The sequence below is a fragment of the Myripristis murdjan genome, chromosome 21, assembly GCF_902150065.1.
Source record: "Myripristis murdjan chromosome 21, fMyrMur1.1, whole genome shotgun sequence".
In the NCBI taxonomy this organism is placed as follows: Eukaryota; Metazoa; Chordata; class Actinopteri; order Holocentriformes; family Holocentridae; genus Myripristis; species Myripristis murdjan.
This window is the reverse complement of record NC_044000.1, coordinates 32,416,647-32,477,594: the sequence shown is the minus strand read 5'-3', so window position 1 is coordinate 32,477,594 and position 60,948 is coordinate 32,416,647. Positions and strand designations below refer to the sequence as shown.

Here is a 60,948-nt window from a genome sequence, read left to right as displayed (position 1 = left end):
TGTTGTTGGAAGAAAAATAATTGGACAGGGTTTGGCATGCACGAGTCAAACTCTGTTATCTATGAACATAAAAAAGAGCTTTATGACTCATGATATTTATTTTACTTGCTGAAATGTGCTGGGTGTTTGAAATGTTTGACTTCAGTAAAAAGCAGAAGCAACATTTCTCTGTCCTGCTTTAACGTCGGCTCCTTCTGTTCTGCAGTAAATGGTAGAAATAAGGGATGCACCATATTATGTGAACAAGAAAGTTATTGATATTGCTGCAGTAATGTAATTTTCAGCCGATAATGTGGAGCCTTTTCTTCCAAAAGCTGCAGTTGCTCTGTGGCTCCGTACCGTTACCACAGAATATAAAAGATATCTTATATATCTTTTGTACGGTTTGTATGTTTCTGGGGAGAAAATATTGAAGATGAAGTTTTTTTTTGTTTTGTTTTGTTTTTTGTTGTTAACTGAATTTGTTAGTTTTGATCTGTTTGGACTGGCTGTCATCACACATTGTTATTTTGAACCAGCACTACATGTTAACTGTTGTGTAGTGTGTCATGTTTTTTCTTGTGAGTTGATATGAATTGCATCACTGCCTGCTGGCACTTTAAGAGAGAAAAAAAGAAATATTTGATGAAGATGGCCAGTAAGAACGGGCCTTTACTGCCTTGCCAGTGAGAAAACAAAAGGGCTCAATCTAAAAAAAAAAAAGAAAAAAAAAGTTAGCCTTAATTAACTGTCCTCTTAACATTTTTTCCAATGCAAGACCAATTTTATTGTATCGTACCACCGAAATCATAATTACTGGCATTGAAACTCCACATTATGCATGCAGAAATCCTGCGTGTGTTGTCAGAGTTACCAGAATTTCCCTGGTTGGGATCAATAAAGAATATCTATCTATCTATCTATCTATCTATCAGAGGTGGTCGTCTGGAGTCAGACGCAGCGTCCCGAGGCCTCGCTGCAAACACGAACGTGATTGAAAAGCTTGAGGAGGCGTCGTGATCTCCTCCCAATCAGCAAGTGGACCTCATTCACTTCCCTGCAGCTCCTCTGTGAGTCGGATGGGCGGCCTAATCACGCCTGTCATATCTGCGTCCCGTCCACATGCCTCTGCTCTGAGTGAATGCTGCGGATGGGTAATTAGTTGCCAGCCCACCTGATTAATGTGTGTGTTCTGCAGAGTTTATGCGAGGTGACGGTTGGTGTCGTTATCTGTTACCCAGAATCCCCCGGCAGGCGGTGTCGCCCTGCCATATGGAGGAGGAGCGGGGACGTTCATTTTTCATAAGGAGACACCGCTCACCTCAGTCATTAGCAGCCACAAAAACCCAGTGAACATGATGATGCTATTGTTGCAAGCAGGTCATGTGTGAGAACGAGTGTGTGTGTGTGTGTGTGTGTGTGTGTGTGTGTGTGTGTGTGTGATGATGATGATGAACAAGGCGGCAGTGTGTTTGCCACAGACTTGTTTCTTTGTCCTGCAGACTGAGCCCCGAGCTCTAATCTGGGTTATCTGGCTGTAATCTGCTTAGCCCACTGCTACTCTCACTGCTGCTGCTGGAGAGGGGTGTGTTTTCTGTGTGTGTGTGTGCCTGTGTGTGTGTGTGTGTGTGTGGGGTGGGTGGTTCTGGACTTTTGGTGCCTGTTTTTAGCCGGGCTCGGGCTTCACACTGACCCGAGAGAGAGAGGAGACATGGCTGAACCTCCGGAGGTCGGCTCAGAGGAGGGGACGCCCGCCGGGGACTCGTACCCGAGACAGATCCTGGAGTACATGCAGGGCTTCTTTGTGTCCAAGGTAACACACACACACACACACACACACACACACCTTTGACAGGTCACAAACAGCGATGCGGTAAGTTCACGGCACACATGATGGTTAAAACTTGAAAAAGAAAAGTCCTGCACCCTTCATTCTCTACAAATACCTTTAAACTTTAAACAGGGAAAGCATAATAACACTACACCACTGTGACACACATGCTGGTGTTAAATGAAAACAGGGCTGTTATAACCCCTTAGACTCTCTTGTTCTTATAAATTTTCCCTTAAGCTGCTTCAAAGTTAGAAAAAACTATTTTCCCATAAAGCAGCACAGAGTCTCTGAGGGAAACATTCAAAGCCGAGATGTTGTTGTTTTGTGGCTGCAGAATCACATCAGACAGAAAAGATCTCCGTGTCTCGTGCTTCATTTTTAGACACATTTCCCTGGAATCCAGCAGCTCATGTTTGGGATCTTAGGAAACCTCAGGATCTCCGTGAGAATTTGAAATAAAAGTCCTGAGGGTTTGTAATGACGAATCCCACCAGGGATGAGCAGGATTAATGGGTTTGAGAGAAAAGAATGATGAAACTTTAATCATCCCTGTGAACAAACTGGGGAAGCTGCTGAAAGACACAGGAAATCAATTTATCCCCAGTGTAACCAGGACCACTGCAAGGGAAAATACATGATAGAGCCAGGGAAGGGGGTTAATATGTAATATTCTGAGAAAAATACTCTGAATTTCTGAGATTAAAGCCATAAATTTACAAGAAAAAACTCACAGATTTATGAGATTAAAAAAAATTCAAAAAGTTAACAATTTTACAAGAAAAAATGCTTGTAAAATATATTTTTTCTTATCTTTCTTATACTTCCAAACCTCTTTGTGAGGTTGGATCAACCACAGGCCAAAATCATGAGTATTTGCTTGTTACTAAGTTTGTACATTTTTTTTTTCCCTCATGAATTACGACTAAAATTACAGAATTTCTGGTAAATCTGTGACTTTATAATCTCAGAATTTTCTGTTTTTTTTCCTCATAAATGTGTGTTTTTTTCTCGTAAATGTATCTCTTTAATCTTAGAGAATATCTGTGTTTCTTCTCATAAATGTACGACTTTAATTTAGAAAATTCTGATTTTTTTCCCCTCTGAATACCACCCTCCACTCTCGCGGCTCTGGATTTGTTTTCCTCCCTGCAGCGGCTCCGGCACGCCGTCGTAATCATGTTTCATTTCAGTTCGGTTCTGTTTCATCAGCAACAAAACAATCCACAACAAACTGTGTGTGTTCTTCACGCTCAGCAGTGGAAACAGTCGGTGTGTGTGTGTGTGTGTGTGTGTGTGTGTGTGTGTGTGTCATGTTGTCCTGAGAGGTGAGACGGTGCTGCTTTCAGATCTTAATCAAAGAAATTCAGTCAGTCAGCTTGAGCTCAGTGGACCGACTCACTGCTCTGTTCTATTCTATCTTATTCTGCTCTATTTCCACTGCACAGCACCTCCTGCTCTGCTTTATCAGGCCATACTGCATTTCATACACAAAGAGAATATAGAGTTTGACATAAAAAAGCATAAAGTGCATTCATCAGGGAATAAAAGTCATTGAAATGAGAATAAAAAACAAAAGGTGTAACAAGGAATAATTTAAAAAAGAAAAAGAAAAAAGGCATTAAAAGCATAAAAGCATAAAGATGATGACATGCATAAAACATGAAACTAAAAAAGCAGATAAAAGTAACGATTAGAGGACAAAGCATGACTGTAATTCACAAGCAGAGCAGGGCCGAGGTTTTCAGGTTGGACTGAAAAGTTTGTTGTTTTTTTCCATGTAAATGCAGCGTAATAACTGCTCTAAATGTCCGTGCAGACGGTGTTCACGGCCTGCGAGCTGGGCGTGTTCGACGTGCTGCACGGAGCACAGCGCCCCCTGTCTGCAGAGCAGCTCAGCCGGCAGCTGGAGGCCAGTGTGGACGGCACGGAGAGGCTGCTGGCTGCCTGCAGCGGCCTGCAGCTGCTGCACACACACCGCCAGGAGGACGGCACGGGTCAGCACACACACACACACACACACACCTGCAGCAACTCATAGTGGAATTACTGGCTCATGGTATCATAACTTGTCTGACTAAATGAGTTAAAAATGTGAATGAAAGTGAATGAAAATGTCATTTAATTAGATTCTGGTGCTGATTTGAACGTCTGATTTCTACCTTTGATTATCTTTTTTTCTTTTCGTTTTTTTTTTTTTGCTGTAACTATTAAGCTGCATTCAGGTGCTGGTGGGAAAGTCCAACATGCAGGACTTTGAAGTCAGCTGCTGAATAATAGTGTTGCATTCATTTTGCATGCAGTTTGACAGAAAATGAAACCTGGGAGACAAACATTAGACAAACGCGCGGAGGCTGCCGTTTTGAAAGTCTGGAGGACCGTTCAGTTTTTCTAGAAGATACCGACACACAGCGCGCAGTGTCACAATCCTTTTTCCAATCACCAGCAAAACCCAGTTCATCACATCAACGAGTTTGATCACGCAGTTTTCGTCTCCGGTGGAGAATTTCTTGAATATTTATTACACTGACAGGTTCAGCTCATTTAGAGGAACATTTTTTTTCATTTTGTCCATTATTATATTATATTATATTACGACCCCGCTCTCTGTTTCAGTTCTCTACAGCAACACGGAGCAGGCCAGCACCTACCTGACCCGGTCCAGCCCTCTGTCCCTCTGCCAGTCCATCCAGTACTACTCCAGGACCATCTACCTCTGCTGGCACCACCTGACCGACGCTGTCAGGTCAGTGAACGCACCACGCACCAAGTCCCTGCTTACCTGCATGCTCCAATGAGCAACAAAAAGATGATTTTTTTTCCCCCAAAAAAATCTATGTTAAATTTGGTTGGTCTGGAAAAGGTTTTTAAAAGCATTGAATTTAACTCTCTGACGCCTGCAGACACTCTGCTGCACACGGAGCCACTAGTCAACCATAAAAAACGATTTTTAACGTCTTCTGGGTGTGATCTGATGATGTGGGGATGGATTTTGTGCTCATAGTAACAACACACCACGTGTAAATGACATCTCGGCTCACTGAACTTAGATAAATCAACAGTTTTTATTATGGGCAGCGGCAAACAACAATTCTCATTTGTAACCCGAGTGAGACATCTTGCTGTATCTGTCCTCTTTGGTTGAGGCACATCTTTGGAGGGGGTTTATGCTGCATTCAAGTCACACGGGAATAACGGAGTGCCTTTGATCATTCAACAAATCGACTTGTGTTTCTCGCTTCATCTGCTGCTTTGATTCCTTCAAAACGAGCATTAGTGCTGGCTGTAATGTTGATTATTACTCATTTTATTCGTTTATCCAGTTAAACAGGACAAGTGTTTGCTAATTTGAGCTTCACCAAGACCGTGTCCCTTTTCTCCGTTCATATCTTTATAAAACTAATACCTTGGTTGTATTTTGGCTGCCAGTCAGACCAAGGAAGCGATTTGAAGACATCACTCTGGGTTCTGCCAGCTCCCTCATGAGACTTTGTCAGTATTTTGGACGCGTGGCGTTCAGGGGTCAAAGGCTAAATCTGTCACAGGCTTGCAGCTCCGTCGAGGCGCATAAATCCAGAAAGAAGCAGAGGAATGGTAAGAATTCAGCCCGAGCCTGAATACTAAAGCCGAGGTGTTTGGGCTGCAGGAGCCTTCGTCAGGGTGCAGGCTCAGGCGTGACGCGCAAAACACACTCCGGAAAACACTCCTCAGGGACGCTGGAACTTTTTTCGGTGCCGTTTGTTTTGGCATCTAAACTCCCCTCTCCTCGAGGTGGGCAAACGTTTTGGTTCAAGTGCCAGACAGAGAGTTGAAGGCCATTCCAAGTTTTAAATTTATTCTGAGTCGAGTTTCTTTACCAGAGCGTTTTCTTTCAAAACACACTCAGTTATATCACCATGTTTCCCTCTCAAACTCCTTTTGTAATCAGTTGATTCATTAGTATGTCAGCCGTCTCTCAGTTTAGTCAGAAATGGAAATCCTCCGTGTGCAAATATCCACCAGCTTTATTTTGACAAACTAAGCGAAACGCCGTCAAAATTGCTCATGCAATGCTTTTAGTTTCCCACAATGCTTCACTTCTTGTGAGCCGGCATGAAGTTTGATTGCAGTGTTTTCAGCTGTGTGTCACCCACACAGCGCCAACAGGAGTGGCTGCAAAGTCATCGCCCCCCACAGGACTGTCGGTGCACAGCAACTTTGTCAAATTAAAAAAAAGAATTTGTTTTCCTGTACAGGTGTTCATCCAGCAGGCCGTTGGATTCGGCTGTAAATCCTGATTTACGTCCGAGGGCCAGATCAAACTGTCTGGATCCGGCCCCCGCGCCTTAGTTTGCCAATGTGTGACTTCAGATCAAAATCTAATTAAAACGTGTCCTTCGGTGTCGTGTGTGTGTTGTCTAGTTCCCGGGGTGTGACATGAAAAGCTCCCCTGGGCTGCTGCTCCACAACACGGGATTTATAACTTAGAGCTCATAAACACCAACAAAGCAGGTCAGGACAATAAATAAAAAAAACAACAAGTCCTGGTCCCCGTTCTTTCAGGATATTAAACGTCTCTTCTCTGGTTATTTCCCTGTTTGAATTGGAAAGTAGATCCGGCAGGTCGCGTCTGCAGGAAGCTTCTGCATAGTATCCTTGCGCCAGGAAGAAACAACCTGATTGTAAATATGTATGTGTTTTAAATAATTTTAATTATATGAAAAAAAAAAAAAAAGATTGTTGTTGGTTTATGTGCTAAACGTGTTATTTTGGAGGGGAAGTGAATGGAGAGACACAAAGCCAGTGTTGTGGATTAGCAGCCCAGTCATGTGTATGTGTCCGTCATTTACTAACTGATGCACTTATCGATTTATTTATTGATTTGACACTCCATATTAGAGATTAATTAGCTTGAAAATTAAATTTGAAAATGTACTTTGTAAAAAATGTAAATACTGGCCATCAGAAGAAACTGTGTTTTGAGCATTATTGGCTCATATGTCCATCACACGCAGTACAAATGTTGTTTTTTACTCCTAAAAAAACTCCAGACTTTACAATTCAGTGTTTTATTTGTTCATGCCCACTTCCTGTTAGAGATCTGGGCTGTTTTTTTATTTATTTATTTATTTATTTATTTATTTATTTATTTATTTATTTATTTATTTTAAAAAAAGCTGCTTTTTTGTCCTGTTTTTTTTTTTTTTTGCTTGTTTGAATAAGAGCAGCAACCAAACGAGGTGAGGCGATCTCAGATGAAATCCATGCTGTCAATCATCCCTGCTTGCTGCGCACCCGCACACATACACACACACACACACACACACTGGTTTGTGCAGGTGACTCTGACTGAAAACAAACGCAGGCTGGATGTTTTCCCTAATGGCTCACCTTTCTCCTGCCACTTTCAAGTCTCTGCGAGCTGATAGTCAAATCTTGCAGTGAAATGAATGGAAATGCCGGCCGGCCTGGCAGGAGGGGATCATGTGAAGCAGCACGGGAGCCGCTCGCTCGTTAATTAAAGTGGGTGCCACTTGTAGGAAAGGGGGAGTCAGACGGGCCGAGCCGGCCGAGCCAGCCGAGCGCGGTTTGAAGCTGTGGTGCCGAGCGGCTGCACAGACAAACAGCCTCACCGCGGCGGTTTCTGAGTCGTGTTTGACTGGTTTCACTGTGAACTGATGAAAAACATCTCAGTCAGGTGATATAGAAGTGATGAAGACAATTTGAAGGCGATTATGAACTGGTGACACAATGCAGCAGTGTTATTCTGCAGGCCGATACTCATATCTGATATCCGGTATCTTCCCATCCATAACAACAGATACCAAAATGCATTTTTGTGACAATTGTAATACAAAAAACAGGCCCTTTTAGTCCAGTGAGATTTTTTTAATTGTTAATGTAAAAAAATATAAAACAATTAGTCTCTGCAATAATAAGTTTAATAAAAAAATGTAAAAGTTTGATAAAGCACATGTTCTCTTCAGTTTTCCCTCCGGGGTTCCTGAACGTGTCAGATGTGTGTGTTTGTGGTTTAAATCTGCTGCCAAGACAAAAACAAAAATCCAGGAAATGGATCAGTGGTTGAAGCGTAGCGGCGATGCAGCTGGAAACAAGGAGGAAAAGAAGCAGAAACAGAAACAAGAAAATCTCCTCAGTATCAGGTTGTTGTTGGGCTGCACTTCTTTATATGGACTTTTTTTCCTAACATTTTTTTTTTTTGCACTGGTAAGGGGCTGAAAAATATTTCTGTACATTATTGAAGAAGCTTGAGAGCCGCTGGTTTAGACTCTGATGAAAAACTACAAGAGCCATAATTCATGTTGGCTGTGGGTGTAACAGCGACACCGAAATAATGTTTCACTTTGATCAGTATTTAATGTTTTATTGGGCTGTAACTCATCAAAAGCGGAGCTTAGCCTAATTTTCAGCACAAACAGGGCACGATTCAGGATTTGGGGCGATTGTTCGAAACTGCAAGACTGTCTTGAATTTTTGGGCCGACTGGTTGCACAAACTGAGTGAAATATTCAAAGTTCTGTGAGCAAAACAGCGTGTAGACCAAAGACCGCATCAGTTCTACCCTTTTATAAATAAAAGAATAAAAGGCCACACAAGTGCCAACGTCACCACCAGGCAAATAAATACAATTAATTAAACCTAATTTTCAGGACAAGCAGGACAGGATTCGGGATTCTACTCATAATTTGGGACTGTCCCGAAGAAGAAGGAGGGAGGAGGCCAAGACGCCATTATGCATAATTTTATTAACATTTCCCCAGAATTCAGCAGCACATGTTTACTGCCTCTGGAAACAAAAGACCACGTTATTCCTGCTAATGAAATGCTGTGCTCTATTAAATGACGCACTCCTAGAATAAAAAGTGCCAACATGACAATCAGCCAAACTGGTCCTGATTTTGCTTTTTAAAGCTCATATCATCCGATAAGGATCCCTGCTGCTGATTCACTTCACTTCTTTTTCTGCAGGACAGACAGGCCATGAATATGAATTGATTTCTTCTACGTCAGTCATGAAAATGAAGCAGGAAAGAGGTTTAAAGAAGGGTTTTTCAGCACTTAATCGATACCTGTGTCACACAAATTCACACGCAGCTCAAAAAGCAGTGGATGAGTCACGCTGTAAGTGTGCGGCTGGGAGGTGAGCGGATTAATGCAAGCTCCCTGGTTGTCATGTTTTGATCTGTTCCTCTTCACTGCGTCCCAGGGAGGGGAGGAACCAGTACGAGAAGGCTTTCGGAGTCAGCTCTCAAGACCTGTTTGAAGCTCTGTACAGGTGAGATGATGCACACACACACACACACACACACACACACACACAGACACACTGACAGAAGCACACACACACACACATGCTGGGCTGATTTAGATTCCATCCTTGTCTCTCTGTCTTCGCCCCGTCTGTTTTTCTCCCTCTCTCTCCTAAAAAAAAAAAAAAAAAAAGAAATGACTTGTGGGAATCGTTGCGAGGAGGGAGAGAGGGTGAGGATATCGATGAGAGGAAGAGGGAGGAGGACGGGGGAGAGAGAGAGAGAGAGAGGGAGGAGGGAGAGAGAGAGGGAGTATAGTTGCCATTGTCCTTGAGGTCTAAAGTGTTTATGGCAGCTAATGCCCCTCCAGTTTCATTGCCTCACTGATCCGCTGGTCAGCAGTTTTCAGGGGTCAGTCGCTCAAACTTTCATACTTTGTTCGCTAATAGTTTTTGATCAGCGTGGCCGAGGCTCTGGGCGGCGGCGCTCAGCCAATCCCAGAGGGACAGACGGCCCGCCGCCCCAAACGGGGGGGGGGTGTGTGTTCAGATTGAAAAACAGCAGGTTGATGCGCAGAGACATTTTTATTTTCCCTGACCCTCCTAATGAATTGAATTTCAAGGAGTCTGGCATCTCGATGAAAGAGGAGCCCACACTCTCAAAAATGAAAGAGGGAAAAAAATCTATTTTTATTGTGCAGCAGAACAGTGTGTAAACATACAAAATATTGGAGTCGTCAGTGCAACAGACTTTAGCACAAATAGTCACCGGGGCTGAGCAAATCACTGAAATTAGTGTGGACAAGTGCAGTTTGTAATATTTTGATACGTATTGATATATCAAAATCTTGCATATTGTGACACATAATAATTTTTTTTTTTAAAGATTATTTTTTTGGCATTTCTGCTTTATTTGACAGTCACAGTAGAGATAGACAGGAAAGGCAGGGGAGAGAGAGAGGATGATGTGCAGCAAAGGACCTGAGGTCGGATTCAAACCCCAGTCGCTGCGATCGGGACTGAGCCCTGGTACACGGTGCGTGCGCTTTAGCCACCAGGGCGCCCCGTGACACATAATAATTTGATAAAATATAGCAAATATGCAAAATTGTGATGTATCGACATAAACTCAGTGTCCACTTTATCAGGTCCAGCTGTCCAGTCTAATGCAGTTCAATGCAACATAAACTTTACCTTTTAACAAAGTTTATCATGTTCAGTTTGTGCTGACATTGTGCAGAATGTGTCGCTTTAACTCTGTGTTTTTTACTGAGGTTGTAGTTTGCAGAGGTCAGCTACTGGACTGCATTATATTGAGAGGGGTTTCTCATTTTTTGTCCTCCCTATTTATTTAAAATGAGGGGGGACAGAATATTGGAAACACCTCAATAAAGTGCAGTCCAGTCTCACAGCAGCACTAACTATGAGCTCAATGAAGAGTAAAGTAGAGCTGAACAATTGATTGAACCGTTACAGACCTGCTGATATGTCCAGGTGCTGAAATCAAAGTGCAGGAGCTGTTATTTTTTTTTTTTTGTGATAAAGATAAAATGTTTCACGTTAAGTGCCTGATCATTGAAGTGTTGTGGCGCCTCACAGATCGAGCGCAAGAAGCACCTGCACTCTTCGTTCACCAGGAAAACAATTCCTCGTCAGTGCGTTCAAAAATAGAAATGTATTTATATCACCGAGCTCCCTGACAGCGACGCACCTGCCGCTGAACACCTAGACGAAGGAACCAGCAGGGTTTTTTTGGACGTTGGACCCCGGCGCTGCAGAGACGACTCGGCCCACAAATAGAATGTTCTTTGAGATGGAAGAGGACGTCTGAAGTTTGTTTGGTGCAGACGCATTAGCATTCCCACACACGTTCTGAATCATATCGCACTCGCAGAATTCCTCAGAATAATTGCGATTCGATTTTTTTTTTTTGGGCATTTCATTTGTTCTGAGCAGATGTGCAATAAAAATAAGAACTTTGAATTCAGAGACGTTCCTCTTCCCCTTGTGAGTGAGAGCTCCCTTTTGTATTTGGTCTTTTATTTCTTTATTTTTGTCTTTTTTGGGCCAATGCACCGCTCTTCTTCCATTTCCGCTCAGTACCAAAAGCCTCAGATGCAGTTTGTGCTATTTTAAGAACGACGGTGTCTCACATTTCCTATCATGTTTGCAATTTCCTAGTATCGTGCTCTGTATTCTGTATGTTTGCGCGCGCCGCCGCTGCTGACTGACTGACTGACTCGAAGGCTGAAACGTGACTGCAATTTCACAATTTCATTTCAACTTTTCTTTATTTACAAAAAAGAAAAGAGATCTCGACCCGAACGAGACAGCCTGATTAAGTGTCAAAGAATAAAAATTTAAAAAAAAGAAATGAAACGAAAACGTGCGTGTCGTACCGGCGCCTGTGCAGCTGTTTTTGCTTGTTCAAGATTTAATTGAGTGAAAATGAAAATACCTCACGAGGTGAATCCACAACCGCTGGAATACAGAGCAGCAGTTGTTTGTCCCTGTTGATTTCCCCGCTGAATAACTGTGGAGAAATTAGCACGGAGACACAACCGCTGAAGTCATTCGCTGCATTCTTGAAACGCTGTGGCAGAGCACGATGATTCAAAGCCGGCCGGATGACTCAGACTCCTGTTTACTCACAGCCATTTAGCCCACCGTGCTGCACCGTACTGCACCAGAATAATTTACAGCCAAGTCTCGTCTGCAGCTCCAACTCCAACCGCACTTGGAAAAAGTCGAGAAGGATTGGAAAGCAAAAAAATCTGCCTGTAGGACATGAATCCTGGTGATGATTCTGGGTTTCAAATGAGAAATCTCGACCCTAAAAATGAAAAAGAGCCAAGGTCTCTGTCGCTTTATAATCCAGCACGGTTTAAAAATCGAATTTGCATAAGGTTGTAAGGATTTGAACCCTCTGGATTCTTGTACTTTGATATGCAGAGAAGGCTTGCAAGGACACGGTGGCAACAGGATAAGAGTCTGCTGATGTTTCTGGGTCAAGCGTTTAGAAATGATGGCCAAAAAAAAGTGCATGCTGGAGATGATGTTTTACCTGAAGTCAGGCTTGTAAAGTGTTGTAAGTGCATTGTGAGTGCAACAAAAACACCCAAGAAAGAGCATCACGTCGTGCAGAGCAGCTAAAACCACATGAGGGCTGAAAAGGTGGTGGAACAGCTGCATGGTTAAGTCTCAGCATTTTCTTACACTTTTTTTTATTGTAAGGAAAGTTGATCTGTGCCTCTAATGCATCACAGTGCACTTTAGGCAAGTGTACTTAAGTAAGTGTACTTCACTTATTTGGTCAAGTGCTTCTGAGAAACCTCTAAAAAAATTTTTGCACAGAATAGAGCAGAGCTAGATTAATTCTTCATTGCTCTCTCCGCGCTGATGTGTGTGAGCTGCACAAACGATGGTGGAGGCCAAATTAAAACTCCGTCTTCGGTTATTCATGCACAGGGTTATTTGTGAAACAGTCCCCGGGGAAACGCTTTGCTTTCCACAGCCAATTATCAGCTGTGTGGTTTATGAACGTTCAGGACTTTGTTCACTGCAGAAACAGAACATCATAAGGCGGCTGCTTCCACCAAAAACTCACATTTTGACTCTGTGTTGTGAAATCAAACATTAAAAATCACTGGCGTGGCCCTTTAAGTACAATACTAAAGCAAAAATGTACTAAGGCCACACTAGGACTGGGCCATACATCGATATGTAACTGATATTATGATATGAAGCTAGACCTTGTCTGAGATTTCAGATACTGTAATGTTGTGATATAAGTAGAGCTGAACGATTAAAAATTTTAATCGTGATTAATCGCATGATCTGTCTACGATTAATCGCGATTAATTGCGATTAAAAAACACATTTATATGCTCAAAATTGAATCATGAATTCAGAGTTCAGGTAGTGTGTTGAGCATTTTTATTCCAAAAGAAATTAAACATCCAAAGTGCAATAACACTTTGAACAAATAGGATGCTCTGTGGCAGCAATGAACTTTCCCTTCACATGGAAGCAGTCAACAAAATGTTTCTTAGAAATCTTAACTAACTAAAAAATAAATACCCGAATCCTCCTCCATTTTCTGTCCCCGCAGTTCTTTTCTTTTCCGGTTCATGTGCGGCAAAACAAACGCTGTGATTGGTTGAGACGTGCGTTTAAGCCAATCATATGCCAGTAATGCGATAATAACGCGTTAACTTTCCCAGCCCTAGATAGAAGTGTTGTGTTTTCCTGGTTTTAAAGGCTGCAGTATAATGAAGACATGAACTTATTAGACTGCTGAAGCTGTTTTATCGTATCTGCCTCATCGCTGACGACTGGTCAGCAAAAATCTCCTGCGTGTAAATATCTTATGAAAGCACTAAATATCATCCCTACGATATTGTCACAATATGGACATCGAGGTATTTGATCTAAGATATTGCGATATTTGATTTTGTGCATTTCGCCGAGCTCTCGCACACACACACACACACACACACACACACACACACACACACACACAGAGAGAAAACCCTACTCAGTTGCAGGAAGATGAGTAAATGTAAGAAGTTACTTCACCCTTGGCAAAAAGCGCCGTATCAGGTGAGCCACCAGGGGGCGCTCCATCATTTTCCCTGTTGATGGCATTACAGCCGTGTTGTTATGAACTGGACGGTGAAAACTTGTATGACGATGAACTCGAGCTGTCTGATGTTTCTGGTCAGGAGGTCGTAAATCCTGAGTTGTGATTTTATAGTGGACAGCGGCGTCAGAGGGCCAGCGGGCCGTTTGTCCTCACCGTCATTTTATCTTTTCTGTTGTTCACGTTTTTATCTTTTCACGTCCGATAGAATCAGAATCAGAGAGCGACGGCGTTTCCCGAAAACCTGCAGAGGTCAGAGTGTCTGAGTCGCTTAATCAGACAAGCCGGACGTTTACACTGAGGAGAGGGAGGACACGGGGTAACAGGCTGGTGTGTGTGTGTGCGTGCGTGCGTGTGTGTGTGTGTGTGTGAAAAGAGGCACTGTGTGTATGTGTCTGCTTCAGTGGAGAATGTGTGTGTGTGTGTGTGTGTGTGTGTGTGCGTGTGTGTGTGTGTGTGTGTGTGTCAGGACAGTGCTGGGTGATGAGGTGGAGATTCCTCAGAGCAGCAGCAGCAGTCGCCACAGGCTCTTCTGTTTTGCTGTGCCCTGTCACATAAACACACACACACACACACACACACACGCACTGTGCCACCATGGGGAGAGGCTTTGTGAAAGTGGAAAAGAGGCACTGTGTGTATGTGTCTGCTTCAGTGGAGAATGTGTGTGTGTGTGTGTGTGTGTGTGTGTGTGTGTGTGTGTGTGTGTGCGTGTGTGTGTGTGTGTGTTGAATTCCGAGTGAATTCCCCCCTTAGGTGACTGCTTACAGAACCTCTGATAAATAAACTAGTTTTGCTTCGATAGAGCAAGACAGCAGCAGAACTCGGAGAAAATGACTCACTGCTCTGTTTTGTAACTGTGTGTGTGTGTGTGTGTGTGTGTGTGTGTGTGTGTGTGTGTGTGTGTGTAGGTCTGACGAGGAGATGGTGAAGTTTATGCAGCTAATGAACTCCGTTTGGAACATCTGCGGCAGAGACGTGGTCACGGCCTTCGACCTTTCACCTTTCAAGGTCATCTACGACCTTGGAGGTAAGTGTGTGTGTGTGTGTGTGTGCACGCATGTGTATGTGTATATGTGTGTGTGTGTGTGTGCGTATGGCCAACCCAGCTGTCTCTCAGTTAGTGCATGACACCAACAACTCTAAATGTTAATCATTTTGAACCCGCAACCTTATGCAAATCAAATAGTCTGCCTACACACACACACACACACACACACACACACACACACACCTCTAAATCACCTCCACCTGGAGTTTCCCCATGTCAGCCAGTCAGACATCTCAAAGACAAAGGAGCTCCAGTTAACTCTGAATAATAAAGAGAACTTGTCATTCTGGTCCTCAGAGAAACTTCCTGCGTTCCTATTGGCTGGTTCGCAGACGGGGGTCAGAAAAAGGCCCAGAAAAAAGGGATTCGGGGCTTCAGCATCGCAACCGAGCCCGACCCGAACCTGACAGGCACTCTTTTTTCTTTTTCTTTCTTTTTTTTTTGTTCTAACCCGACCTGAGCCAGAGATTTTGCTCGTCCTTCAGCCTACGTGTTGCCTTCAGTGTTGTCACGTAAACTCCAGCACTGCACAGGAAGTTCAGTGGGTCAGCAGGTCCATCACTTTTATTTCTTTCACACTAGAGTTTCACTAAAATAACACCAACGTGACCGAACACGAACATCATTTCTAAATTTTTGTCGGGCCGGGTTCAGGTCGGGTATCCCGCTCCACTTTCCTGCCCTATATGTGCGGTGTTGCCGTAGCAACCATCCACAATCACTATTTTATTTTATTTTATTTATTTATTCTTACTTGTGAAGGGCATTATCTTTTTTTTTTTTTTTCACTATTTTAACCGGAACTGGCCAAATGACCACGACAAACCGTTTGCTGTCTGTCCCGCCACATTCAGGTTCTGTGGTCCCGCCTCCCGCCTTACAGCGGCGCTGACGGGCCCGGTCAGTTTTTCAGCTGAAGAATCCCAGCTGATCTGGTCAACACCACATCCACTGAATTAGTCTAAACTTTTTTAAAGGAATACGCCCGAAGAGAAGTTAATTAGTGGTGGATCTTGCTCTACCTTCAGCGGTGCACGAAGGGATAAATGTGCTCAGCGGTCAGAGCTCCACCATCTAACTTCTCCTGAAAAGACTCTCACTTTTGTCCGAGAGAGCTTCAGAGCTGCTGTAACGGAGCCAGGCTAACGACTCCCATAGATTTCAAGTCTTTATGCTAAGCTAATGAACCAAACGACTGTACGTACGGAGGTGAAAATGGTGTCCAACATCTGGTCTCAGTCTGGGTAAACTAGAAAAAAGGTCTCCAGCCAAAACACTGGAGTATTCCTTTAAAGTGAAGGTGCAAATCACGGCTATTGGAATATTGTTTTCAGCCTCCAGCGGCTCCGGTGCAGCTTCTGCTCAGCAGTCAGGCTGAACGTGTGAAACTGTGTCAGTGTGAGGCAGCGTGTTGCATGCAGCTCCGTCAGTCTTTTTTTGGATGCATAGCAGATATTAATGTCTGTCTCCCCTCGCCCCGCCGAGTCAAATTTATCCACAGAGCGCCCTCGACAAGCAGGTTCCTCGCAAAGTGAGACGTACGTTCAGACCAAAGATTTGGAGGAGAAAGCAAAAGAGAACGTGCACATCCTGAACTGCACAACACAGGGCCGAGGCTCTCAAAGCAGCACTGAGGACACGGCAGGATCAAACACACAGGATCAAAACAAAAATCAAATACAAAAAAAAATGATTTTGTTGTTGCTGCAAGAGCTTTCATCTCCTGGGTTTGTCTTCATGAGATGAATAATGGAAAAACAACAACAAAAAAAAACAACAGCTTTTGTCTGGAAGATTTTGCCCGTGTCTTTTTCCTCGCTTTGTCTCATCCTGTGCTCTTAACTTTGTTTCATCAGGAAGGTTGAAAGCTGAACTTTTGTTTTGCAGCGGCAGAAACAGTCAGCAGACGTCAGACGTGTGCGTGTTTGTTCGGTCGCTGTGTCGCCGCTCGCCGCGCGCACGCTTAAGAAGTGAGGGCATCCTAAGTGCAGCTGACACGCCGCCGTGACGGAGGGTTTATTTGGCTGAACGCCTCGGTGACGGCTGTGTTAAACATTTCACATTTGATTTGAAGACGGACACGCCGACTCTGAACGCATCACGGGCCCTTTGCGAGGCGTTTTAAATGACTTTGAGGTCTCTCTTACGCCGCCGAGAAAAGTAAATAACAGCAACTTTGGGATGGAGGTGCATCATTTTGAAATGAAATGATTCCCTGCGGTAACAGAGCAGAAAAATGACTTTCTGCTCTGTGATAATTTCATCAGAATGATCAACGGGAGGCCGGCACTGAAGCTTGTGAGAGAGAGATTAAAGAGGCAGTTCACCCTAAATCAAAAAAAGAAAAAAAAAAATCCCACTGCCTCCTGGTGGAATCTGTCTGTCCAGGTAGTTTCTGTGTGATTTGTCGAGGTTTCCTGTCAAAAATCTGAATTAAATTTTATAGGGAACTATTTCCTGTGGAAGAACAAACCGTATCACTCCAAATGAGTATGAATCATAGGTGGATAGATACAGTTTGGTGGTGTTCTTTGTCAGGAAATAGTTCCCTTGCCTTGGCCGGATGGATAGACTGCACTCGGTTGCAACTGGACTAGTATCTTGTAATTTGGGTGAACTGCTCCTTTAAACTGAGCACACGCCATATGGAGGCCATCCTCTTCGTTCTGAGATTCAGACCACTTCCTGCCTAATCTGTGCCTGAGCTGTTTTCAAGGATTGCAAAATTATTTACCGCTCAAATTTCCAATCCCGAGAGTGTGAAGTGGATTAAATTTCCTGGAACAAAGTGGAGGAATGACTGATGAGATGTTAATAATTTGTTTAATGTGATCAATTATTAGATTTAGATCAGCAAAATATCAGCTTAGAGGGAAAATTAATGCACTGATGAGATTTTTATTTATTTATTTGTTTATTTTTATGTGGCATCCGGTGATTGATCTTTTTTCCTCTGCATTGCGCTGATAAAAGCTACAGGATTCAGTGTGGGCTTGTATGTGTGACACCTCAGCTGACCACTAGGGGGAGCTGTGAAGCCACAAAGCTGAGACTGAATGGAGTATACTCTCTCTCTCCTTCTCTCACATTCACACACACACACACACACACACACACACACACACACACACATTCACACACACACACACACACACACACACACACACACTTCCATGCTGAGATGGTTACAGAACAGAAGGAAGAGGAGAACTCTGTTGAATGTGTGCCTAACGTGCATGTGTGTGTGTGTGTGTGTGTGTGTGTGTGTGTGTGTGTGTGTGTGAAGGGAAGACAGCAGGGTGTGTGAAGGGCGAGACCCTGCAGTGTCCCACCATGACTTTGACTCTCACACAGCATCTGTTGTTTCTGTAAACTCAACTGGTCCGTACACACCTGCTGCTGCAGTGCCTGTCTGCCTGACAACCTGTCTGACTGACTGTCTGTGTGACTGACTGTCTGTCAACCTGTCTGTCTGACTGACTGTCTGTGTGACTGACTGTCTGTCAACCTGTCTGTCTGACTGACTGTCTGCCAACCTGTCTGTCTGACTGACTGTCTGTCAACCTGTCTGTCTGACTGACTGTCTGTCAACCTGTCTGTCTGTCTGACTGTCTGTCAACCTGTCTGTCTGACTCACAACCTGTCTGTCTGACTGACTGTCAACCTGTCTGTCTGACTGACAACCTGTCTGTCTGACAACCTGTCTGTCTGACTGACTGTCAACCTGTCTGTTTGACTGACTGTCTGTCTGACTGACTGTCTGCCTGTCTGACTTACTGTCTGTGTGACTGTCAACCTCTCAGCCTTACAATCTGTCTGTCTGACTGTATGACTGTCTGCCTGACAACCTGTCTGTCTGTCTGTCTGTCTGTCTGTCTGTGTCTTGTTATTGTTGTTATTGATACAGTGTAGTTTGAGTCAGTGCTTGTTGTTGTTGTTATTGATACAGTGTAGTTTGAGTCAGTGCTTGTTGTTGTTGTTATTGATACAGTGTAGTTTGAGTCAGTGCTTGTTGTTATTGTTGTTATTGATACAGTGTAGTTTGAGTCACTGCTTGTTGTTATTGATACAGTGTAGTTTGAGTCACTGCTTGTTGTTATTGATACAGTGTAGTTTGAGTCAGTGCTTGTTGTTGTTGTTGTTATTGATACAGTGTAGTTTGAGTCAGTGCTTGTTGTTATTGATACAGTGTAGTTTGAGTCACTGCTTGTTGTTATTGATACAGTGTAGTTTGAGTCACTGCTTGTTGTTATTGTTGTTATTGATACAGTGTAGTTTGAGTCACTGCTTGTTGTTGTTGTTATTGATACAGTGTAGTTTGAGTCAGTGCTTGTTGTTATTGTTGTTATTGATACAGTGTAGTTTGAGTCACTGCTTGTTGTTATTGATACAGTGTAGTTTGAGTCACTGCTTGTTGTTGTTGTTATTGTTGTTATTGATACAGTGTAGTTTGAGTCAGTGCTTGTTGTTGTTGTTATTGATACAGTGTAGTTTGAGTCACTGCTTGTTGTTATTGATACAGTGTAGTTTGAGTCACTGCTTGTTGTTATTGTTGTTATTGATACAGTGTAGTTTGAGTCACTGCTTGTTGTTGTTGATACAGTGTAGTTTGAGTCAGTGCTTGTTGTTATTGATACAGTGTAGTTTGAGTCACTGCTTGTTGTTATTGATACAGTGTAGTTTGAGTCAGTGCTTGTTGTTATTGTTGTTATTGATACAGTGTAGTTTGAGTCACTGCTTGTTGTTATTGATACAGTGTAGTTTGAGTCAGTGCTTGTTGTTGTTGTTGTTGTTATTGATACAGTGTAGTTTGAGTCACTGCTTGTTGTTGTTGTTATTGATACAGTGTAGTTTGAGTCACTGCTTGTTGTTGTTGTTATTGATACAGTGTAGTTTGAGTCAGTGCTTGTTGTTATTGTTGTTATTGATACAGTGTAGTTTGAGTCACTGCTTGTTGTTACTGATACAGTGTAGTTTGAGTCACTGCTTGTTGTTATTGATACAGTGTAGTTTGAGTCAGTGCTTGTTGTTATTGTTGTTATTGATACAGTGTAGTTTGAGTCACTGCTTGTTGTTGTTGTTATTGATACAGTGTAGTTTGAGTCACTGCTTGTTGTTGTTGTTGTTATTGATACAGTGTAGTTTGAGTCACTGCTTGTTGTTATTGTTGTTATTGATACAGTGTAGTTTGAGTCACTGCTTGTTGTTATTGATACAGTGTAGTTTGAGTCACTGCTTGTGTTATTGTTGTTATTGATACAGTGTAGTTTGAGTCACTGCTTGTTGTTATTGATACAGTGTAGTTTGAGTCACTGCTTGCTGTTATTGATACAGTGTAGTTTGAGTCACTGCTTGTGTTATTGTTGTTATTGATACAGTGTAGTTTGAGTCACTGCTTGTTGTTATTGTTGTTATTGATACAGTGTAGTTTGAGTCAGTGCTTGTTGTTGTTGTTATTGATACAGTGTAGTTTGAGTCACTGCTTGTTGTTATTGTTGTTATTGATACAGTGTAGTTTGAGTCACTGCTTGTTGTTATTGATACAGTGTAGTTTGAGTCACTGCTTGTTGTTATTTATACAGTGTAGTTTGAGTCACTGCATGTTGTTGTTGTTGTTGTTGTTGTTATTGATACAGTGTAGTTTGAGTCACTGCTTGTTGTTGTTGTTGTTATTGATACAGTGTAGTTTGAGTCAGTGCTTGTTGTTGTTGTTATTGATACAGTGTAGTTTGAGTCACTGCTTGTTGTTATTGATACAGTGTAGTTTGAGTCACTGCTTGTGTTATTGTTGTTATTGATACAGTGTAGTTTGAGTCACTGCTTGTTGTTGTTATTGATACAGTGTAGTTTGAGTCACTGCTTGTTGTTGTTGTTATTTATACAGTGTAGTTTGAGTCACTGCATGTTGTTGTTGTTGTTGTTGTTGTTATTGATACAGTGTAGTTTGAGTCACTGCTTGTTGTTGTTGTTGTTATTCATACAGTGTAGTTTGAGTCACTGCTTGTTGTTGTTGTTGTTATTCATACAGTGTAGTTTGAGTCACTGCTTGTGTTATTTTGTTGTTATTGTTGTTATTGATACAGTGTAGTTTGAGTCACTGCTTGTTGTTGTTGTTATTGATACAGTGTAGTTTGAGTCACTGCTTGTTGTTGTTGTTGTTATTGATACCGTGTAGTTTGAGTCACTGCTTGTTGTTATTGATACAGTGTAGTTTGAGTCACTGCTTGTGTTATTGTTGTTATTGATACAGTGTAGTTTGAGTCACTGCTTGAGGATCCAAATAAAGAATAAAGAACACAAAGTGAGAAGGTCCCGTCTTTAGCTGGACTCACACGCCTCCAAGGCTTTTTTGCAGCGCTGCCTCTGTCCAGATTGATGGAGAACCCTGCAGAACCTTTACTTTAAAGTCTGCAGCAGACATTGTGTGCAGTGTAACGAAGCCCAAACACACTTTTGCAGAAGTAAAATGAGTGTGTGTCGAGGCAAGCTGCTCAGTTTCAGCGGCAGCAGGTCGGCCTCCTCTCGCCGCTCCACACCTGATTTCTGCTGCAGGAGGCCCCGCGTATTTGGGTTTATTCTTTTTCTGCTCTTTGATTTCCTTCCTCCACTGACCCCTGTTTGATGTGGGAGCCAAAGAGCTCGAGTGTGTGTGTGTGTGTGTGTGTGTGTGTGTGAAGGAGAGAGCATTGTAAGAATACAGATTTGTGCAGAGGCAGTGGGCCTTGTTAGAAGGAAGGCACAACAGGGCAGACAGTCTACCCTGCACACACACACACACACACACACACACACACACACACACACGTATATATATATTGTACCAGTCCAGCACAAGCCCTGGTCTGCCTGCTTTGTAGGTTTGTCAAAGTGGGATCCTTTGATCGTGTATTCCACCTCACTGCCCTTCCATCACTCTGTCTCATTCATACATTCTTTATTTATCTCTCTCTCTCTCTCTCTCTCTCTGTCTGTCTGTCTGTCTGTCTGTCTCTCTCTCTCTCTCTATTTTAAATTCAGTTTGCCTTATGAAGCATGAAAGCTGATAATAATGCTGCCAAAGCATCAAGTTGAAAGATCCACATTTTAACATCAAATCCGTACTTCCTCCTGTGTGTATGCGTGGCTTAGTGTGTGTGTGTGTGTGTGTGTGTGTGTGCGTGGCTTAGTGTGTGCGTGTGTGTGTGTGTGTGTGTGTGTGTGTATGTGTGAATTTTAATGTCTTGCCAGTGGTGTCTCTTATTATTTTCATGTTTCATACATCAGATCACCCACCATGAATTGATTTACACTTCTCTATATGCAGGCAGTCAAAGGGGCTTGTGCCGAAAACAATGATGTTCAATGTAAAATTTAACCATTAAAATGCAAATTAAAGATAATGCTGACATCTGATTGTGTGTGTGTGCGTGTGTGTGTGTGTGTGTGTGTGTGTCACTGCATCGTGTTTCTGTCTTTGAAATTCTTAGCATATGAGGATTTGGGAGTTGAACTTGTTGAATGTTTTAGTTGATTTGTCTTTCTGTGCGTCTGCAGCGCTGGCACGCATGGTGGAGGAAACGTGTCTGCCAAAGTCTGAAGTACAGTTAAATAATAACAAAAAACCAATCTTAGAAATATATAACTGGTACTGGTACTGACTGCATCTGTTCCATTTGTATGATTCTGTGTGGGCGGGTGCACAAAACACAGACTCAGAAAGAAAGAGAGAAAGAAAGAAAAAGTGAAATTAATGAAATCAGCTGTTTTATTACCCGTTTGACGCCACATGAGCCCATACAGGGACATGCTGGACAAAATTCTCCTGGTTTCTTACAAAAAATAAATTAATTAATTAATTAAAAATTAAATCACTACTTTGGATGCAATGCAGACGCAATTTTTTTATTTTTTTATTATTTTTTTTTTTTGAGAAGCATAGATTCTCGTCTAAAATATATTTCAAAAATACAACAACAGTAATTCTAAAAACAATCATATTTTTTAAAAATCCAAGCCCCTAAATAAAAAAAGCTTTTAATAAAGGACCTTTTCATGGAACAAAAGTAAGAAACAAATCAAAGAGAAAAAAAAATAGCTAGATACATGAATATATATATATATATATATATATATATAGAGAGAGAGAGAGAGAGAGAGAGAGAGAGAGAGAGAGAGAGAGAGAGAGAGGTACATAGATATTGATAGATAATAGACATATACATAGATATAGATATATAGAGATAAATATGTGCTTTCCAACAAACAAACAAAACAAACACAAAAAATAGTGTCTTCATGAACCACAGTAGTGAATAAGTTTTTGTTTTTAAAGTAAAAAGCGTTTTTTCATTTAAGTTTCAGGGGGTTAAATAGACTTTTTTACATAAAATATCTGAGGATAATAATATTGGTGATTACAATAAATAGCCCGAAAATACTTATAATAATACATATTGCCTCTCTCTCTGTCTATCTCTCTCTCCAGGCTGCAGCGGAGCATTGGCGAAGCACTGCACATCAGCCTACCCAGAATGCACTGTGACGATCTTTGACCTCCCCAAGGTGGTGCAAACATCCAGGGAACACTTTGTCACCGCGGCCGAGCAGAGGATCAGCTTCCACGAAGGTAAAACCGCAATAAATCCCTTTATGATCATAATCACATAACCACACACACACACACACACACACACACACACACTCCGCTGATGTGTTTGCATCCAAACAGTCAGCAAATTTTTAAATGAGCTGTTTCACCCACCAGAGTCTAGAATCTGCTAACTTTTTTGATGTGGACAAATGAAATAAATTTGAAAAAAATGGATTTCCTGCATAATTGAACTGAAAAACTCAAACTTGAAAAGCCAATTTAACACCGAATGTGATTATTGTTGAATTTTTATGTTCTTAGCAATAATTTAAAATGTGCTTTCCGTACATTTCCATAGATATCTTTCCAACTCTGACACCGGTTATTGTAAAACTTACCGCTTGCAGGAACTGAACGTGACTGAAAACAACTGCAGTCTGAACAGAGAGCGGATCTGAAAGGGTTCTTGTCGGTAAAACAACATAAATAAACCACTTAAAACCAAACCGGCACCAAATCCAGACAGTAACTATAAACTTCACCATCCACTCAAAGGACAGGCACAAAAGCTCCATCAGATCTTAAAAAAAAGTAATCATTTATCCAGTAGCAGCACATTTTATGGAGATGAGCCATCCGGTTTCTTTTCTAAAATATATTGGAACTGAAAAGGTGATATTATGAGGAAGATGTGAGTGGGACGGGATAGGGCAATTTTTCAAAAGAGTCGTTTTGAATCTCCCATTTGGGAACACGGAGACCCCGAGGGCTGAGCGAGGAAATTTGATTTAAGACCAGTTTTGTGAAATGAACTGAAGTGATTATAGATATTCATATCGAGCTGAGTCAGATGACTGTGCAGAGGAAGAAGACAAGGACACTGGTGTTAGATCTGTATGGAACAGAAAATATCTTTTTTAATTTATCTCAATCGCAAAACGTGACTGATCACATGGCACCAGTCAAAATTTATTTCCATGAGACGTGGTTGGACTTTTTGTGATTTTGAAGGGCGCTCTGATGCGAAGGTCACACGACCAATTAGACGGATTAATGAACGATATGAGGAAGCGACAGCATCCCACTGATGATGATGATGATGATGATGATGTCTGCTTCCTCTTCAGTGATACAAACCTCAGCGTTATGATCCTTTTGGGTTTCTGGGTCCCGTTTGTCCATAATTTAGTCTTTTAAATATGTTCAAATAAATATGTGAATATGTGAACGAAATATGTGAAAGACCACAGCGTGAATCTGTTAAATGTGTTATCAGCGTCAGTGTCAAGTGTAACGCTAAGCCAGCTATTGGCAGTGAATTTAATTTCATTTTTTTATTTCCCTGCTGCTAAAAACTGGGAACCCTGAGCACGTTCTGTAAAGGAACACTCCAGTGTTGTAGGCAAAATCCCCTTTTTCCACTTCCCCAGACTGAGACCAGATGTTGGACACCAGTTCCACCTCTGGACGTCTGCTGCTTCTGGTCCTATTGGTAGCATTTTCTTGTTAGCTTAGCATAAAGACTTGAAGTCTATGGGAGTCGTTAGCCTCTCTCTGTCAGAGTGAAAAATAAACCTTACCGTGCCTCTGAAGCTGTCTGAGTTACACAGTGGATCATGGGGATTTGAAATACACATCATGGGAGTTGCTGTGAGGTTTATTTTTTCACTTTGACAGAGCCAGGCTAACGACTCCCATAGACTTCAAGTCTTTATGCTAAGCTAACGTGACCCACAGAGGTGAAGGGTCTCATCCTGGAGGAACAGTCACATCCACTTTGGTTCCACGTTGTTCATTTCTGGATCTTTTCGGGTTTGAGTTTGACATTTTGGACTTGTGACGCCGTCTCGCCTCACACCTGCCGCCGTGTGAGCGAGCGGCCGGTGTTTCCGTGGAAACCTGCAGGTCCGTGACGAGCGTTTGACACGATCTGGTTTCCAGCAGGAATGTGTTTTGGAGTTGGGAGTCGCTGTCACGGTCCTGTCAACAGAATTAATAATAACCACACACTCAGATACAGGGGGGACAGACAGGACTTAAATTGTGTGTGTGTGTGTGTGTGTGTGTGTGTGTGTTTGTGTGTGTGTGAAGGAGACTTCTTCAAAGACCACCTGCCAGAGGCCGACCTCTACATCCTCGCCAGGATCCTCCACGACTGGACCGACGAGCGCTGCATCGAGCTGCTCACCAGAGTCTACCACGCCTGCAAGCCAGGTCTGTGTGTGTGTGTGTGTGTGTGTGTGTGTGTGTGTGTGAGAGAGAGAGTGTGTGTTTGTGTCTGAAAGGATGATTCTTTTTTTTGTTCCTGGGCATGAAACGAGATGGCAGATTGTATCCCACAATGCAGCTGATCCCAGAAAAATCTGTCCTTCCTGACTTTGATCAAAGACACACACACACACACACACACACACACACGCACAGAGACACCCGCTCTCAGGCACACACACACACACAGAAACATTCTTTCTTTCTTCCTTTCATCCCTCTTTCCCTCATCCTTTCTTTCTTTTGTTCTCATTTTTTTCTTTGTGTTACAGAAAGATGAAGAGAGAGAATGAATCAAAGTGTGTGTGTGTGTGTGTGTGTGTGTGTGTGTACAGTTGCTTTTGCCTGTGTAAGATTATGAGTAATCTTATTCACACACAAATCTTTCATCCTCTGTTTCTTGTTTCTTTCTGTTGCGCTCCCTCCCTCTCACACACAGACACACACAGTTCTCTTCAAAGTGCACACACACACACACACACACACACACACACACACACACACAGAAAACCACAAATGCACTCCTCCTGGGGCCTGAGTCACTAAAGGTTTGTGTGTGTAACAGTGAAAACACCTGTAAACATGATGTCACCCTCCAAAAAAAAAAAAATAAAAAAATAAAAATAAAACCCTTCCAGGCTCATCTGGCATCAGGATGCATGGGGGGTTGCAGATGAGCGGCGTGCACGTCTTGTCCATTTTGCAGGTTAATTTGAATATGTAATCTGCAGTGTGTATGCATGAGGGAGTGAGATACAGGTAGGAGGGGATGCAAACAGCGTATTTAGCACCGGTGCAGTTTACCGGCCTCATTTCAGGTGTGATGACTGTTGCATCTGCTTTGTTTTTTTTTTTGTTGTTTTTTTAATAAAACACGCAATTTGCACTCAGAGCTGCTCTTATTGTGGCGGGACAGGACGGATGCAGAGGACGGGTCTTCCTCGGCTCGGTCCAGCGTTTCGTTCACTCGCAGAAGTGAGATGTTTTTCAGCATTAAGGGCTCATTTGCAGCCAGGCAGAGGGAGCGCACTGCCAAAACTTGTTGTGAGCTGCGTGCGTTGTGCCTGCCAACCTCGAGCGTCCAGAAATAGGGAGATTTGTGCGAGCCAGTCAGGAGAGGAGCCGCGGGAATTCACCAGCCTTACTTCTTTATTTCATTATGGTTACTTTTTATAACCCTGTGGTTTCATGACCGCTGTTCACTTCATGAAACAGTCGCGGGAAAGAGGGCGGCAGCAACGGACGTTTTACAAAAATACACAGCAGGTGATTGGATCAGCCACCTGTCAATCATCAGCTAACCGTTGAATCCAGTCCAACGCCAGTCAGAGGTTCGGGCGTTAAATCAGGAGAAATGAGGCTCTCGGAGAACAGCGGGAGAGCAGCAAGAAAATCTGGAGTCTCTCGGGGAAATGGGAAGGGTTGCCAGGCGTCGCTCTGCATTTCCACGCCTCGGGGTCGTGTCAGGACGCCGTGGCGGTGCAGGGAAACCCCAAAACAGCTTTTCAACATGGCTCTGTACGGCTGTGCACATAAGAGCTCATCTTCATTCTGATCCTGAGGTCATACCAGGGTTAAAAACATCAATAGGAGCCTCCTCCTCTTCCTCCTCAGAAAAAAAAAAAACAACTTCATGTCTTCTCAATTGTCTTATTTACTTCTTGGAAATTTGGGATTTCTCCAACTTTGCCGAACAAAGTCATCACCACGGAAGATTTTGACAGTTCAGCGTTGAAGCCGCACCAGTAATACTACCTGAGATATGTCCATAGACTGTCTATAAACAATCTATAAATTCATAAGTCGGACTGATGTGTCCAGTGAAACATGAACACAGTGTTGGAAACCAGGTGTGTAAAAGTTTTATCACAATATGACATTAAATTGATTCTTTGGACAATGACACGATGTTTTCTGATATCACAAAGTCAGCCACCATACGATTTTGATTTGATTCAGTTCAGTTCAGGGAGCTGTGATCGATATGAGACTATGTCATTATGCCCATTGAACACAGTTTAACACCGTCGTCATGTTTGCTGTGTGGTTTCTCTCATCCCGGCGTCGTTGGCTTGGGGTTTGTCAGTTGGCCTGTTTTTTCTCTGAAATCCAAAATATTTCCACACTGTTTCTTCCCAAGAGGAGAGGAGGTACCCCTCTTGTCTTTTTCTTGGCTGCTGGCTGCATCATCGGCCTGGTGCTAACACTATTAGATCAATATATATCGATAGAGATCAATGGATCACTACTCCCCTATTAGAAATGGAGTTTCTTTTCTCTCCAAGTTGCGAGATGGTGTGTACTCAGAAGGCTGGCTAAGATGACAGAGCTTTATTACTGAAGTCTCTGTTATGTCGAATCATTACGATTTCAGACGGCAAGAATGGGAAGCCATAACGCACAGAAACAAAAACTTAATGTATTATGAACAGTGCTGAATTCTAACAAACACTTCAAAGTCATAAATGGGGACAAAAATAGATGACCAAAAGTTGCAGTGCATAACAAGACGTTCGTCCTCAGGCGGCACCTTGTTGTGTTGGAACTTAGGAGCTGCAAGCTGTCAAACAGGCAAAACCCTCATTTAAATCAAACAATCAAAATCGAGGCGATCCAGGTAATCCAAATATCAGGGAATGTGAAAATGAGAAAGTAAATACAGGGTGACACAAAAAAACGGGATCTTTTTAACAATCCAATAAAACCAAGAGTGATGGAAGAAAAATATTTTATTCATAGTAATTGAAACCTGAAAACATGCCATTTAAGAAACAATGATGGAATATTCATTTTTTAAAAATTGTGCTGCCACTTGCTCATGTCTGCCAATACGCACTTCAAAGATTCACGTTTTTTTGGGTCACCCTGTACTAAAAATCATCTGTTTTCTGTTTGCTCTCATTTAAACCCTCATGTCCCGCCGTGCTCTCCCTGTGGGATCTCAGTCAGTCTGCCCCCTCGTCCTGCAGGTGGCGCTGTGCTGGTGGTGGAGGCCCTGCTGCACGAGGACGGCTCCGGCCCGCTCACCGTGCAGTTCTACTCCCTCAACATGCTGGTGCAGACGGAGGGGCGGGAGCGCACGGCGGCTCAGTACGCCGCCCTGCTGGCCGCCGCCGGCTTCACCGACGTCCAGGAGCGACGCACCGGAAAGATCTACGACGCCGTGCTGGGACGCAAGGAGGCGTGAGAGCGAGAAATAAAAAAAAACACACACCAATGTGCTTTGATGACGAAGATGATTTGCTGATGCTACAGTGGATGTTTTTTTTTTTTTTTAAATAACATTTGGCAACATTTTTATACGAATAAATAAATATGATTCAAGCTGTGTGCAGTTCATGAAGCTTTTCCATTCTCTTATAAACACTCAGGTTTTATGTTTCAGCTTTGTTTGGAAGAGAAAACTACAAACAAAAAGTACAAAATCGCTTTGGTCAAGTCTGAGGCTGCAAAGACGGTCCAATTCTACCGTTAATTAAAGTCCGCTCGCTCAAAAATGTGTTTCCTCTTATGTTTATTCATGAAATGGCTGCTTCATATGAACGATATTAGTGGTACAAAGAGATTCGCTGATAACAATATGTTTTTTTTCATGGTTAGATTGTGAAATATGGCCCCATTTTAATTAGCATCGTGGGACGGGACTTCCTGTTTCTGTGCACAGAGCTCTGGTCACGTTTGAATATTCATAGATCTGCGCATTTTTCATGAGGGGAAAGGTTCAGAGTTACATTTAAACCCATTAAGGGATTTTTTTTTTCCACGGAAACACTTCAAAATGTTTAATATTGATGAACAGAGATTAATTTTAGGGGCTTTTTAGGGGCTTGATAAATGACTGGAGGGGAACTTTAACTTGCTGGGGTGCAGACTTCACCAGAAGGCTCATACCAATAAAGACATGCTGGTATAAAGACACTGAGGGAAAAAAATTAAATAAATTCTTGTAATAACAATACAAGGGTCCATCTCATTGACCATCTCAGAATCTGTTGAAACTCTGTAAGAAAGATCTGACCTCTGCCAATTTTTTTTTAGCCGCAATTCCAGCATTTTCAGTGTTTTTTTTACCCGATAGAAATTTTTAATAAATCACTCGCAAGTTGGAAATTCAACGAGATTCCACTTTCAGACGTCCGTATCTCTTGAAGTATATGTCCTAGGGTCTTCAACTTTTCAGGAGATGTTCAGAAGTTCCTGGTGAATGGTGAGAATGCAGCAAATTCTGGTAACCAAGCTTCAATTTTTTGCTTAAGACCTCTGACCTCAAGGATTTGTTCAAAAATTGCAAATAAAGTGGATTCTCAAATAAATTAGGAAAATACATCTCAAATTCATAGGATCTATTTGATCAATGTCATTGTGAGAATATTACCTGAATGACATTATGAATGCTTAGGAAGCTTTCATGTGTTAGTAGGGGAGTTATGGCCAATCAAAGTTGACATAAGCCAAAAAAATCCACAGAATCATGCACAAGTGTAAGTAACTCACAATTCATACAGGCTAAGTACCTATCCACACCCTGCCACAATACCAGATGGTTATAATCCCATTAGGAACACAGATGAGCCTGTTACAGCAAAATCATCAGACAAAAAAAAAAAAGACATTCATTTAAACATCACGTCATTAGCTGGAATGACTTTCAATCGATTAATCTTCTACACACAGTGTTACTTTATATCATGTCCTGGTTATAATGACTATAATGCACTTACAATGTGCTTATAATCGTTTTATGGTGCCTGATAGTTAACCACGGCTTCACTGGTATTTTAAACACTGAGTCAGCTAATGACTGATGCATCAGGTTGATACTGGCCTTGAATTGGAAACCGCACATTGTCTAGTCTGTGTTATCCACATCTTGTGATTTTTGATCACATATTTATTGGATAATCAATCAAATACTACACTGGCTGCCAATGAGAGGCTGTTAATTTCAATTGATTCTAGTGTGACATTTCTGAGCAGAGAATTTTAGTGTCCTACGGTCTAAAAGTTGTTTCAGATATCTTGTGTGTGCGCAAATATGGAATGATTTCATGGTATGACATAAAATGACATAAAAAGTGCAAAAAAAGCCATTTTTTGCACTGTTAACAATAAAAAAAAAAAAGCCGGTAACAGTATTTCTGACAGTAATTTTGCACCCAAATCTAGCCAACTGAGTGAGAGCTTAATCTCAAGATAATCCAGGTCTGCTGAAACTGAGCCTCCATATAAATGTCAGGCTCCATGAGGTGTGTGTGCAGTGTGTGAGCTCCTGGTCTCAGCTCACTGCTAAGGAGCTGAACCTCTTCACATATCCCTTCTTATCAGTGGATCCTAAGCCCCTCTGTGCGCGGCCCGTCGCCCCTCACCACTTCTAACAGCCTGCTGAAGCTCTCTTTGTAGCCGCAGATGAGACTCAATAAATCTCTGCCGCAGTCACGACCCGTCCTCCACTTCATCCCGTCCTCCTCTGCTCGCGGCGCTGCACAGCCGACGTGAGATAACCGCTCACGGCTCGGACCGATAAATCACCGTGCCGATACTGGCCCTTTGTTAAAACGCAGATCGGGCCTCTTTGTTTTTTCTGCCTCTGATATCTTTATCTTTATTACGGATCCCCATTAGTTGTTGCCGCAGCAGCAACTAGTCTTCCTGGGGTCCACACATAAAAAAATAAAGCAAAACACAACAAAACAAAATAAAACAATACAAAAAACAATATATACATACATACAAACATACAAATAACATTATACAGTGTATATAGCACATCATAAAACATTACAATTCTATATATCAATACTCAAACAGCATATTCTGTATAGTGCTTAATAAAAATAACATAGCAGTGTATCAATACCCAAACATTGCACATTGCATAATAAAATTACGTTTCAAGATACCCAGACATATCTCATTGCAATAAATACAATGGAAGTGATCAAACTTTCACTCAGTGGGTCTCATTGCGTACCTGATCTGCTTTTTAATGCAAACATATTTCTTTTTGTCTCATTGCTATGAGAGATGTGATGCGGCTGGTTTGATTATGTGTTGCAGAATTCATCAAAACTACACTGACTCGCTTTAAGACGCCCTTAAACCGAAGTGTGCATTAATACTAGTACTAGCAGTATTTCTGCACGTTTTCAGGAAGCTTGCGGACACGAGCGAAAGCAGCACCACCCAGAATCGTCGGGGGGGTCGTAGATTGAGTTGATTGAGTTGATGGCCGATAACTCAAGAGAGACCGGTCTACGAATGAGACATGAAGAAGAAATTCAAACAGTTTATGACATTACAGAGAAGAATTGTCCATGTCCTGTGGTGATGTGTTTAATGACCTCACAGACCGCCGCCTCTGCTTTTGCTTCTTTCTAGCAGCTCCATTATTACGACCTCCTCCACCGTCGCCATGTTTGCTGTTGTTTGACTTGCGCTGCCATCTAGTGGATTTATTGCTGAACATCCATGCCAATGTAAAGGACTCGTGGAAGCTCGTTGAAACGGCCCTTTATTTATTTTCTTATGTAAAAGGAGCATAAATGAGCCTTTACATGTAACCTGGACACACGAGGAACACCGAGCTCAATATGCGCCCAGAACAAGCAGCCAAAAACCTCCTCCAGCTTTAAATTCTCCTGACAGTCATTTTAAACAGTAATGTTAGTGAAATGTACATGCAGGCGATGTATTTACAAGGCAGGATTACCTCTGTGTGGCAGTGTTTCACATTTTCAACATGAATGGAAGTGAACTGGGCTAAGTTAGCTGTGACTTCTAAATGACCAAACAATATTCTTTAGGAAATCCATATCCATTGTGGAGAGATTCGTCCACAACTTTAAATTTTGGAGGACACACTGGTTGTCTTCAGTCAGTAGTATGGGCAAATTTAAATATTTGAAAATAGTGGTGCAATATATGAGCTGTCGGCGGCGTTAATTCAGAAACATCGTCATACAGCCGTATCGGTCAAAGCCTTCTGTGCACCCAAGATGAGATAACTGAATCATCACCGTCCACCTCTCTCTCTCTCTTTGTCTCTGCCTCGCTCGCCCTCCCCGACTCTCCTCACCTATCTCTGTCCTTCTCTTTCCCCCAGTAATTGTGAATTAATCAGGCTTCAAAGGCCGGACAAATTAGAATTGATGTCAAATCCTTCTGGACAGCTTTGCAAAGAGCCGGCCGTAATGAAGGGAAATGGAGCGCCGAGGCTGCAGAGAGTCTGATCTCGCGGTGCACGATCAGCCGGCGTCACCGTGAGCAAACACACCAGCCGTCAGCAAGCACTGCAACAAATCACTCACTTTCAATTAAGTTGTAATTTTATGGTCTTTAATAGGAAAAAAAATGAAGTCGTTAGAGTCTGTATCACCCCTGCTGAACATTAAGCTGATGTTTTATTATCCCCAAAACTATAATTACCCTTATCTTCTCTCATAAAACAAATAACAAAAGTTAAAATTTTGATTTTATCCAGTAGAAGCCCAACAAGAACATTTGGCATTTAACAAAGTTTGATTTCCGTGGCATTCAGAGAAGAAAACAGACTTATTGTGATTGTGAAGGGACAAAAAGATGCTGTAATGATAATAATAATAACGAGCTGAGTAACAAATTACTGCTCCCGTGCATCGTGAGTAAAGTAAAGTAAGGTTATTACATTTTAAATGAGTGAGGATGAGTCATGGAGGACTTTTCTGACTAATCAGCCCAAACGCTGCTCAGAAACGCACCGCTGCACCGCCAGAGCTGCTTCACGCTGCCACTCATGAAAAAAGGAAAAAAAAATACTTTTATTTTTCCACTGTAATTAACAGCGGACTTTGCTCCCCATGCATAAAACGTGTTTAATGACTCTGAAACCGCAGCACACTGTGGAAAATGTTTCATTAAAAAAAAAAAAAAGAAAAGTGTTAAACAGGGTCCAGTGCTCTGAGTGTGTGCAGCTCTCAGAGATGTAAAAATACCAACGCCTTACACAGGTGTCACAGGTAAGAGGTGTGGTGTATTCTGATTGGCTGGGGTGTTGAGAGATGGTTTCTGTATTAGGGGTGGCGAAAAAAAAAATCAATCCAGCTTAGTATAGCGACATTTTCTGTGGCAATACGTAATCGATACACAGACACCAAGTATCGGTACTTTATCACCAACAATCGATGAGGTTTTCATGTCAGAGCTGGTCCGTCTGTCCCATTTTGCTGCAATAAAAATGACTGAAGTGAGAGAAACTTTATCTTATTAGACAAAACAGATGTTGGCAATGTTTTCTGTTGGAAAGATCATTTGCAGGTTAAAAAAAAGGGAATAAATTGCAATATATTGCATGTTATCACAATACTCGGCATACTGCAAAATCTTAAATATCATATCGTGGGGCCTCGCTTGACCCCTGTTCTACCTTAACATGAATAGCTTGTTACACTCCCTTTTCCTTGAGGTGCAGGTAAACTGCTGAGTCATGCCCTGAGGAGCCGGTCCTCCTGTGTCGAGTCATGCGTTTGTTAAATGGGTTGTTTCGTTTCGGTCTGTCGGAGCTGAAGGAGCGTCCCGGCTGAGAGGTGAAGCGTCTTTGAGAATCTACAGACAAATCCAGCTGACCTCGATTCACCTCAGCGTGCGGAGCCTCGGCGTGCGGAGCCTCGGCGTGCGGAGCCTCGGCGTGCGGAGCCTCGGCGTGGGGAGCCTCGGCGTGGAGAGCCTCGGCGTCCAGCTGTCCTCACGCATGCACGATTCGGAAACTCGGATTTTACAGGTTAACGAGGAACGCAGCGCTCCCTACAGGCAGGCGAGGACGTGATTTATTTTGGTTTCTCTTACTTTGTCAGATTGTCCTCCTTTAACCCCCCCCAGCTTGATTCCTGTGTCAGCTTGGCTTTTTTTGTTTGTTTTGTTCTGCTGTAGATGTGACCTACTAACCTCCTGACCTCATGGATGTTTTTTTTTTTTTTTTTTTTTTTTTTTACTTTTTTATGGCGAATTTGGATTCTTTGGATTCTTCATACAAACCAACAAACACACCCAAAAAAAAAAGAAAAAAGAAAATGATGCGACTGCCATTCAACAATACATATACACTCACATATACACACATATTTATATTTACATATATACACACACACTTTGCATTTACACACATATGAGCATTTAGATCTAGCTATCATTTATGTGTATATACATATATACCTACCTACATAGATACATACATACACATACACAAATATATAAGTGTGTGTGTGTGTGTGTGTGTGTGTGTTCTATATATATTTTCTGCTCAGATCGGTGGCTCATGCTGTTTTTCAATCAGACATGAAAAGCCTCAGCTGCACTCTGAAGCCCTGTGATTACGGAGCAGCGAGCTCACAGATCCAGTTGTAAGGACATCTCTCTCTCCTCCACTTCTTTCCCTCCTCAGAGTACTTTTCCCTCGCTTTTCGTCAATCATTTAGACCCTGGTCAGTGTTTTCCACTCCAGCAGAGAAAGGTGCATATATTCCCCCCTCCACTCTTTTCAGTTCCATTTGCTGGAACATCCCCAACCTCTCATGAAGCTATTATTGTGCCCGCCTCAGGTTCAACCTGAGTGGGCTTTATGGACCCATGTAGAAAGTTGGAGCTATAAAAATACTGAGCTGTGACGGAGAGGAGGGCGGATAGGTGAGCTGAGGACGTCTGCACTCGTCTCCCTGTCCTGATTACGTGACTGTAGTGCCACACACACACACACACACACACACACACACACACAAAATATCCCTGAAAACCTAGAAATGATATCATTATATATACATTTATTAGTTTGAATGCATGATTATTTCAATCTAAATGTGCATCTCTGGCATAAATGTGTGTGTGTGTGTGTGTGTGTGTGTGTGTGTGTGTGTGTGTGTGTGTGTGTGAATGAGAGAGAGAAAGAAACAAGCCAGCTTTAATGAACTCCCATTTGTGAAAATGTGTGCACTCACCTGTGTGTGTGTGTGCCATCACTTAATGTGTGTGTGTGTGTGTGTGTGTGTGTGTGTGTGTGTGTGTGAGCGCGCTCTCTTTGGGAGCACTCTATCTAAATCTGCCCGGCGAGTCGTGCACATTATGATGATGTCACCGTTACACACCCGCAAGCGCCGCAATGCCACTTCAAGATAACAACCACAGGGCATTTCAGGGAACACACTCATCTGCCCACAGTGTGTGTGTGTGTGTGTGTGTGTGTGTGTGTCTGTGTGTCTGTGTGTGTGCGTGTATGTGTGTGTGCATGCATTTACTAGAGCTTCTGGCTCTTTTTGTGATGTACTTATGCTTTTATTCCAAGTTTTCACAGTAAATTTAAGTTAAAAAGTGGCTTTTTTTTATGGCAAAACGCAGAGATTCACATCCAAAATATTTTCAAACAGGATAAAAACCTGCTGACGCGCTGGGAGCGGGCAAACACTCGGCGAACAACTCCACAACAGGAACCAGCAGGGCTCTCCTGTCTGTATTCCTCTGTCTCTTTACTGTTTTTTGTCAACATTTTAAAATAATTTGCAAAACTGCCTTCACTGTAAAGCAGTCTGACACTGTATTTATTATAGAGTAAACATCAGGTGGCTTCCTACAAGTTGTGACAGTAACTTTCTAAAGTCCCTGTCCCTGTTTGTCGGGTCTTTTTCTCAAAGTGAAGCCGCTGTAAATTGGTTTAATGATGTTAATATTAATTCCCAGGGTAAGTATTTCTTGTCCAGGTGGGTATTTAAAATTATTGTTTGCTTTTATAGAAAACCTTTTGGGTTTAATGTTTTGCAGGTAATCTCCTTTTTAGGGGAGTGTTACTGTGGGGACATTTCGATCCTAATTTATTCATTATCAGCAGCGTGAGTTAATTGGCCTGAGTAATCTTTGCTGTTATCTGCTGGCTAATTATATTCTTTTCTCCTCTGTATTTTCAGAGTGTCGTCTTATTACCTCGTGTTTGGAATTTCAGGGCAGATTATCGGCAGCGTTCCTCAGGATCTGCCTTTAAAACACTAGACCGTCTACTAACATATTTTTATGTTCAGGACCCAAAAACAAACAGTGGACCACAGATCTCACTTGAGAGCATTTAGACATTAAGAATCCCCTCTGAGGAGATTTTTGCAGCGAAGTGGGCCCATAATAAAACTCCCAACTAGATATTTCTTTGTTGTTTTGACTTCCAGGGAATATCACAATGTCCCTGCACTCTCTCAAGGACCCCTGGTGGTCCCTGAACCCCAGTTTGTGAACCAGTGACCGGGCCAATTGGTGGACTTTATCATTAGCAGACAGCACCAGAGTTAAACCCTGTTGCTTGAAATCAAGGTTTCTGTTGCCTAACTTTTCTTAAAGTTTTCTTAAATCTCAGTTAACTTTAAATTTATGTCAACTTTTCACAAGATTAACACGTGAAAGTGGTGTGTCCAAGTCATTCTGTTGATTTATAACCCTTTTTTTTAGTGGAGGAACACACTTTTATATCACAAACTTTTATGGGATTGGGTTGCTGTAATAAAACTTGATATGGACATCAAGTGCTATCTGCTTCCAAAAAATGACGTCCACAGCTCCATTTTTATGATTCTCAATCTGTATTTATTCATCACTTATAATTTTGCGCAAGGATCCAGAATTGAATACATGTATCACTGCTTCTGTGTGGATGATACACAACATGCAGCCAATCAAAGTTTGGAGGCAGGAAAACCCTAAATATGTCAAATCAACCAAAACGATGCATTCAATGTCACCGTCAAAACTTTGTTCAAACTTCCAGCTGCTGTTGTCACGACCGGCCAAGAAGAGAGATGCTGTGATGGATCTGTGTCTTTTCATCACTGCCATGTCAGCGGGATCAAACACACACACACACACACACACACATGCACATGAACACACACACACACCCAACCTCACAACTCAATAAAAGTGTCTCTCAGCTGTAAGCTGCGCTTTGTCACCTCCAAACACTTCCATAATTCATGGGCCGGTGACAGCAGTATTTAACTGAGGGCTGTGTGCCCTGAAGGCTACACACACACACACACACACACACACACATACATACAAGACACAGTCATAGATCTCATTAGTTATGTATGCAAAGAGGCAGAGTGAATGTCTTGTATGTTAGTAGACCTTGGAACAGTGATGGAGCTTTCTAATGATAATCTATGTGCTGTGTGTGTGTGTGTGTGTGTGTGTGTGTGTGTGTGTGTGTGTGTGTGTGTGTGTGCGTGTGTGTCCATGTTTCACATCTCGACTTGATAATGACTAATCCCTCCGTTCTTGCCCTCCCTCCTCTCTGTCACTAACTGTTCTTTCTGTTTTTGCATCTTTGTCCTGCACCTCACACACACACACACACACACACACACACACACACACACACACACACACATGCACAACAGGAGTTTGTGGCTGTCTGGCAGGAATATTTCAGCCACAAGGTTGTCACTTGTGCTCTTGGCAACATGTCAGCGCCCCTCAGAACAAACCAGGGACAGAAATACTTCCACATCCTGGTTTGACGTCACTTGGTCGTCCTCACTGAGCCGGCGAGGCAACACACACCCAACACACACACACACACACACATCCAACACACGCCCAACACACACTTTATGTGGCAGCGCAGAGTGAAGAGCGTGAGGGGAAGCCACGCACGTCACAGCTGGATTTGCAGCGATGCCGTCCAAGAGCATCTTAAGTCTGATTTATCCCTCTGTGTTAAACTGTTGCCGTAGTTACGCTGAGGTTGTCAGCCAGACAGAAACCGATGAAACGGACGAATGTTCTTTAAGCTCTGTTGTGCCTGCAAATAGAAAATGAAAATAGCGGCATGCGCATAACACGTTCAGTGGTTTTGATAATAAATAATAAGCTCATGAATAACAACACGTTTCTTCAGTTTATTGTGTTTGAATTGACGGACACTAAACTTTCATCAGTGCAAACCGAACAAAAGGAAGTGACATCATAGCAGAGCCGTTTCTTGATATATGCACACTATGGATGTGCATAAGGCCCCCAAGACCGCTGAGGGGCCCCGTCTTAATCAAGCATCCACATGTCTTGATTTACAATATATACATTATTTAAGCATGCAGCAACTAAAATAAAAATGTGTTGTGTTTATCCAAAAGCAGGTTTTAGTCTGAGAACTCTTTGACTTACAAGTAAACCAATTTCAAAGTCATCATCAGATTCAGACATGCTGACACACGGCTGAGTCAGTCGAGTCTGACCGCTGGATATGACGGATCTTTTATGCACTGTCATGTTTTCCAAAAGGACCTAGCCTACAGGAGGTAAAAACGAGAGAAAACGGAACAAGAGGAACAACCATGTTTGCAAAATGGAATATGATGTCTTATTAAACCCTGTTTTAGAGTGTGTGAGACGATGGTGTTCAATTGGGATTTTATGTGTAAAGCTATCTAGGGCAGTGGCAGAGGCTAACCCAATGTTCCAGGGTCCTAAATTCATAAAGCCCTATGTTCCCAGGGTCCTATGTTCCCTTGGATTCTATGTTGTCAGGGTCCTAGGTTCCTATGATCCCATGTTCCCAGGGTTCTAGGATCTCTTGGTCCTGTTCTCTCTTGGTCTTACATTCCTAGGGACCTAATTGCCTATGGACCTATGTTCCCAGGGTCCTACGTTCCCTTGGTCCTAGGTTCCCAGGATCCTAAATTCATAAGGACTTGTGTTCCCCGGGTCCTAAGTTCCCCTGGCCCTATGTTCCCAGGATCCTATGTTCTCTTGGTTCTGTATTCCTAGGGTCTTAAGTTCCTAAGGTCCAATGTTCCCAGGGTTCTAGTTCCCCTTGGTCCTATGATCCCTAAGGACCTATTTTCCTATGGCCCTATGTATCCAGGGTCCTACGCTCATAAGGTCCATTGTTCCAAGGATCCCATGTTACCTTGGTCCAATGTTCCCAGGGTCCTATGTTCTTTTGGTCCTGTGTTCCTTGGGACCTAAGATCCTATGGTCCTATGTTCCTAGGATCCTATGTTACCTTGGTCCAATGTTCCCAGGGTCCTATGTTCTTTTGGTCCTATGTTCCTTGGGACCTAAGCTTCTAAAGTCCTATGTTCCCAAGTTTCTAAGTTCCTAAGGTCCTATATTGGTCCTAAGTTCTTAAAGTCCTATGTTCCCTTGGTCCTGTGTTCCCAGGGTTCTATGTCCCTATGGTCCTATGTCCCATTAACCCTAATCCCCTGAATATAGAGCTGGGAACATCTTTTTCAGGTTCTCATTATGTGCTTCATAGAACATAGGACCTTGGGAATGTAGGACCATAGGAGAGCATGTAGAACTGTAAAACATAGGACCCTACAGGAATGACTCCAAATATGCAGCACATGGTCTAAGTTCTTAACTAAGTTCTTAACATTTGTTCTCTCTCTCTCTCCTGTATCGAATCCTGCATCTGCTGCCTGGACTCCTGAGGGCGTCTGGCGAGGTGCATCATGTGAGCGCAGCCCCAATAACAGCAGCTCAAACACTGGGATTTTCTCCACCTTTCACCCTTCAGCTCATTACAGCCCCCACACAAACACGTATGCAAGCGCAAACTCTTGACCCAGGCAAGCTGTTTGAGCACACACATGTAGACTGACTCCCATGAGCCCAGTCTGAGGTTATACTGTTTTTCTACATGCAGGAAACAGAGGTAATGTGACGCTAAAGAGAGGAATGTTAAATATGCAGACTGTGTAGGAGTGTGTGCTTTATATGATGTCCCCTTGTTACTGTGGAAAACACAAGTATGAATTATTTCCTCCGGATTCTCTGCCACCACAGGTCATTTGTTTACTGGGAACAAACAAAATGGCATGTTCTTCTTCAAAGGTAGACGCTTGTTATCAGCAGTTTTCGTTAAACAGCTCTTCCTGAAACATGTGACACTGCAACAGATGTCACATTCGCTGCATGAGAACACAAAGAACGCCCATGACGCTGTCCTCTGCGCTTGACAACCTTTGTGTTGCGTATATAATGGTCCTTCAAACTACAGCTGCCACTCCAACCGGTGATAATGGACTTAATAATATATGGTATATGGCCTACTTTGAATTATTAGCTTTTTCCGGACAATTGGACAGCCCTGCCCAATGTGAGACGGCTCTTTGATTGAGCAGGGGAGCAGATTAAATGAAGCCATTAAATCAAGGTCAAATATATTAGCAAAATTTGTGGGTTGCTTTTCAAGAAATCGAACATGTATGAAGACCATGTCATATTGCCTAATAAATAACCGTGATGAGAACTGAAACAATAGTGTTCTTAACTGTATTTTCATTTTATTCTTTGAAACAGAGTCGACTCAAATGAAAGCCCCTCAGCTCGTCTCTCTCTCTCTAGTGCCCATCGTGTACTAGAAGGCTTTGAAAAGACTTTTGAAATACTCGTCTGACAGCCTCTCACATCTAAAGACCAAGTGTCATCAGTCACTGAGTTTTTAGTTATACTTTAGGATTTTGGAAAGACTGGGGATCTCACAGGGTCACTGTCTGCAAGACTACAGCTAGACTCCTTTAGAGACTATCTGACGAATATTATAGGAATATTATAGTGATGCTTCTTTGTGTGTGTGTGTGTGTGTGTGTGTCTGTCTGTCTGTCTGTCTGGGTTACCTTGACTGTTGTGTGAATGTATGCGTGTAGCAACAATCCTGGTTATTATGCGATGTAGCGGCATAACAAAAGCCGGAGTATGGCGGGAGCCTTTAGTAATATTACACACACATGAGAGTTACTGTTCATTTTTCAGACAAAAATTAAGGTAGTAGATGTTTCTTTTCTTTTTTTTTTTTTACCTTGACATGAACTGTTACACACACACACTTTAACACACACACACACACACACACACACACACACACACACACACACACACAAGACTTGTTGATGTTCTTGTGGCTCCCCACTATGTTTACCATCTCCCCGGCTTGCTGCTTCCTGATTGGAGCTGGAGATGGGGTTTTCCTATTGATTGCTGATAACGTTCACGTCATTGAACTCGACTGTTTGCATGAGCCAAGACTAAAGACTTCTGAAAATAATAGTTTTATTGGAACCTCAAAACCAGAAAAAGACTGACTAAGACTAAGTTTTCTGTTTGGTGTGACAAACAAGATGACGGGACTGCACCCCAATTCTAGCAAAACTCTCCGGATTTTACGCTGACTTTGGAAATTATGAAAAAATGAAAATGAAATGGTTCATCTCAAGGAGCCTGTCATAATTAATAAAGTTATATCATCATCATCATCATCATCATCATCATCATCTTTTTCCTATGTGATTTATATTAAATTTTTTTAGATTACAGCCTAAATCAGAAATGAGATGTCAACCTTCATGCCACAGCAAAAGCTCTGTCTGCTTGTGCACAGCCTCCGGAGTTTGCATTGTTCGGATTTAACTTTACTTGTCCAGTCTTATTAGAGGGGATTTTCTGTTTCCTAACAATATATTGTTTCTGAAAATGAATATACTGTCGCCATAACCGATCTCACATTTAAACACGATCACACTCGCTTCTCACCTTATCCTACTGAAAATGTTTCCTGCTGGTTTTCCTGGAAGCAGAGGTGTCAACAGCATCCAGCATGTTTATCTTTTGGGCAGGTTTATGCTCCATGGAGACAGGAGAGGCCTGAGAATGACTGATGGTGGGAGAATATGTGTGTGTGTGTGTGTGTGTGGAGGTAGTGTGAGGTTGATTTGACCTACTTGACAGCCGATGAAGGAGACGGGGGCGGCAAAAATATCATTCCCTTTTTTTCGTTCCTGTTAAAAGCTCCGGGGTAAGTTGTCATGTTTTCCTCCTAAACAAGCTCGGCGGATGACAGCTCTGATTTATGCTCTGATGACAAGTGATTCAGATGATGTTACAAGGCGTCCCGCAGCCATCCAGAAATACCGCCGGCCCCACACACACCACCTGGACCCACCATCGAAACACCCAGGCTCTTAAACCCAGACGACTATCCTGCTGACCTCAGATCCACCAAAATGCATCCTGCTGCTGTCCTGTCTTAAAGCACCAAACCAGGGATTTTGAATATTTGACCCTTTTACTGACGTCTCCACGTTTTACATTAAAATCTCGCAATTTTCAAATTTAAATTTTTGGTGGAAACAGCCATCCTGGCTACTGTCACGGTTTTGGATGAAAATTCCTGGCAAAATGTCTTTGAATGGTCAAACTTCCCATTTACAAGTAACATAATCAAAGAGGCTGACTTTAAATTCATGTTTAGGCTTTACCTAACTCCGTTAAAGATGCATAAAAATTTCAAACACGATTAACTGTCCAAGTTGTAAAACTAAAGAAGGCACATTGATGCATGTGTTTTGGCATTGTGATTTGTTGAAAGGTTTCTGGAGCTTGATTCATTCTTTCACTCAATCAGTTTTGAAAATAGAATTCGATTTAAATCCCTGCTGTTATTTACTAAGTGATATGCCTGACTTTTATTTAGATTTTTTAAAAAGCAGACTATTAATCACCATCACATACTGTACTTTGCCAAGAAATGCATTCTTTTATTTTGAAAAAAAAAAAAAAAAAAAAATGAGTCCCTCCCAAACTTTAAGATGTTTCTCGACTAAATTTCAGAATTCTTACCCTTAGAGAAATGAACTCTAGAAAAACATCAAAGGACACACTTTTTCAAGATATTTGGTTTTCATTATTTTCCCACTTTGAAAAAAATTCCAGACAACAGACTTGAAAAAGTGAAGGACCTGCGCTTTTCTTGAAAGACAGCATAAATCATGGACATATTATGATACTATTTTTTTTTATATAACTGTCACTGATTTTTGTGTTTGCTGTTTTATTTATCTGTTTATTTTTTATATATATGACTTTTTGAGTGTATGGAGAGTTAGTGTACATGCAAATATGTTTTCATGAGTTGAAAATGTATTAATATTATTTTTTACTCTTATTTTACTTCTCTCTCTCTCTCTCTCTCTCTCTCCCTCTCTCTCTCTCTCTCCATATATATATATATATATATATATATATATATATATATATTTGTTGTCTTAGTGTTTTATTTAGTGGTGAGGGAGATACAGTGTGCTGTTGTATTTCTTTGTTTACTTAATGGTGCTGGCTATTGTGCACATTGTGAAAATAATAAGGTGTGGAAAAAAAGAGAAAGAAGCAGCCACCTCTTTATAATGTTCTGCATGTGTGGCTAACAAAAACCTCAGATAGCAAAAGTCCTCGCTTTTGCTACCTCTCACCATCGAGTACTGCCAAGGTCAGCGGGGAGCGGTGCATTTCAAAATGTGGGAAAATGCAATTTTTATGGCCACATTGATTTAAAACAACCAAATTCACGAAATCATCATTGTCTCGACAACTTCATGGACAGCGTGGCTTGTGAATTTTAAGCTGTGAGTCAGTGGAAAATAACCATAATGTACTGTTTTCAGACGCCCCCTGAATGTACCACCAGAGTTTTCAGATGTGCTCAAATCCCCACACCCATTTTCTTTTTAGATATACCACTAAACAGATCTACTATTTTAAGATCTACAGTTTTTCTAGCCAGACGAGAGCGTGCTGAGGAAACATCTGGAGATAGCAAAGCTTTAAATCTCTTTAAATGTCTTCTTCTTCCTGATGGAGAACCTCTTAAATATCCTGGTTCCTCTTCCGTTATGTAATGTTAATGCTACTTAATGTGATGCATAATTCATCCCATTAAGATCATATATCACAATAATATAATATGACAGTGACTAATGCAGTATACACGATCTTTGCCAATGGCTTCCTACAACACAGAGCTGATTTGGCTCGCATGAGAGACATGAGGCAAGTGAGAATTGGTAATCCCAGCAAGCAGCCAGTGTGATTTCAGCCTGTCAGCCAGCCAGCCTGATCACCAGTCACACCAGTAAGAGAGGACGACGCAGCCGCCATGATACAGTGCAGAGAAAAGCCGGGCTGGTACAGGAGGGACGATAATTTAGGGTGACTGTATTTGAGTGTCCTGCACCTTTATGCCACCATAAGCGCTTGCATCAGGATGGGGGACAATTATTTCAGCATGGACAGCACCTCAACAGACAAAAAAACTGATTTGTCTCCCAAAATCCACTAAAACACTCCTGAATCCTGTATAATAACACTGGTAAACACACACTGGTGTAATATAATATGTGTGCTGATTGTCTGATGAAATAAAACACCAGGTATTTGTCTGAGTGCGTTCTCTGCCAGCTGTTTTTGCAGCTGTTTCGACCCTGCCGTTATTCGATTCTTGGTGATTTTTGGTGTATAATATGTGTGTGTGTAACTGTAGGCATGAATAATGAAAATAACGGGACAATTTGGTGGTGAATGTTGAAAAGATTTTATTGTTTTACAGATATTTGTCGTGACAATCCTGGGACAAACTGTGTGAATCTGTAACTTCAGATGAATTCATTAACAAGTAGTTTTGTAGAATATTGTACGCTGATAAGGGGAAAAGCAAATACCCAAACGTCTGAAGACTGAATGCAACACACAACTTGAATTCACACCCATTTTACACATAGATATTAAAAAAATAGTCTGATTTTACTGGGCTTTTAAGACTGAAAAAAACAAAAACAAAACTAAAGAGTGGCGTAAGTTAAACATATGGTTTTGTTCCTCAGCTGATGGCAGAGGTGAACCATCAGGGGAGGGGAGGGTTTGCACATGTTGGCCTGCGGTTGGCGCGAGAGGAAAGGTCATGAGGTCACCTGAGCTGACAGGGTTCATCCTCTGAGGAGCACAACAAGCACATCCCTGGAAGTTTGGATTAAAAAAACAACAACCAACCAAACAAACATGTGTATAAGTAAAGTGTAAGAAATCTCTGTGGTGTTTAGAGGACGCTTGAGGAGAAACTACAGCTGAAAATACACATAATTATATTTTTGTTTTTTCACAAAGAGTCTCGATATTGACTTTATTGTTGTTCTCTTAATTGATTTTAACAATAAAACACAAAGGGCAAACATTAGGCCTGCAGTCAAAACACACCTGCTGGGTCTTCTTTTGCAAAGAAAGTACAAAATTTAAAATATTACACAAAAAACTACATAAATCGTAAGTATTTACATATTGGCAGGAACCGCAGCCCAATGCTGCACCTTACTAACTCCACTCGGTTGTCATGGTAACTGCTTATGGTTTAGAAAACAGCAAAAGTTATACTGTTATGAGCGTAAAACTTGTTAATTACCAGCTTAATCGTTAACTAGACACCGTTAGGATCCAAAAAAAAAAAAAAAAAAAAAATCCACTTTCTTTGTATTTTATGGAGTTTAATTTTTTTCTTGATCTTGTTGAGTGATGACAGCGGTGTGGATGGTTTTGTTGTTCAGCTGAGACGAAGAGAAGGTGGTGAACGCAGCATCATCACTAACCCGAGAGAGACGCCTGGTTATGTCCAAGCTGTCGCCGTCTGCTTTTCATTTATATTTATATATGATGAAGACATGAGATGGGTCAGTCATTGTCCGGTTGTGTGTTTCTTTATCCTCTCCAGGTAGAGCGTGTTCTCTGCACTCTTAGAAGCTGATGTCCTGGCCTCAGAAAATGACTTGAAAATTATGAGATGATGATGATGATGATGATGATGATGATGATGATGGCGGCGTTGTTCTCCCGCTGAAAGAGAAGGAAAATTACCCTCGGAGGAAAAAAGGCCGATGGAGTACCAGACGACTAAGATGATGATGATGATGATGAGAAAGACGTTATCGCAACTAAGAGGGAAAATTGCAGAACCCATTTACCGCCGGCGCCTTTAGAGCCTCGGTTAAGATCACAAAAATAATCTTTAAAAAAAAAAAAATCAAACCTTGTGTAACCTTACTATTATTATAGGTTTCTGTGTGTGTGTGTGTGTGTGTGTGTGTGCAGGAAGGCCATGTGGGTGTTAATTGTGCATGTGTGTGTGTGTGTGTGTGTGTGTGTGTGTAGTTGGATGAACAAAATGGAAATTTACTGAGGAAGTGAATTAATAAATGGAGCCCAGGTCTGATAAAAAACAATCATTAAAAATAAATAAATAAATAAAATTACGTGCTATTTTGTGCTGAAGCAAATAAATTTTTCTAATTAAATACACTGTACTTTTAAAGGAATGAGTCCCACAGTGTGGCAGTTATATATTATTATTATTTAAAAAAAAAAAAAGTAACTATTAAAAGAAGATCTTTGGCACTGAAATATTTTTTATAGCGCATACCCTCATTAACGCTGTATTTCATATTTTTGCTTGCTTGTTTTTTTTTTTTTTCAAATTTTTTTTTTTTAAGTATTCATCATTTATTTGTTTTTTTATTTTTTGACTGGGGTCTGCTTGTTTTTTTTTTTTTTCATATTTTTCAAATTTTTAAAAATATATTTAACTATTTTTTGTGTGTGTTTGTCCTGTCTGTTGCTGTTATGTGGTATTTTAAAATGCATGCATGTTGTATGTAAGTGCACAGTCGTATTTGTTAATTTATGAGCATGAATGTACGGGTGCATATACTCATATATATATATATATGTATATGTATAGTTTTATATTTTATGATGCACTACCATGTACACATATTTTTAGATTTTTTTTATTAATGTAAATTCTCAAACTGAAACTCATTATTCTCATTCTTGTCGCTCTCACCTCTCCACAGAAACACAGGGATTATCACGTGCGTCACGTCTGAAGCTCGCCGTTTGCTGTTTTCTTGCTCGTTTTCTATTTTTCTATTTTTCCGTCAGGGATCATTAAACTTTCATCTGACATGTTACCTCCGAGGCTGCAGGACGCGGCGCGGTACACATGCACGCCGCATGCCCTGTATGTAGATAAGAGTGACATTTACAGCGCATTGCATCTGTACACTCTGCGATGAGTCACATTCGCTCTATGTAATGGACTGCACTGGCCTGAATAATTCCCGCGCAGCCATTATCGGCCCGGCTTCCTGCAGCCCGGCTCGGCTCGTCTCACTTCCATTCGATTTGGTTTATCAGCGTTAAAACAGTCCCATTGTTTTACAGCATTTTGCTCTCTTAAACAAGAACAGACGATGCTTCTCACTTGTTTGTTCGCTTGGCACCGGCGTGATCTCGCTCTTTACTTCCTGGTAAATACTGCTGCACGGGTGATTTCAAACTGGGGAGACCCCGGCGGGTTCTGACCACAATAAAAAGCGGTCACCAGCCTGTGTAGGGGTGCGGTGTGTATCCATCAACCACGCGGCTCGAACAATGCAGCAATAATGTTTAAGGTTAAATGTATTCAGTTGCCGTGGGTGATTACTCACAGGAGCATCTGGCCTTTCTGAAAGAGCACAGTTTGTTTCAGCCAACCACAGGCGAGCAGATTAGCATATTTCCCATGATTGTTTTCATTAGTGTGTAAATGCCAGGGTCGCCCGGGTCCTCGTCTCGGAGGGAATCAGAACAGGTGAGGCTCTGTGCCGATGACTGGCAAGGCGGCGAGAGGTAAACAGGGGTGGGGTGGGGAGGGTGAGGAGGGGTGGGGGTCGGCCTCATTCGTATTCCAGTTTATTCATAAGACAAAACAGCCGTGGGCAAAACCTCACATGCTACAACATGCATCTCCCCGCGTGTTATCTCTCTGCCGGCTGCCGCTAATCTGCATTACGCTGCGAATTTACATCCCGGAAGAGAACTGGCTCCCATTCATTTAATTCCACGGATTATTAGCCGCCTCCACTCCATGTTGACTCAGTGTGAGCTGAAGCAGCGGGGGGAGGGGGTGGGGATGGGATCTGCTGCAGCACTTTTCCAAACTATATCTGTGTTTCCTCGGAGGCGAGCTGTGATCCAGCCGGGGCTGAGGGCGTCAGGAGCCCTGAGCTTCTGTAAACCCTCGTTTTCTGCTCGGCTTTACCCCGGAAACACACAGAGGACAAGTGGTGAGGCTGGGATAGCAGCAAAATTGATTTATTTATTTATTTTTGTGAGGGGGTAAATACAAACAAAGCACGAGGGAATGTTTCTCCTCTCGCTTGCAACCCCACCAGCGCCTCTCGCCGAGTGGTGATAAATATAATATATTCAACGAGTTGAATCGAGAGCTGCACAAACCAAAATGTCACCTTGACAACTTCTCCCTGCAAAAAAAAAAAAAAAGAAAAAGAAAAAAAAGAACCTAAAAAGTCATTCAGTGCTCAAATCGTGTTTTTCTTCAAACGAGGTAATAAATCTGCCAGTGGGATGAGATAATCCCACTTGTTTCCTGAATCTTCTTGAACCAGGTGTCATTTTGAAGTGTCATCGGGACCTAGTTTGCATGTGAGCCATAAAACTTGTTAATAAATCATTAAAATGGGGTGGAGAGAGGAGAAAAAGTCAGGTCTGTGTGTGATTTAATGCTGCAGGAAGAGGGATGTGACTTTATGGCAGACGCCCCTGTATGCTGTACCTGCCTTTAATATTAATGCACTAATTATTGCCCATGGTATATATCATACTGACATATAGCATAATGAATACAGTAGCAAGTATTTCCTGTAGTAAATTCACCAGTACTTAAACTGCTCTTGTCTCATAAACTATTTTGTTCATTTTTTTTCCTTTACACTGCAGTAACTCTCTATTTTAAGTCATTAAATTTGCATATGCGAGTTTGTTTTTCTTCAAACATGGGAAAAATAAATAATCTGTCAGATAATCCCGTTTGTTTCATATCCTAATCAGCTTGAATTTGATTGAATTAAGTGTCATTTTCTTGTTTATAGTAGTCTGATCTGCCGTATTCTTGTTTCAAGAGATTTGTACTAAAAAATCCTGAAACAAGTGAAACTGTACTGGACACAAGTGGGATTATCTCATCCCACAGCCCCTCCTCATCCCACTGGCAGGTTTTTTTTTATTTTATTTTATTTTTTACCTTGTTTGAAGAAAAAAAAAAAAACACTGAAGGACAGCAACATTTTCCATATTTTCCATTGCAACTGGTGTCATGTAAGATTACCTCTTCCCCGACAGTAATCCAGAAGAATATTGATTCACTCGTTGCATCAGTGCATTGATTATAAATCCTCCCCGATTCAACTGCACCGAGCTGCAATAAGAAATAAAGAGAAGGGATTGCACTGACTTTGACGTGAATCAATATGAATCCTGCCTTTATGATTCTTCACGGAAAAAAGACCTCATGTTGTTGATTTAAGAACAGAGTGAACTGCATGTTGAGCATTTTCACAGAATAAATGAAGCCAGAGCCGTGCTGTCGACTGGTTTCTGTTTTCACATCAGAAGGACAAAGGAGAGGCTAATAATCATTGCACATTGATTAAAAGATAGCCAATCAAATTTTGGATGAAAGTAACGAATTGAAAAAATGACTCAAATGAAAAAAAAAAAAAAAAAAAAAAAGGGAAAAATAATTTTTAAATGAAACCGCCAGCTGGTGAACGAGGAACTGAACTGATGGATGTCAAAGCAGAGACCGTCACCGCTGAGGCCAAAGAACGGACGACAACAGGAAACTCAAGGTTACAGAGACGCTGTGTGTCTACTTACCGTAAAAGGCTAATAAACTGCAGGCTCATGTGTGTGTGTGTGTGTGTGTGTGTGTATGTGTGTGTGTGTGGTGGGGGGTTGGGGGGCAAACATGATGGATCACAAATGAAAACAAATGTCAGCTGGGCAGCGGGCATGCACACACTCATTCACTCGCTCACACACACACACACACACACACACACACACACACACACACATGCGCGCGTCGTGACCTCACAGGGATGCAGAGAAAGGTCACGCAGAGTTCTCTCTCCATCACCCTGTCTTTTCTCTCCCTCTCTCCCTCTCTCCCTCTCTCCATCCATCCATCCATCTCTCTTCCTGTGGTGATTCAGAGCAGCGATAGTTAGCAGCGGTTTCATGTCGCCGCTACATCAACTCCAACTCCTCCACCCTTCCCCCCCTCTTCCTCCTCCTCCTCCTTCATCTTCTTCTTCTCTAACATTAAAATGACCTTCAGCGGCGGCTCAGCATGCCGGAAGAAGGGGAAAAAAGACGGAAGAGGAGACAGCGGTGGGAGGAGAGAGAGAGAGGGATGGAAGCGAGGGAGGAGAAGGAGTGCACGGGGAGAAATGAGAGGAGGAGGAGGAGGAAAAGGAGGAGGAGGGAATCGGGGATGATAAGTGGGAAGGAGGATGAAAGAGACAGAGACGGAGAGACAGAGACAGAAACCTGTGGGAGACGAGAGAGTAAAACTAATATTAGAGGAGCGAGCGCGGGGAGAAAAAAGGCAGATGAGATGAAAGACGGGGGGTTAGTGGGCGGAGGAGGAGGAGGAGGAGGAGGAGGAATGAGGAATGGGGAAAAGATAGAGAGATGAGCGAGATAGCGTGCGGGGCGATCGCGCCCCTCGCTAAAATAAATCCTCGCTCCGCACGTGTGCCGGCGGCGGCTCGGTGGCGGCCGCGTTGAGCCGGGCTCCTCGCAAAATTTGGGTGGCAGCAGCTCATTCATCTCGTTCATCGCGACGCGTCGACTTGTTTAGAGGAACATCGAAACGTGCAGCGACGCCGGTTTTCACGTCCGAGCTCCTCGTGGCTGGAAATGACATGAGGAGGATTAACAGGCGAGTCTTTGACCTTCTGTTTAACCCTTTTTAACTGCGGTGCAAGCACACACACACACACACACACAGAGAGAGAGAGAGGAGATGAAGATGGGAGAGAAGAGTGAGATGAGCAGTGCTGCAGGCTTCTCCACTCGCTCTGTCTCTCTCTGACTCAACACAAAGTCACAGAGTGCTAAAGAGAAGATTATTTAAAAAAAAAACTATCTTATACATTCAGCAGGAAACGGCGGCTGTCAGCTTCTGCAAAAGACCCGGTTCAGATACAGAGAAACCCCCCCCCCCAGGCCTCCTCCTCCTCCTCTTCCCTCTCTCTGTATCACTCTTCCTCTCTATCGCACTCCCCCACTCTGTATAATCTTCACCTCATTAGCATTTCAAAAAAAAAATCCTATCTTTATGAGTCATGCGTCGCAGGCGTTCTGGTGAGTTTGTCATTTGCTCGGTTATGAAACCGGGGCGACTCTGCCTCCCCCTTGCGCGAGGAACGACTCCAGGATGTTTTGCATCCGCGTTCGGAAAAAATACGAGGAAACCGGCGAGGTACAGTACGTGGAAGGAGAGAGGGAGTGTGAAAAAGGATGGAGGCAGGTAAATATAACATGAGGTGAAATCTGACAGATCCATGTGGGGGAAGTGGGTCGCCGCTGCGGTGAACTGTACCAGGATGCAGCAACAACGGGAAAATACAGCATCATGGTAACCAACAATGCATAATCAACACGTTTAAATTCACCTCTTTAATCCGGGCTCAGGCTAACAGTGAGAGCCATGTAGACTCAACCACCAATTTTTTTTGTCATCAGCTGAGTCTAACAGGTGCAGATTAAAAGTCTGGTTAAGAGAACCATAAAGACTCAGCCGTCAGATTTCATGCTTATTCACTAAAACTGAACTGAACTGTGATCCCGAGCCGATGTTGGGGAAAAGGTCAAAAGGAAGCTCTAGCCACCATTTTCTCTGGCTCCTATCCTAATCATGCAACAGTCCCTCTATTAGAGACAATTGCCCCCAAGGAGGACCCCCAATCCTGACTATGGCCACACCCAAAACACTACTGTTGACCTCAAACCACATGAACCCAAAACAGATTAGACTGGAGTCTCCGTTTAACTCAAACTAATCATAAGCAAACTGCTCTCCAACATAACAAACCCAAAAGCCATGGATGATACTGCACTTCATTGACCAAGGTGTTTGGACCAGCCCCCACTTGTCATGACCTTACACTGAGGACTTGACAAAGTGGAGACCACACGTGGCTTCAAAACAAGGATTAAGTTTATTTAATAAAGTAAATAAAATAATGATGCAGGACTTAAGCTTGCAAAGGATAAATAAATGTTATGTCAGTAGTCAGTGGTGTGTGTAGTGAATGGATGTATGAAAAAAGCAACCGCCTGAAACAAAGTCAACTGAACCAAACCTGAAGGAGAAGAGAGAGAATAGCTGTTAGGCCCCAATTTATAGGGGAGGCCAACCTCCATCCCAGGTGCTAACCAAGGAAAGCCTGAGCTCTCAGCACCCAAGGAGAGCTTGAGCTCTCAGATGCCCCTTTTCCACCAAAAAGCACGTGGTGCTAGTTCGGAGCTGGTGCTAGAGCCGGTGCTTAACTGGTGCCAACAAAGAACCGGTTTCCTTTTCCACCGGCCAACAGCCAAGTCAGAGCCACGTCATTACGTCATCGTAAAACATGATCACGTGGATGCGCGAGACGCTCGCTTGGAATCACAACAACAAACATGGACGAGCCACCGTAGCGATGCAAATACTGCTCGTGTGTTTACAAGCCTACATTGCAGTCCAGAGGCGAAAAACGCAATTATTGCCGGCTACCCGTCGTATTCGTGGTCGGAACGAATGGTGACTGTGTTTAGCTTTACGTTTATAGCGATCACTGCTCCTGTTAGAGTCTGTAAGTCCGCCCACCAATGACGCGGTGGGCCACATCATCGGTTCTTTCTCTGGCTCCCGTTTAGCCCCTGCTCGCCGTTGGTGCTTGCTTCGAACCGATTTGGAACCAGTTTGGCCCGGTGCTTGGGCGGTGGAAAACCAAAAAACTGGTTCTAAGTCAGGCACCGGCTCCGAACCAGCCCTGGTGGAAAAGGGGTAAGACAGACAGGTCCTTGGTCTAAACAGGGCCAAGGGGCTGTCACAGTCTGAGTGCAGTGGGACTAACTAAATGTGCTGTTATTTTGTATTATTATTATTTATAATAGCACCATTATTAATAAATGGACTGCAGTTCTACAGCGCTTTTCTAGTCCACTGATCGCTCAAAGCTTTACAATGTTTGCCTCATATTCACACATTCACACACTGATGGCAGAGGCTGCCATGCAAGGTGCCAAGCTGCCCCTCAGGAGCAGTTTGGGGTTCAGTGTCTTAATCAAAGACACTTAAAGATGCTCTGTAGGAGCCGGGAATCCAACCGGGAACCTTCTGATTACCAGATGATGGCTTTGCCACTTAAGCCATGCTGCCCGAATACTACTGTATCTCATAATACTACACGTGTTCAGTCATAAGACAATAAAATAAAAATGATGCTGTTTTAGAAATGGTTAAATTACTCATCATGTGATCAAAAACACAAAAACACCACATGGACAAAAGTCCTGCTCCACCTGCAGGCGCGTCTCTGACCTCCATCCTTAATCCAGAGGCGTTAATATGGAGTTGGTCCTTTGCAGCAGAACAGCTTCCACTCCTCTGGGAGGCTTTCTGCCAGATGTTGGAGTGTGTGTGGGAGTTTCTGCCCGTTCATCCAGAAGAGCCTTTGTGAGCTCAGACTCTGATGTTGGACCAGAGGGCCCGGCTCCAGAAACACCAGCCCACAGCGTGAACCCTCCTCCAGCAAACTGCACAGTCTCAGTAATGCGCTCAGGCAGGGAACGTTCTCCTGGCGTTCCCCAAACCCAGACTCGTCAATCAGACCAACACATAGAGACGCCTGATTGGTCGCTCCACAGAACACATTTCCACCGCTCGGCGTCGTGCTCGGTGATGTGAGGCTGGCGTGCGGCCGCTCGGCCATGAAGCTCCCGGCGCTCAGTTTCTGTGCTGATGTTGATGCCAGAGGAGGTTTGGAGCTCTGCAGGTCCTGAGGCGGCAGAGCGTCGGACTCTTTTACGCTCTATGAGCCTCGGCGCTCGGCGACCCCGCTCTGTAACTTTACGTGGTGCCGCCCCCTGGTGGCCGAGTCGCTGTGGTTCCTAAACGCTTCCACTTTGCAATAATCCCACTTCCAGTTGATGGTGGAATATCTAGGAGGGAAGAAAGTTGAGCAGCTGACTTGTTGCAGCGGTGGCTGGAACTCAGTGAGCTCTTTAGAACCAGACGCTCTGTCACTGATGTTGGGAAAGGCAGACTGCATGGCTGCTGCTGGAGGTTACACACCTGTGGGGACGGGACTGAATGAAACACCTGAAGTCAGAGGTGTCGTCCAATATTTTTGTCCACACAGTGGTTAAAACTCAAGTATGAGACTGTTGATTTGTGCTCAACCTCCGGCCATTTCAGGCTTATTTCCTCATCCAGATTAAACTACGCCCACACTGAGCACAGACACAGATACACATAATGAGTTGGTTTGACAGATACAGATAATGGCGTACTCGCTAAAAATGATATCACTGACCATGTCAAGATATGGAGAGTGTTTTATGTGAAACTGTGTGAACAGAAAGTGTGAAACAACCTGAATTTGAGCAGCACAAAGGAACAAAACAACAGCACTGAGACTGAGACTGAAAAACAAGACGCATCAGAAAAAAGACCATGACATGAAATGAAAGATGAGGTTTTGTGTATATGTGTGTTTGTCTATATGTGTGTGTGTGTGTTTGTGTATATATGTGTGTTTGTGTGCGTGTGTGTGTGGGTGGGTGGAGAGAGCAGAAATGCACATATAAAACCATACACAGGTCTCTCTTTTCCAGGTATTAATATAACACACCCACATTTTCATACATAATTGTGCACAAGCTCCCCACACCTTGCACACACACACACACACACACACACACACACACACACACACACTGCAGCAAGGTCCTGTTTCAAGGTTAAACCATTGTAAAGCGAACAGAACCTGCATTAATGATCTGACTAACTGGCAACAATCAAGAGATGAAACACCAGGGGAATATGCATTCAAACACACACACACACACACACACACACACACACACACACACACACACACACACACACATGCACAGAGTCCTGATCAGAAGAAAACACACACTGTACAGAACACGCTGTACACAGATCCAAACATACTGTCAACACCAACGCTCAGTAATCCTTTAAAGTGCAGAGGCAGAGTATACAGCATGCTGCGCTCACACACACACACACACACACACACACACACACACACACACACACACACACACACACACACACACACACACACACACACACACACAGAGAGAGGAAGGGAAGCTTGTGTATGATAACATTACAGCGCAAATGAAATCGGCGTGTGTGGATGTAGGGAAACCATGCACGCAAATTATTATCATTATTATTATTTTGGCAGTAAGTGGGCGGAGCCAGTCACCATCGTGTCCCTGAATATGATTGGTTACAGCCCTCACCTTTTATGATTGGCCGTTAACTTCTGCTGTGATTTGGTGCTGGATCACCTGAAGTAACCTGGGTTGACTTTAAATCTTACGATGCACCTGAATGTGTCTCCTTGTCGTTTCCTCCATCGTTTGTTTTTCTAACTTGGATCCTGTAATTATTTTTATATTGTTTATTTTGGTAAGACGTCAGCGCAGGCGAAGATATCGAGCACGCTGAGCTAAAACAGAAATATTATTCCAACAAGCAGAGGCTCAGGTGGCACTTTTCATCTGTTTTCAGGACTCCAGTTGTGCTGCATGCCATTTTTGTTTCTGAAAACTTTGTTTTTCCCCCGCATCGCCTCGGCTGTCGCTTCAAGGCTCGGAGAGCGACGTGGAGAGGAAGAAGGTTCAGCCGTCACGGCGGCCTCGAGAGAAAAACATTCTTATTGTGAACCGGAGAGAGAGACGGTTTACATCAGCACAGCGACAGGAAACGCCGTCATTTTGCCGATAAAAGTTCAGACGTGGTGAGAAGAATCTGCATTGAAGGTGAGGCGTGAAAACAAAATGAGGCCGCAATGCAAAACTGTGAACGAATCATTTAGTCTCATTTTCAGAGTTCAAAATTCATGTTTTTCTTCCAACAAGGTAAAAAAAAAAAAAAAAATGCCAGTGGGGTCAGATAATCCCACTTGTTCCCAATGCTAATCAACTGGTTTCCAGATTTTTCTTGTTATTTTTTAATCCTAGTTGCCTCATTCCACTTTGTTCCCAGAAAAATTCCTGAAACAAGTGAAATTGCACACGTGGAAACGCACGGGATTATCTCATCCCACTGGCAATTTTTCTTTTTTTTTTTTCTTTTTTTTTTTGCCTGAATATGTAAGTAAAAGCTTGTTAAGGCTTGTTTTTTTTTTTGTTTTTTTTGTAAAGGTAAAATCCACCCTAAAACTCTCACACTGCTGAAGACACAGTGTGATGATGATATGACATAATAAAGCATATTTTAATGTGGGTGCACTGACTCACTGTTTACTATGAGTCAGTCCCATTGACCGGCGAAGCTGAGCGCCTGAGCCTCGCCCGTCCAGCCAATCACAGAGAGGATGCTGTTTTCTATGGAGGGAAATTTTCACCGTTTCTTCCTCTAGCGAGCGTTCGTTTGTCCTAATTTGACAGCGTGAAGGCCGTGTGGTCACAGGCTGGAAATCTACAAGACATTTTCCTCGGTCTCTGGGTATTTCTGCTGGCTGGACTTCATAAATCGCACACCAAAAAGACAAAACGCAAGGCTCATTGTCAAAATTGTGTTAGAGAGGATACAGGGCAAAGAGTTGTGTAAAAGCTAAATCTGATTTTTCGGTCAAAAATATTAATAATTTCACTTATAATGGTTTTTGAGGCTTAAGATGAGCGCTGTGTCAGACTGAGTTGGAGTTAGTTTCTCCTCACCAGTGACGCTGTGCTGTTTATGATAATAAACGATCAAAACTGATATTTAAATTCAGCCTGGATTCAGTCTATCCCTTAGAGGAACACTGCAGCGATGTTTGATACCATTTCCACCTCTGTACGTCCAGCGGTTCAGTTCCTATGGGGAGCATTTCCGGTTAGCTTAGCATAAACACTTGAAGTCTATGGGAGTCGTTAGCCCGGCTCTGATAAAAGTGAAAAAATAAACCTTCCAGCAGCTGAAACTTGAAAAGGAACGGTTCAACCAGGATTTCTCGCCATGACGAGGCCATGAGGGCAAACATCAGGCAGGTTTTGACCGGTGTCACGCTTTACCCCAAAAAACCCGCCAGCTTTGTCCTTGAACTTCATGAAACGAGTCCTGGACCTCGACTTGGACGCTGAAGAGCTCAATCAGCTGGCCTGTTGAAATGCGAGCGGGGTGATTTGTGCCGTGCGGCTCAATGAAACAAAACAAACGGCAGGGAAAGGGTCTGTTGATTTGGAGCGATGCTGACAGCAGCGGCTCGTTAAACGAACACACAGCGGGCCTGCCGCACACTCCTGCAACCAAACAAACCTCCAGTGTGCGGAGAGAGAGAGAGAGAGAGAGAGAGAGAGAGAGAGAGAGAGGGAGGTGAGGCGTTGCATCAGATTGCATGGAGTTACGGAGCCGGGAGGAGCAGATGTCGGCCGTCCTGACGACTCGTCTGAGACGGGTAAATAAGAGCAAGAAAAAACGTAAAATGATGACACCAACGATGGGATGTTGGGCGTAACGAGTCACTAATATGATCATTTATATAAGTAACAGGTGAGGAATAATAAATAAGCTGATAAATCAAGAGAATGTGCAATATCTAAGTGAAATAAATTGATAATTTCAGGGAATGTGATCCGTTTTTTGAATTTAATATGTTTGCTGTGTTTTCCCGAGTGACCGAGACGAATTTCTCTCAAGATAGACAGTAAAAGACTAATCTAATCTAATCTAATCTAATCTAATCTGGAGAGTGGTGCAGTCATTCCTCCTTAAGGGTCGGCTACAATGAAACTCCTTTTCATTCATTATTTCTGAGCGCCGCGGGCTGACTCACTGCACTTCATTATGTTGCCGAGGTTCGACCGCGAGGCATTTGGGCTCAAGCGATGGCTAATATTTAATTTAATTATTGTTGTAGTTTTAATAAGCAGCTCTCAAAACCGTTTAACCTTCTCATCGCTGTTTTGTTTTGGGTTTTTTCAAGAGTTTCCACTCGAAGATTGTTGGTGTATCAGCCTACCCAATTCCCCATTATATTTTTTGTTGACTTTTTGAGGGCTCTGTTACTGTTTGCTGCTATGAAATCATAATATGGATTTGTGCTTGGAAGAGTTACAACTGCTTTAACTCTCAAAGATAAAGAGAGTTATTAGACATTATGTTGTGTCAGACCCACCTGATGAATTTTCCCTCAGATATTTTGCCTTTAATCAAAAAGTGTCAGTGCCAACATCTGCCAGGCTGTTGCTGTAAATAACAATTTGTACTTACTAGAACAAAATGAAGCAAAAAACACCAACACATCATTTAACTAAATGAAGGATATTTCTGTATAAAAGAAAAAGTCCATTTGCAAAAAAACACGGCTTTAACCCCAAACCGCTCTGATGTTGACGAGCAGCAGCAGCATCACCTCCACAGCAAATCCATACATGATATAATCTAGATTATTTCTGCAGCTAATTTTTTGAGGAATACTAGCCATATTGTCCTGTTTTTTTTTTTTTGTTTGATTGTTTGTTTTTGTTGGTTTTGGATTTTTTTGTTTTTGTTTTTTACTAAAGAAAACACTCCATGTTGTCAAGCTCTCCTTGAATCCGAATATTCATCGGAATATTGGAATATAAATTTTATCCTTTCCGTGCCACGCCGTGTCAGATGCTGTGTTAGGAATATTATTATTGCACTTACATATACTTCTTAAGCTGATATACATTCACATAAAAAACAAGAAAATCTAGAATCACTTGTTGCCACAGACAGCTAACGACCACCAGCGTTGTCGTGGTGGTGCGTCCGCAGCCACTAGGGGGCGTTAAAGGCCCATAGAGAGCCCCCGTCAGGATAACGATTAACTGAGACTGACCTCCAGCAAAAAATAAATAAATAAATAAAAAATAAACGACCCTGTAGGTTGTTTATCCAGCTGCTCATTATAACCTATAGTTATGTTTTGAAGTTCAGCGCCCTCTAGTGGTCGCCTGAAGAACGACACTGTGGTGTGTGATCAGGGAGCGACAAACTGGTGGTGGATGAAGTCGACTTTCACTCAGCCGACCCGAGTTAATGTCCAAACTAGAGCAGTACTCGTTTTTAAGCAGCTAAACTCTAATATCAACAATCTATAAAACACTATAATATAACAATATCTAATATCAGTGAACTTTCAATAACGGCACTGAGCTGAACTCACTATCAGCCGTATTTTCAAGAGAGTTCAGGACATTACTGTAATTTTCTATACTGTCAGTGTTAGGTTAAACGAATAAATTAAATGTTTACTCCCACCACTTTATGAACCAAAAGATTTGCTTTTAATAAACAGGTTTATTCGCTCTGTGGTGTCAGCTTGCACTTAATTCAACTTATAGCGTCCCTTTAAATGTCCATAAGAAACTCCAATATCAACGTCAAAACTCAAAAATCCTTTATACCCAACCCACAGGCATTAAATCCTTTACAAAATGCAAAAATAGAACTCAAAAAACAAACAAACCAAACAAACTAAAAACATGTCGACCTCACCGGCAGATATCCAGGAAATGGAGGAGTGAGTTAAAGTCCATACGGATGGGATGATGTAGATCACAGCTTTTCCTCTCGCTTTGAGGTTTTCAGATCAGGGGAACCAAACACGACATGACTGGCCTTTCAAAATAAGAGCCATTCTGTTGACTTCACCGTTTTAAATCAAAGCTCCTCTCTCTGCTCCCTGGTTTTCTTCTACCACGTCCCAAAACATTCCCCTAATTTCAAACTTTCCTGTCCTTGTTCTCCACGAATAAACACTAAGGTCTATGCACACTAGGTCTACTCTTGAACATGAAAGACACACCAGGCAGATTTCACCCTGCAAGGCTTTAATTTTTAGAAAAACCCTTTAAACCAACCGATGCTGGCGGTGATGCCACTTCCTTCGGGTCATAATAGAGAATAAATGATCTGTTTGTATTAATTGAAGGACGTTTTCTCCCCCAACACTGACTTTTCACACACATTATACAAGATAATAAAAGTTGCATTGTGCTGTGATGATCGCAAAGAGGAAACACCCCAGGAAGAGGAAGAGGAAGATGGAGACGGAGTGATGACCTTGGCATCTCTGACTCGGTCTGCTTTGACATGAACCCAAACTCAGGTGTTGCTGTTGTTGCTGTTGTTGTTGTTGATTTGCTGAGCAGAGCCGGGCAGTCCACCGTGCTGCGGATGTCCTTGCAGCTCAGCGGGCTCGAACGCCGCGCCGTCCGTCCGTCCTCTAACACCGTGAACTCTGACCTTCGCCTGCCGATTAACACGAAGCAAACAAGCGGGAATTAAGAGAAACGCCCGCTTTAGTGTCAGCAAAGCAATCATTCATGCCCCATTCTCATTCAAATCCCCCTGCTTTGATGCGGCTCACTGTGATATTTGCTACGAATTCACCTCATGACGGTTTATTTCAGCTGGGAA

At 42.5% G+C, this 60,948-nt stretch overlaps 1 protein-coding gene and 1 long non-coding RNA gene across 3 annotated transcripts; both read left to right on the top strand.

Moving 5' to 3' along the window:
- Nucleotides 1-1,248: 1,248 nt before the first annotated feature.
- asmt (acetylserotonin O-methyltransferase) lies at nucleotides 1,249-46,228 on the top strand. 2 transcript variants are annotated; one of them, XM_030080630.1, is made up of 9 exons: nucleotides 1,249-1,792; nucleotides 3,630-3,807; nucleotides 4,427-4,556; nucleotides 9,018-9,086; nucleotides 14,613-14,731; nucleotides 23,217-23,357; nucleotides 25,413-25,535; nucleotides 28,559-28,817; nucleotides 46,203-46,228. In XM_030080630.1, exons 1-8 carry the CDS (start codon nucleotides 1,691-1,693, stop codon nucleotides 28,774-28,776), a joined length of 1,080 nt encoding a protein of 359 aa, XP_029936490.1. In that variant the 5' UTR covers nucleotides 1,249-1,690; the 3' UTR covers nucleotides 28,777-28,817; nucleotides 46,203-46,228. The 2 variants fall into 2 exon arrangements, with proteins under 2 accessions (XP_029936490.1, XP_029936489.1); XM_030080629.1 differs by lacking the exon at nucleotides 46,203-46,228 and having other exon boundaries at nucleotides 28,559-28,935.
- Nucleotides 5,725-6,313, top strand: LOC115379760 (uncharacterized). The gene is made up of 2 exons (XR_003930277.1): nucleotides 5,725-5,892; nucleotides 6,278-6,313. It is a non-coding gene; the product is annotated as an uncharacterized LOC115379760 (long non-coding RNA).
- Nucleotides 46,229-60,948: the final 14,720 nt, after the last annotated feature.

What these genes read in the sequence shown, in the direction of transcription:
- asmt (XM_030080630.1), top strand. Translation starts at nt 1,691, where the DNA reads ATGGCTGAACCTCCGGAGGTCGGCTCAGAGGAGGGGACGCCCGCCGGG. An exon ending in CCGCCAGGAGGACGGCACGG is followed by an intron (nt 3,808 to 4,426) that starts GTCAGCACACAC and finishes TCTCTGTTTCAG; the next exon opens with TTCTCTACAGCAACACGGAG. An exon ending in CTACCACGCCTGCAAGCCAG is followed by an intron (nt 25,536 to 28,558) that starts GTCTGTGTGTGT and finishes CTCGTCCTGCAG; the next exon opens with GTGGCGCTGTGCTGGTGGTG.